The 72,089-nt window shown below is 26.9% G+C and overlaps 1 protein-coding gene and 1 long non-coding RNA gene across 2 annotated transcripts; both read right to left on the minus strand.

Moving 5' to 3' along the window:
* Positions 1-20,030: 20,030 nt before the first annotated feature.
* On the minus strand, positions 20,031-20,403 carry LOC105362112 (uncharacterized). Its single transcript, XR_912868.1, has 2 exons — positions 20,331-20,403; positions 20,031-20,205 (listed from the first exon to the last, which is right to left on the minus strand). It is a non-coding gene; the product is annotated as an uncharacterized LOC105362112 (long non-coding RNA).
* A 17,270-nt stretch (positions 20,404-37,673) lies between these two features.
* Positions 37,674-46,310, minus strand: LOC105362119 (beta-1,3-galactosyltransferase 5). The gene is made up of 2 exons (XM_011499472.1): positions 45,923-46,310; positions 37,674-38,974 (listed from the first exon to the last, which is right to left on the minus strand). The coding sequence occupies exons 1-2, from the start codon at positions 46,050-46,052 to the stop codon at positions 37,836-37,838; spliced, it is 1,269 nt and encodes a 422-aa protein (XP_011497774.1). The 5' UTR covers positions 46,053-46,310; the 3' UTR covers positions 37,674-37,835.
* Between the last annotated feature and the right edge of the window lie 25,779 nt (positions 46,311-72,089).

A 72,089-nucleotide genomic window follows, 5' to 3' on the forward strand; every position in this document is an offset into this window, starting at 1 on the left:
TAAATAAATCACTCATCGAGGTTTAAAATTTCATAGTTGTTGAATTGAACGACATATTATTTCAATAAGCACTTATAGTTTTCATTTCAGCGAGCTCGTCAATTTTTTTGAAACACTCATCCCCTTTTAATAGGTAAATCATAAAATATTAGAAAAACTATATATATATATATATATATATATATATATATATATATATACACATAAAGAATATTAATATAGAAAACTATAAATCTATGATGTTTTTTGATGTTTTTCAGATTGTTTTGTGAACCCAACTGAGAAATTCTAGTATAATTGTGAATGTGTAATTCCATTTATAATGTAACTGGATATCGCATAATCTTTAGTTTTTCAAAGAGGCAAGTAACAAAAGAGTAATTAATATGCACGTTGTAAGTTAGATTATGCATGATCTCAAGAGATAGGATATTTCCAGAAACTTTTAATTATGACAATACATTGGCTTGAGGTTATTGAGGCGTAGGATTTTCTCATGCGATATTCGACAGCATATAAGAATTTCTTATAAATATGAATGAATATCCGACCATAAAAGTGGAATATGTATGAGAGAGAACTCAAAGCTTTTAAAGAAGTTTCTTCTAATGGTAGACATAAACCATGGTTATGTATAAAACATTTATGGATTATTTAATTTTTCCTATTAATACAATTTCATGCCACTTTTAAATTACTTCGTGGTGTTAAAAAGTGTTAAAAAAATATCGGTGATCACAACTGTTTTGATTGTCGATTAAGTGTTTCTATTTTTAAGACTTTCAATATTGACGAACGTATTTTTCAGTGTTTGCAAAGTACTTTGCATTGTGTTTCGTGTAGAATATTTTATATAACTTGTTTTTCTATAACTTGTGTTTGTGAAAATAGGACACGTGGAAACAGATGACAAATTTTGGTAAAACTATAAAGTGTCTTTAGTTTACTCGAATCATCAAATTTATAGTAAAGTATAAGGATGCATATTAAATATATTAAATTTATAAAATATAAAAAATATAAAATATAAAAAATATAAAAAATATAAAAAATATAAAAAATATAAAAAATATAAAAAATATTAAATATATTAAATATATCTCAAGGATCAGTTTAGTACATATCTGTTAAAATGAACAGATATTTCGGTTCTATCGAACATAAGCAACTGATATTACTACGTTGATTAATTTCATTTAATGCGATTGTTAGTTTAAAACTGAGAATTATTATTTTTTCATGTTGTCTAAATTATAAGAATTTTAGGACATATGCGGAAATATATTTGTAATACATAAAATATAGCGTGTTACAAATATTAAATAAGAGAAAGTAATATTTGGAAATTCTTGGAATCATACAAGTTTCTATCCATAAAAAAGTTTTATCTCTTTTCAAAAATTTTAGTTTTTTATAAAACTCATTTCCACCTAAGTGAATTTGTTATCTCAGTAGCAATGATTTTCGTAATAAGAATACAAAATAAGTTTACTTTTGAAATTATTTTATAACTTATCGTAAATACTCTCCTTTAAAAGTATTGTAAGATTAAATGTGTATTAAAATTTCTTATTGAAATGTAAAATTGGATTATAATAGTTTATATTACAGAATAATATTTTTAAATATTCTGCTGTTCTGAAATACACTTCAATCCACGATTTACTTCTTCTAATATGATTATTATAATTTAAAAAATAGCATTCAAGGGTATTCTGATTTAGTCTGTCATATGATATGACCTTGTAAGTATACATACATGCAGCGAACATAAATATAAGGCTCGTAAATTCAATTTTATAAAAATCGATTTCAATATGACCAATGAATGTTAAACGAAATGTTTTAAATGAGATGTGAATTCTATTTTCCTTTATATGTATTGTTAAATTATTTTTATAATAAAATTTCCGAGGATTGAAGAATATTAATTAATGTCAGAAATAAATTTTATTATTAAATTGTTAGAATTCTAATATTCTTCATTTTCCTTAATTCTGTTTTAAATCAATTGATCACAATAATATTATGTTATTAATACTGAATTAAAAAGTAGAGAACTTTTGTGAACTTGGAATACATTAATTCGTTAAGTTACTATTTATTAAAGATTTCTTTACTTTTATATTAATTAATAATGAAATCATTATTGTATGTTTGCAAATGAAACTGAATATGAAGAGCAAAAGATTTGTTCTTTAACCTCCTAATTATTAGTATACTTAATTATAAGAACATAAAAGGAATATCCATCATTACGGACATACATTTACATTTATTTTATAAAAGATTCCTTAATGTATTAATAATTAGGATTATTGTTAATACTAAAAATACAAATTTGAATTATACCGTGTCATAATTCACGTTAAACTAATTTTGTCAATTTAATCTGCATCTGTAAAAAATATTTAAAGGATATAATTTAAAAATAATTTGTTAAAGTGAAAGATTTTTCAGCTGAAAATATATTTTTTAAACTTTTTCTCATTTTTAGTTTGTTAAGTGGCGAATAATGTTATTATGTCGAAATTAAGAATATTTGTTTGTAATAATAAGTTAAACCAGGAATAAAGTCTAGTTCAGAAAACCAAAAAATATATTAAAGATGGAATCATACTGTGCATTACCCAGTGATAAATAAGTTATAAGGTTTAGTTTGCGTTATTATATTATGATGTTAAATTTAAATAGTTTTTAATTTATTCGTAATCACTCGGTAGAGCAATATCATCATATTTTTAAACATCAACTGTCATTAATAATTGATATGCTTGTTTTTCCTGAAAAAATTATTTTCACTTTGAATTTGTTTAATATTGTTGTTTAAAATTCAAATTAAATTGAGCTTAAGAAAACAAAGAATTAGCCATGAAGTTCGCTAACATTTTATTATCATGACGATTCCGAGGGCATCAGATCTATAGCCGCTTATAAAATTCAGTATAACGAAGTTGTAACCGACAGTGATGCAGAAAATCAACGGCTACACGAGATTGCATTACGTATTAGGCGGTTGAATTGATTTCTATGTTTGGTTGTGTCTCGCATGATCGATGGATTCGGTTGCAGTTGCTCCGATGGTGTATGCATTTCTTTAACTCTGGGGTGAAATCGATTTAAGCGCAATTATATTATTTAAGAGAATAATAGTACCAATGAGTTATGGCTGTTATTTTATTTTAACCTTATTTGATTTTATATGAAATCTATCGATTATACGTATTTTGAGTTTGTCGGGGTATTTGTTGGACATAAGTTTTATGAGTTGTGTATGCGATTTCATAAATGTTGATAATTAGAGAGGATTGAAAAACGTTAATTATACTTTTTAATAGTTGTAAAATATAGTATATTTGAAATGCTAATAAGCTTTGGAATTTTAAGTCATGTCGAGTCGATTGTAAATATTTTACAAATTGATGAGCACAACTGTTAAACATTATTTTAACGAGGTTATTTTTAATCAATATTATACACATTTATATCATAATTTTAATCATTTGACTGTTACTTTAAATTACTTTAAAAAGTTTTTGTTAAACTGATACGATTGAAGTTAAAAATCCGTTATGTCGATCTTTCTTTTGTTATACTTTTATTAAGAACTATTAAACATTTAAGGTTGAAAAAATAAAATATTAACAGCTCGCTTCATACCGTAATACTTTATACGGACTAAATTATCTTCTAAGATATTAAAGTTATAATTTTCTTAAATATTCCTAGTAATTTAATTCTCGTAGGAGTAATTAATTTGAAAATAAATATTTCAATTTACATTTCTATATCCTTTTTTAATGGAGCAGTTCTATACTTTTATAGAGTAATTAAAATTAAACAAATTTTAAACTAAAAGATGATTTTTTAGAGCAACTAGTTTTATTATCTTGTTATATAATTTATATTCGTGGAACAATCGCATAAATGTCCATGAACATGGTAATCTAATTGAAATCGAAATATCTATTATCTAAAATATAAAATAAACGTTTGTTTCCAACTTTTATAAATAACAAACTCTTGACTCTTATGATTTTAACATTATTATCTTTATCGATTTCTTAATTTGAGCGTAAATATCTAAGCAACGAAAGTTTTTTTTAAAAAAGTTCTTCAATCAATAATTAAATAAAATCTGAAGTATTTCTACAATGTTTTTTATTACTACTTATAGCTACTTTTATTAATAAGGTAGAAGATAATATAACGATTATTCACGAGATTATTAAAGAGACCATTTTCCCAAGTATGCACGAAAAACATTGAGACAATAAACAATTTTGATTAATAGCTGTTTTACTTGATTTCAATACGTTCATAAATACGTTTATCAATATTTTCATGTAATTATTTTAAAATCTTATCATCAATTGTCATGAATAAAGCAATGTTTATGAATCAGTGAAGTTGAAATAAATTGAATATCATGAAATAAGTTCGTAAATAATGATGTGCAGACAACACTGGCAAATATAAATATGTCGTTTTGAACGCTAAAAAATATTCATTCAATTTATCATTTTACACTTGGAAATCATGTTTAATGTTTGATATTAATTTTTATTATGTTTACATGTACCGTGGCAGAGCTCATTTTTATTTATGAATTCGCCTATAGAATCGTTAATTGATTAAAATTCTATTCTATTTGCCCCTAAACAATCAGACAATACTACTTTTTCCATAACTATGGGCTATCATCAACAATACGTCATTTATCTCTTCGAACTTATTATTTTTAAATTGTTCATCTAATCCGAGCATCTATATCTCTTTTAATCGAGACGTTGGAGCTTATCCCATTGAATCGCTTTGACGTATATCTCGTATTGTTTTTCAAATGCTCTTGAAAACTTGTTGTTCACTTCTGTCTTACCTTCTCAAAGCAAAGTGCGCCTCGGCTTTATCACTCGTCGTGCGACTCATTAAAGCAAAAACTGTTCAATTCTGACGCATAAAATTAGGTATATATTATGCAGACTAAATGCAAAAATAGAAAGCTACTTAAAAAACACGCGGGCGCGCATACATACACACACGCACGCGCGCACGCGCACACATATACACACAACACAAGTTAGAAGTTTATAATATTTAAATAAGCATTTACCATATTGAGTTGTACATGTAACAGGAGAGCAGAAGGCAGAGTAGCAGCAGCAGCAGCATTAGCAGCTGCAGCTCTGAAACCTTTTGTTTTTCATTTGCGCACGCTGCGCTTTTTGCCGTAATGTCTAACAAAATGTGCAACTACCTGCTGGCAGCGTCAGACTTTGAAATTCCTTTCCCCTGGCGATTGCTACTCGTCGTATCGTTTTTTCTTTATAAGACTACTGCATGTCGACGTTCGGCATCCTTATCACGTTCTCTTTCTGACCGACTGTACTGCGACTGCGGAGGCTCTATAGAGTAAGCTGCCGACGCATCGGCATTGCTTGCTCGATGCGGTTGTAGTTTCATAAAGAGTTACATGCGAAATGATAAACAATTGCCGGGCATGAGGTTGACTAGTGTGTCATAAACGGAGGTAAGGACCAATACGTTCGTCTGCGAATCGAGAGAAGGTCAACCGGTGAGGAAGGTAACGAAGTGGTGCCCCTCGTAAAATTATCGCTCGGCTTCATCATTTCCAAGGACTCGACTGTACGTTACTCCGCCGCGAGAGTTCTAGTTTAATTTTGCGAGATAGCGCAGCTTCATTGATTATTGGCCTAACGTAGCCGTACGAGTTATTAGCAAAGTTTTCCTCGGAATTGCGTATCTGCACGTGAGCGAAATATTTAATTTAATGATTATCTTGTGTTACACGTGACAAGAACTGCGGGGGCTGTAAATATGTCATCGATAATTTTTTAAAAACTGTTACTACACGTGTGCGAATGAACCTCGAGCTGCTTCTGCTTATATTGACAGATATTGCTTGTAATTGCGAAATTGTAAATGCGAAAATAACATCACGAGTGAATGATTAATATTTGCTGTTTGTTAAAAACGAGTATCTTTTGATTTGCCTCGTTATATTTCGCGGAGAATAGTTACATTTCCGCTTATTATAATTCAAATTGATGGACATTAATGGACTTTTTTTTTAATAAGGTACATTATAAGTATGAGCAACTTTTCATTTTATATTTTAAGGTAGTTTAAAGTAAGACACAATCTGTTAATATTATTCCTTTTTACTTTCGTAAAACGATCTTTTATAATAAATAATGGAATGAAAAGAAATTGCCTTGTATTTTACTTAACCGGCTAAATGTTAAATTATTGAAACATATAATGCAAGAGAATAATTTATAACTTTCAACAATATTTTCTCTTATTTACTATTTTTACTATTCAATAACGTTACTTGGTATAATTTAATGTAATTTACTTGAATGTTGAATACTTACTTAAAAAAATGCGTCTATCAAGTTAAATACAAATGTTAATAAAAAAAGAATATTTTTTATCTACATACATTTTGTCGTTGAATTCGCGTAAAACTTCCTTTAGAATAACAATTAAAAATCTCTAAAAAATATTTAAAAAAAACTTTTTATTTTATTTTTTATTTGGTTTTGATTTGAGTAAGTCCTCCATTTATTATAAGCTTTGATAAGTTAAAATTTCAAATTGTAATATTATTGAGCTGTATCATTATATTTTCAAAACTTTTTAATTTTACATTCAGGAGATTTTCATTTTTACGGATAAATTGCGATAATTTATTTCTCGCCTACGCATTGCCCTTAAAGAGTCATTTTCATCTGTCATCGAATTGTTTTAAATTGCGAAAGCAGCTTATTTATCAGTTTCAACACAGTGCTATAACATATTCGAAAAGTTTTATCTCTGATTCAAAACTGGAGCCAAATACATATGGCTCTGTGAAATTGTTCGTAAGCGAATGCATTAATATACTAGTAGTCCACGTTTCATTATGAATAAAATGCATATGTTATCAATTATTGAAATACGAGCTTGTAGTTTGCAGTGGATTACATAATAAAATCTCTTGTACTTTGATGTGGATAAAATAAATAGTTGAACATGATTGGATTACAGAAGAAATACTGTGACTATCGCTTGATTGCAGGTGGCTTCGAAAATTTCAGGCCCAGTTTAACATTTTAGGAATTGGGAATGGAAAGGGAGTGACAGATTTATTTTCTATTAATGTTCATAAATAAAAATCATAGTACTGGTTATCGACGGTAAGTTAAGTTTAAAACAGTAACGGTTTTAAAGTAGGTTTATATAAAACTAAATCTACAATTACTCGAGGCAATTGGTCGTTTACTATATTACCGGTTTTACTTGCTACGAGGATTAAACCATGATATTCTCCTGTGCGATTATTTGATTGATTACATTCCAATGTTGCAGAGACATAATTCGCGTATGAAAACATTTATGCACGTATAAATAAGAATATGTTCCGTTTATAAAAGTGGAAAATATTTGAACGCACTTTGTATTAACGACTTGTCATACAGATTAGCAAGGTCAGGAAGTTTTTAGATTTATGTGGAATTTTAAGAGCTTTTTAAATCATTTAACTTCGCCGTGGTGACTGTGAACAAATATTTGTGTAAATTTTTATACTAAAAGTATTATTTTAATTAATTTTCTTTTAAATATAGACATATATTACCCAACGCAGATGAAAATTTCAATTTTAACATGATATATAATTCTTCGTATAAGTAACTACAAAAGTTTATGATACTTCATTTTTCCAGTATTTGATTTTATTTCGAACAATAACATAAGTATGTGATATGATAAACAATAATTTTTCAGAATTTGTAGGTTATCATTATCATCAATATTTTTCTTTGAACACAAAAATGCATTTAATATGCTTATGCCCTGTGTCTGTAAATAATTTAACTGTGAATTAAATAAGTATTGAAATATATATTATGTAATAAACACATATAAATATGTATTTAAAAATATATTAAAAAAACAATTATTTTTAATGTAGTAAATTATTAAAATTTTAAATATTTAAAATTTTTGATTTTTTAAATTTTATTTAAATGAGGTATGATAAAAGCATAATAAAGTATATTATAACTTTGAATAAGATCTGGCTTGAAATTTGCAATTTATGAATAAATTTATGAATAAAAATTACTATAAATTAATTTATAAATATTAACAGTATATGTTTTATTATGTTGATCTCTAATTTTTTTTAATCATAAATGTTATAAATTCATGCGTCCATAAATACTTTAAATTAAATATAGGTTTATAAATATTATTAGATATTGTTTTATTAAATTCTCAAATACATGTTATGTATAACAAGATAATTAACGAATATCGATGTAATAATTATTATATTTAATATCAGATTATTTAAGAAATTCATACGTATTTAGGAAAAATTTATTGCCTTGTTTTAAAATAATTTACCTTATTGTACTAATATTTGGTTTTTAAAATTTGATTTAATTTATCGCTTTTTTACAATTTACAACACTCATTATTTATCAACAATAAACTATATAAAAAATCCAACTCTAATTAAATCCTTAAGCTAATATCTAAAAATAATATAATGCAATGGTTTAAAAATAATATTATATAATGAATGATACCTCTATTACGAATTACTATTGCCTTTACAAGATCACGCATTCGATTAAATTAATATTTGTACAACCATTTAATCTACATACGATATATTTCCATCTGCATTTTATTATTTCTACCAAGGGGATTATCCTCAAAAAATATTAATATTTACATATCGTAACGGTGTGTGTTTATGCAGAGGGAAATATTTATTATGCAATTGTCATCAACATTCTGACGATTTATCGACATCATTGGTGTGACTTTCAGTCTTTGCAATTACGTTGATCCTAAGTATGTAGGTACATAACTCTTATCAGTGGACAAATGGTTTGAGGAAGTCTTTTCAAGATTAAAATTAAATTCAAACAGACAGTGAATTCTTGCAAATAAGTTTTTCCGCCATTAATGGTTGAAAACATGTTATACAAATTGTCTTGTCGAATTCTATAATTGTCTTACAAATAGATGGAACATTACAATACAGAAGATTGATTTTATTGAATGTTACCAAAAAATTATTGATTGTTAGATCTGAATTATTAGTGAGTGTTAAAAGAATATAAATCATTATTTTTTTGAAATCGATAAATCGTTGTGTATTTTTTACTTAAAATTGGAAATTGCCAATAATATATAATTCACTTATAACGAATAAAAAGATTATATTATTTGTTTCTTCTTCAATAAAAATTAAACTAGCTGTTATTCCTTAAAATAGTAATCATATGAGAAAATTTGATAGAATGGGCAGTTTTTTTCATATCAAGTTTGCCTAAATATTTATCATTTAATGATTGGCGTATCCGTTTCTTTTATTTTTTTCATTTAAACTCTTTTTTTTTATTTGTTTCAATATTTTTAAAAATTAAGGAAGGCTATTAATTAAAGTAGAAGAAAATGTTCTATCATTAAGAATATTTTAACCCACTTAACAACTGGCTGATTATATTAATATGTATTACCATATATAAATATATACGAAAAATAATTACGTTTGGAAAAAGTGGTATCGCTATTAATAAAATATAAAGAAATGTAAGATGACATAAAAGGATATTAAAGAAAATTTTGGATACTAAAGAAAATGCGTTAAATAAACTAAAAAAATAATAGCGTGATTATGGTTTATAAGATTGAACTGATATATCAATGCTTATATTTTGCGTTAAATTCTGCGTGGATTATTAATATGCGAATCTTATAGAGAATTGCGCAAATATTGGAATTGGAAAACTATACGCTAGCCTTAAAAAGAAAAGATCATTAGGATAAAATAATAATTTGCTTTCTAGCATCAGAATTAAATAAAATTATCCCCTAGGAATATAGACTATTATTAATTCGATTGCTCAGTAGAAAAATTACGTGAAATTAATTATACTTGAAAGACAAAGCAAATAGTTGCATAAACAAGATATCGATAAGATTGCACGGATCGATGTGAATTAAAAAAAATTAATCCATCAATCGGTAAAATAAAAAACTCAATATTGTATTTTAATTCTTCTGTGGATGACAAATCAAATAAGGGATCTAGTTTTATGCCGTATCTATTATCGAATATATGAGAAGGAGAAGGAAAATGGTGGCACGAAATAATTGAGTACATAAAATTATTGTACTTTGTTACATATTGTGCACGCCAATAGTAACAATTAATGATTATATTTATGATAAAATTAGTAGTAAATGTGAGTGCCACACATTTTTTAATATCATTGTTTAATATTGCATTTTAATAATAAGAATATGCTGAAATCTTTCCAAAATAAAGAAAAACTAGAATTACAAGGTAATGAAGTTTAAAATTTTGTCTGGAATAATAGATTAATCATCTACTGACACTTGCATTATACATATAGGATGTTGATATTGAAATATCATCAGATGGAATTGTTTTAGAATGAAATTTAAATTTATAATCAATTGAGTAATTATTTTTATAAAACAACGATCTCGTTTTATAAAATATCTTATTTAGATAATATAATTCATATATTACTAAAAAAAATTTAGCGAGGATTTATCTTTTCATAAGTAAGACTCGGATGTACAAATACAAAATGTAAAAATATAATTAAAAATAAAATGTATGATCATTAAATTATGGATGTTGTTTCTTTTTTCTGCGAAACCTGGCCATTACCGTATAATAATGTACAAAATATTGATCCAACGGTTTAATATAATTCCCTCCTTAGGTTTTCTTAAGATTTAAACGACACTACATTGCATTATTACATATAATAAAAACATACCAATAAACAAAGAAAAAATCAAAGACCTCTGCGAAAATTGAATACAAAATCTATCATTTCTACTCTTTGCTATAAATTATGTATAAGAGCTAAAGAATTTGTATACGGATCATGAATAATTAGAAGCAAGGGGATAAATATGGAGATACAATAAATATATGACTTACGAAAATATGCTAATTATTTTAGGAATAGTTAATTTTTTATATTTTATTAAACATTTGCTAACACTGCCGGGTTTGAATTAACAAATATATATGATCATGAATCATAATGCGCTCGTTTTTATAAAAAAATCGATAAAATTACTTTTACTTATATTATTTCTAAGCCAACAAAATAAGCAAATAAAAAATCAATTAAATATCATTTTAAAGCAGTAAGTAACTAAAAGTAATTTTATAAAATTATGAAACTTAAGATTGATTGGGACAAATCTCTAAACTAAATACATATAGTAATACACACATATACTAAATGAATGAATACATATCAGTTATTTAATAATTTTTCGGTCTTTACTTGATAAACCGTGATACGATGCATTCGTATGTCTGGTTGTAAAGTGCAAATAAAAACGCTTTATTTGCCGATTATTATGAGCTAAATACCGAGTAGCACTGTTGAAGAATACAGAATTATACCGATTAAAATTTTTCTACCGTGGCATTATTCATTGCATTATCAGAATTGTCAATAATGTTGAAACAAGCAGATGTCCATGATATTATTGGTTGGACTCATAGGCAGTTATAGTTCAGATAAGAATATCTAGCAATAAATTGAAAAGATTTATTGCAAATTAAATAGAATTGCCGAAATTAAAAAATTAATCAACAATAATTAGCTTCACGTTCAATCGATAAAGAATTCCGCAGATCAAATTTTAAAAGAAATGAATGCTAATAATTTTAATCAATATTATTAATACACTATTAATCGTTGTTATGCTTAAACGTCCGACATGGTTTACTCGATTAAAAAAGAACAAGTGCTACATCTGACGAAACATGCACAATTAGAAACTTTTTCAAAGTCCATTGTAAATCTCTTGAATAAAAAGGGTGGGGGACAATTTCTAACAGTTAATAAACTCAATTTAATCATTTTTCAGATAACAGTGGAGTATTAAAAGTAGGCGGCAGATTAGAAATGTATATATCATACATGAACAAAATTATTCCATCATTTGCCGGTATTATATCATGACTTAACTTACTTCGTTATTAAATTATAATACGAATGACTTTTACGCATAGATTCTCTAGTTATGTGATGTTAATTACAAATCGTTTATTGGTATTTATCAATAAAAATTTTAACGAAGAAAGTTATAAAAGTATGTGTAATCTGCTTGTGTGCCTAATCAACTGTACCTACGTATAATTGTGTAGGTGGCTTGTCTGCGGAATAGATAATGCAGGTCTGTTTTTTCCATAAAGAATGCAACTACAATAAAAACACAGATTAACATTATATATGGGGATATTTTCATATTTATATAGTTTATAACAGAAGGAGTATACATATCGTTGGCATGCGACTTATTTACTGAATCATATTTTATTATTTCCGATAGTTTAAAATTATTTTTTTCTAGTGAGATATTTAGAGTGACTAAAATATCGCTGAGATCAATCATTATTTCAACAAATTGATATAAATACATTGGTTTTAAAATTCACTGGTAGTTTATTCCGTGTACACGCATTTCCGTGGTAGCATATTTTGACGAACTGTGGAGTGGCGTCGGTCGAATCAACGAAGTAGCATGTCAGTATCAAATCATTATAGCATATCAATTTTATATTATATTAACACAAATAAAGGCTTGCTTAACTTCCCAATCATAATTTTCTTTAATAAATAATAAAAAAATTAATAAATATATAAATATACGGGATTTCATAACTGAACTTCGATTTTATTGAATAACACAGGAGGATAGATTAAATGTTTTATACTAATTGCATTCGAGTATTTACTGATTAATCATTGGATACTTAATCGGTACCAAGAGTTTTTGGCCTCAATATTATATATAAATAGCGACTGGTCAACGTATATTATATATCAGGCTTTAATGTTCCTCTTATTAAATAAAATTTTTAAAATGAAATATATTAAAATGAAAATTTATGGTTGCAATATACGAATTACAACCAGGTAAATTTAATGTTTAAGTAATACACTTTTTCTATAATAATTCAATTTCAAGACTTATTTTGTTTCTGTTTCATATTCTTTTGTTTTGGAAAAATATCTCAAAGAGATCATATATAAAGAAAAGAATCATAAAACAAAGAGTTATTTCTAAAATTATAACAGTATAAAAATTACATTTCGTAAATTGTTTCTCTAAATTTTACAATTCTTTAAATCAGGAATGAACAAATTATTTTTCAATGATATTTCAATATTAGAATAAAATTGTTTATATAAATAGTAAAAGAAATTTAATAATAGAGAAAATAGAAAAAGAAAAAGATATATATATATATATATTATATTAATCATAAATGTAACGAAATTATGATTTTAACCCTGGATTTTAGTGTAAAGCTCACTCTGCTTGTGGTATTTAGAAGGTAACGGTGGTAGAGATTGACTAGCATTGACCCACAATTGACTGTAAAAATTTATAATTATGAAATGGATTGTAAATTTAATTGGAATTATTGCATTCCAAATGAAATGTTAATTGTCTATATAAATCGCGTTTCAGAATAATAATCTATGCAATCAATATCTGCAATCTAATATCAAAGTATTTTTTATATTAAAATTATGAATATATAGTTTTTAAAAAAGATTGTGAATTAAGTAAATGATTAAATAGATAAAAAAAGATGATCGAGTATACCTGGGCTGAAAGTATTAAGAATATTTTGAAAATAAAAATATTAAATATTACGCAATAGGCTTAGAATATAAAATATATTTATCTAGTGTGATTAATTGAAAGGAATATGTTTGTTGCATTATGAAAAATTTTCAACAATGGATTATAATATTACTAATATTTTATTTACGATATTCCTTTATGAAATTTAGCAAAGCTTTTATCAACTTTGGCCAATAAATTTAGAAGCGAATACAAGAAATAGGAAGAATTTGCACGATAATCAATGATGTATTAAAATTTTATAATTTTTTCTGTTAAGTTGATTTTAATCGAATTGAAATTAACTTAAAATCTCCTTTTCGTTTACATTACGAATGAATTAAATGTATACAAATGGAAATTCATTATCCGAATTCTGAATAATAACAGTGTGAGATTGTAGCTTGTAAATTATTTCAACATAAAAGAACGCTTAAGTAAGCAAACTTGATAAAAGATGTTTAGTCATTTATCCCGTTGGATAAAGCATGCCGATGAAGTTTCACGTTTCCGAAATCCAACAATCTCGTGACTTGGGCAAGTTGAATATCTACTAATCCAGTTGTCACATGACAGTGAAATTATGTGTTTTGAGTATATGGTGGAATATGGGAGTATTGGTTTCTCATGCAACAACATTTATGACATCATGAGCTCGCTGCAAGCGATAAATATCCAATTATGCTTAAGTAGGGCTTTGTATTGATTTTGTGTTGATAAAGAGATTTGTTCGGATTGTCTCTTAAACTCTTAAAAATATATTTTTCGCTTCAATTCGAGATTTATTGATTCAACGAAAAAGCATTTTTAAGGTTTATTATGCTAAAATTTCATTGCCCTTTCAATGTTGCAAATCAATGTCGCTTTTATAATTTAGCAATATTCTATAAAAGTTAAATCGTCTAATATGTTTTATTCCTAAAAAATTATAACATCGAAGGAGACTATTGTAATAATTCTTTATACTAAATATAACATTTAAAATATTCATTCAAATAAAGATAAAGTTATGAGAAAGAATTACAAGTTTGAATTAGGTTTGCATCTTTCATGCTTTTAATTTTAAATTTACTGACGCGCGTAGTTCATTCTTTGGAGTTCAATAACGAATTAGCCCAAACAAAATTACTAATAAATAATAATTTTCTAATTGAATATTGATGACACTGATATTTTACGACTACAAAATTTCAAAGTATTCGAAGAATTATTTAAAATATGCTGGTGCTACAAAATTACATTGCTTAATGACTTCTTGCCATTATTATATAACTATAATGTAATTAATTCTGAGAACAAACATAAACAGTGTCATAATTTGTAGATTTACTAAAAGTGATAGAACCACTTTTCATTTTACTTAATCGGCCGAATTTAAAAAATTCTCTAGTGTTAATTAATCGGTGCTGCATTTAAAACATTAAAGTTTAAATGCACCTTAAACCCGAAAATGAGGAGAACTTAAAAAAATAATCATTTACTTCTGCCTGTTCTGTGATATAAAACAATTAATACCAATTTTTTTTTTAAGAAAAGTATCTTATTAATGTTAATTGCTATTTCAGAATACTAGCATTAAATATAATTAACAATATTCTTTAAGTGCATTAATGAAAGTTTTTAACGCGTGAAACAACTTTTTCAAGATTTATGGGATACAGTTGATTAAACGATTTATGTTGTCGATAAAGTCAAACAATTCGTCACTGTACTTGATTTAAAAGATTTAAAATTTGAACCGTTGAATTTAGCATGAAATAAATTATAGTCGTTTATCACGAATTGAAAAATATTTATTGTAAAACATCGATTCTTTTATTAAATAAATTAGTAGATTCCTTTATTGACCAAAGAATTTATTCATATTTGCGATTTATATCAATTCATATTAGATATATTATTTAAAAGATAAAGAAATAAATATTGTGAATCTGAGATATTTTCCGTTCTAAAATGAATCACGTTTAAAGTTAATTGTTTAATAAAACGTGTTTTTTATAATAATATTTTTTTCGATATTAAATATCTAAAAGTTACATTCTCAAAAGGCAAAATGTACCATTCTATGATAAGATTAATGGTTCATATTAATTTTATTACGATGGTTATTCAAAAGCAATTAAAATAAGTCATTAATTTATAGATCGATACTGAAGTCGAATTAGATCATTCCATGAGGTATTAATAAAATATTTTAAATAGCACAATAAATTAAGAGTGTTTTAAAATTTCTAGTTTGTTTTAAGATTTTATTTACTATAATTTTATATAATTTTATATCTGTATTCGTAATTAGCTGATATGATAATAGATCATGTATACAAGCAATCGACTTTCTTAATGGCGTCTTCAATATTGAACTAATTTAATAAACATTAGTTAAAAATTTACAGAAAATCTCCATTAAGTATAAGCTTACTCATTTTTACATATTATTATTATAAATTATTGCTATTCAATTATAACAAATTGCAAAGTAACTGTACATATAAAATTAATCAATAAACTGTAAATACATTCTTACCAATCTTTGGTCTCATTTAAAGAATACTTATTAGTGCACAGATTTATTTTTCATTAGTTAGAATATATACTACCTTAGAAGGCTTATTCTTATCGATTAATTTTTTCAAACTAAAAAATAGTAAATAAAAATTATTAACAAAATATTATATTTTATTAAAGAATAAATAAAGGTAGTAAACTTTCCCTTCATTCGGTTAAACAATGAATTTTTAATAATCAAACATTTTGTATTCGAACACGCAAGATTTATTCTCCTAATTTTTGGTATAAAAGAAAGATTGAAAGCCCATTATAAGGAATCGTCTCATATCGCGTATACTATAAAATTAATATTCCATGATTTCTAATAATTTTAATACAATAAATAGTCTTTGCTAATGGGTTCGGTCGGTAATGCAAGCCAAATGTGCGAAAATCGTTCGTAAGGTCGACTTGGCCTGGTAAGTCAGCAATCTGACAGCGAGCGACGATGGCTCTCATAAGGCTTCGTCTTATACTCGAGGACAAGGTCGAGGATGACCCGACCGTGGATCAACGGACTTTGTTACACGCGGCTTGTCGCATTTAAGACCGAGACCTCGATTTCTCATGTGCTATTTATACGAAAGGTATTAGTGGCGCACTTGGCCATTCTTGAATATTCTGCACTTTACTCTTAGAATTTGAAGTATTTGTTGAAATGTCAGAAGAATTAAGGGCGTCAACGTCATTTGCTTCTTGAATTGTCACTTCTCGAAAGCTCGAGATATTTGTTAACAAGGTGGAAAGTGTGACTACATAAAGCAAAGTATGTTAAGAATGCCAGGTGATGCATGTTTCTTATCCTGTGTCATTGTTAAAAACGTGGAAAATGAGATTGCTTTCGACAAACAAATGAGACATTAAAAATGATGTGTTATGAGTAATTTTATTTTAAAATTTATTACACTCTGATTGATTTGTCATTTAAATAAATTTAAATCATACGTAAAGTTTTGTTAATAAATTCATACTTTACTATCATAGAATTGTATTATTATAAAATGGCATCATTTTCTTTTCATAATATTATCGAATTTTCCGTATTATAATGTATAACAATAACAAAAGCGTTGTAAAGATTTATAAGGTCACAAATTTTCTTCAACGACATAAAAACTTTCTCTCTGCCTCTTTCTTTCATGCACATATACATTAAATTGTTAAAATAAATTAAAATACGTATTTATTTATAATTAAGTTTCTTAGAATTTGTAGAGTCGAAGATACAAAGAGCATACATAACTTTAGAATTTTCTATTATAAACTACAGATGTATAATTTCACTTTTTTTTTTTTTTTTACAAAATATTTACTTCTATTAATATTATCAATATATATAATGTTTAATAATACGTATATAAGAGATATTAGCGACCGATAAATAAAGAATGCCAGATAAAAATTTCTAGATTAAATATTAAAATTTTAAAACGCTGTATGCGATAAGGTACGCCGCCTCGGAAAAAGCAATTTGCTGTGCCAACTGGCACTTGAAGTCGGATCGTCTGTAACAGATAAAACAAATGATTAAGTTTTTACGTGACATTTTTACTTTTGAACGAAAATTTATCGATGTGAAATACACTCATCGTTGTTAACAATCAAATGTCCAATTTTTGTAAAAAAAAAAAAAAATAAATAACAACAAACAAAAAAACAATCATTGTTAAATACATTTTTTTTTATATAAAAATTTAAATCCGTAAAAAGTCATTGAAGGCTGGAGTCACATACCAGATACGAGCATAGAAAATTTTGAGATTGTCATTGCAAATGCAATTTTTGAGAGAAAAGGGTTTTAAATTTCAAGCAGCAGTTCTCCAAAAATAACAATATCAATTTTATTTTCAGACTTATACAGGAATTAAAGATCCATACAGAAAATTTTTGCCTTCTATAGTCTCTTAGAAAATATCAATTTGTTGTTGGCAGTGGGTTTTATTTCCGCCCAGATCGCGTTTGTACGTACTTATCAATTATATTTATCCCGGTTCTCGACATTCTATCTTTGGACACTCAGGCTGCAACTTTTTTTTCTATAATGTTTTCGAAATCGTCATTAATATTCCTATGAGTTAATTAAATATTGGAGTACTTAAATATATAAGTATTTTATCGTAATTATGTTACTGAATGATCTTTTTGTTTCACTTTATAAATAGTAAATATTGTGATAACCCAACAAATGGTAGGGGAACGAAAATGAAGTATTACAACAATGATGATTGTTAATAGAGTCAATGATAAACAAATAAAAAAAACAAACTTCTTATTTTTAAATACAAATAAATAAGCTTACTTGACCACCATTTACATGTATTGAATTTCAAATTAATTTTTTCTATTTTCTTATTTGTAAGATATTATTCCATTTTCTAATAAAGAATCTCTTAAAGCTCATAAAATTACCTATTAACGAATAAATACTGTGTTTAATTAAAATTAATTTATGACATTTTTTAAATATATTTTAATAAAAATAAAAAAATACAAACACATAAGATGAAATAAATAATTTAAGAGTCGTTATTCGCAGATACAATATATATTCCAGTAACCATCGATATTTGTTAAACTTCATGCAATTCTTAATAGCTCTTGATATTGGCACTTAAAATAATTTTCTATATCAAGCCATAAACTTTGTTTTAAATTTCTGTTTACACTAGTAAAATTGATTTAAGTAGTCTCTCAGCAACAGCATTGAATATTATATTAAGTTTTATCTATTAAATTTACATATAATAAGAAAAAACTTTTCACAAGCACTTAATAAGCTTTCAAATTATTAACAATTTAATTAAAAATCAATTAACTAATTGATCGACTAATTTCAACTAATTGACTAAAATACTAAATACAAAACGTACTAACAAAAATTTTAAACTAATTTTACTATTCTTTACTTTAAATAAATTTTACTCACACAAAAAATGTATCAAATTTTTAATTTCAAAAACGCTTCTTCTATTATTCATATAAACCATTTACAACATTTTTATAGGATAAATCGAAAATTTAATTAGTTTTTGTTGATTTTAAATTTATATTTTGAAATTTATTTATATTTAAAACTATCAGTTTTCTTTTATTCTGCCAACATTTTCCTTTCTTTTTATTCGCGCAAGATAAAACTAATACGATAGAAATTACACTTATTATTTTGCAATCGTGGCAGTTTTCACTTAATGAATTTACGTTCTGACATTATTCTTTTTAATGAATCGCGATAAGGTGAATGAGAATAAATTTATAACGCTTTTAAATGAATATTTTATAAGAAAATTTGCCTTGACTTACAAAGAATTTTAAACATTATATTAATCGTGCGTGTATATAAGAAATAATTTTATTTGCATATGTACAATATTATTAATCATAATTTGTATCAGGTAAATGTATTGGGTACACTTTGTTGTAATTTTTAAAGTCTTAATTATTTATAATTGATAGTTAATCGATATATCGTGTCAAAAATTATGAAAATGGAAATTGCTTGATATTTTATTTAATTATAGAAGTATCGATCAATCGAAATAATAGAAATCAATAGAAATATCGAAACAATCATATAAAAATTTCGTGTTCTATGTAATAATTGCATTATAGTTTGAATGAAAAGTGTTAGGCATATTTTCAGTTTATTCATTGAAATCATACGTTCCATTCGACAGCTTTATTAGAATATTTAGTATATTTTAATTAATATAATAGAGAAAATGTTTCTAAGTTTTTACGGATGTTGGCGATAAGATGTAAACCTAGGTCGTGGCTAGAAAAGTCCTCCAACACGTAAATAAATGATTATGATATATCCATTTGAGTAATATAAGAATCATATCAACGTAGTTATCAACGCATATTTCCGTGCACGTATTTCTTCAATTAAAAATGAGGAAGCTCGGATGAACAATACTTCTCTGTCATTTTTGTCCTCTAGAAATATATAAATAACTTGTATTGATAGATACGTATTGACGTAAATATATGAACTCGCGGTATTTAATATTTATCGAAATTAAATTTATTGAAATATAAATATACAGTGTTACCACTCTTACTTTGTTTAATGCCGATTAACTTTTTTAGATCGACATCTTGGTAATGAATAGGTATATTTTTATCTTTTCAACGATATTTATTGCATCATAAAGAAATCATATTACGTATTATAAATAAAAATTTATTATGAAAATAATGTAATATAAAAAATGTAACTAATTGAGCGAAAACACGACAGTTCGTGGGCTCATTAATGCATTGCACGCAAATTTTTTATATATATTATATAATATTACATGTAATACACTAGTAATCAGTAGGTAAAATTTGATTTTACATACATTAAAAAATTAGTCCGCTTTCATAATTACAGTGATATTGGATATTTCTCTAGGTTCTTGAATCTCATAACGAAATTCCAATCAGAGAATTTTTTTTTTTTATTTCTACGTATATGCCAAAAATAAGCAGCAGTCCTTAATTGATTTTTATTCGCCATGACAACAAAGCTTATCCTAGTCATGCGATTAATTCCCACCGAAGCCCGCACGATTAGTAATTATCCACCAATGGATACGTTCGGCGATTATACAATAGGATTAAATGTAAATACACGGCGGACAACAATTACTTCCGGCAGTCACAAGATCGCGGGATTTCTGACCAGTAAACCGTCTGTCCTTGCTTTCTTCCAGGAGCATCGGACAAAAAACGGCGGTCGATTTCATCGAATTTCAGGACTCGTGTTTATTTAACGAGTGACCGTGGATCCATTTCCGGCCAGAGTGAGACAGTCTGCTAACACGCGGACTCTCGTGGAACCGGTTCTCGGCCTTAAAAATTTGCTGGACTTCTATTAATAATCCCCGAGGCGTAGCGCCATCTTGGCGTTGGGCGGAGATACGCATTATAGTCGCTCATATGCTAGTAAAAAACAAAGTCGTGCGTTTGATTAACCATGAGCGAGACTTGATTTAAATTTTGAAGCCAGTGAGTATCTTTAAAAATTCAATGACTAGAGGAAATATTGTTTGGTAGCTGGGAAATTCGACGCTTCCCATGTTGGCGCGCCAATACACTGAATAATCTGACAGGAAAGGATTAGATTAAACGATTGAGCACGCTTCTTTGCATCATAGGTACATAACAACTTACGAGCATGTATTTTATTAACATTAATTTAGTATCGATGATTACATGGTGCAATTATTTTTCCGTGAGAGTTGAGGTTGTTACGAAGAAACGTTACTACTTACCTTTTTGGATGAAATTTTTTTTTACTCAACGAGGATAAAGTGTAATCAGTTGTATATAAGGCGAGATTTTTTCTTTTTCATAATATAAATTTTTATAATATTTATTTATAATATTAATTACATTAAGATATTGCTTAAGAACCCAATTTTTTTAAATATTTTTTTTTAATTATTATTTATTTACAACGATGTGTATTTGTATATGAATATTGTAAAAAAAATCTAGCATCAGTCTAAATTTAATATGAAGCAATTCAGAAATTTTAAACTGTATTCGAATTTCTATGGTCATGTAAAATTTTAACAATTTAATAAAAAAATAATATAATGTAAATTCTATGAAATCTCATTAAAGTTAAACTCGACTGCTTTCTATACTCAAGGAGAAAAATTACCATTCGATTATACGATATATCATTTAATGTTAAAATTAAATAAGAATTTCAGAAAAAGGGTTAAAAAGGAGGCATTTTGTTTCATTATAATCTTTTTCTGCTGGCATATACGCATAATACGTCATATTAAAATAAGAAACATATACTACAAGGTGAAAGAGGAAAACGAAGAAAAAATCGTGACAATGATTATTTACACTTATCTACTATACGAGTCATAGCATTTTTTACAAAAATTTATTAACACAAAGTTTTTCTCGCATGTGTATTACAAGTTTTTTTATGGTATTTTTATCAATGAAATTTTTATATATTTTATAAGGAATACAAAAATTTTATTCTTAAAAATTCTAATTATTTCTTTTATTTCATGGCATTTTAAATTTTATTTCTACTCTTCGTTAGGTGCATTCTTATTCATTACAAGAATTAAAATATTTAATTTCACGATTAAGTTAATGTGTGAATCTTATCGTTGCTTTATTAACTTTCGGCTCGCCATATTATTAAATTAATTATTCAAATAAAAAACAATAAAATAAAATAAACCTACAATTTTATTTGAATGTAAAAAAAATTTTTTTAAATGATTCGATTAGTTTCTACTCATTGTTAAAATATGCAATAAAATTATTGGTAATAAAAATATCCACACTTTTTCTCGTTTTTCAAATGAATTGCCAAGGTTTTCAAAGAATAAATCATTTGATAAGCACTTTTAGTAGTTTACGTACTTTACACGCGGAAAGCGTTTAGAATTTCACGTACAGCACAAAAAGTGCAAATCTCGGAGACGGCTAATTCCATGCATACTTTTAATATCAAGCGTAGCTACAAAATTTTTTATTCGACGCTCCTATCGTCAACAAATTTTATCCAAGCATATCATTACATCCGGCCAATTATACAATTAACAGTAATACACGTTCGTTTATGACACGCGGGCACATAAGTTTTTACGAAAAGATCGATTTACAGTGGGCAAGAGTGATTTGACGTTGGGTATAGCTACGTAGAGGCTTAGCGGCCACAATCGTCGCTCAATATTCATACTTTCGTGGAATAATATTTCCGAGTTCGAGAGTCAACGTAACGCAACGATGTCCAAGATACATATGTCGTAAAAATATGAGGTATGGGAGAGACGTAAAGCTTCTGAGAAAACGAGGACGAAACAGTATTGTGGACTACAAGTTTCCAGCAAACGCTGCACATCCATAAAGATTAATTTGTGCAGAAAAAGTGATGGATATTGTATCGTGTTCCACTTGCCGCTCTCCGGCGTACTTTTAGAGATTTGCATGGCCATTTTCTGTGTTTCGCCGTCGGCAAAGGAATTCGAGGATACTTTGACGTTCCACATATCGCAAATGGATGTTGCTTCCTCCTACTAAGAGGACTTTTTACTTATTGGTGATTTTTGCTTATCCATTAGTTAGTTGAAGTCCTTCTTTCAGATTTTCTACATTTTATCCGCTACAAGTATTATTCAAAAAGTTTAATTTAAAAAGCTTAATTATCACCAATGAGAATTGATACATGCAAATTACTTTAATATAGAAATGTATAATAATAAAAAATCCATTACGTGCGTGTTTGTATGTATACATTATATGCTTAGGTGCGTTAGGCATAAAATTTGCTATAACACGCTAAAAAGATTTTTGCATGAAAAAGTAATTTAATAGCTGTGGTTAAAAAAGATTTGATTTGTATGTTAATGATATCAATTATGTGTAAAAGATTTACAAAAATTTAAAATCATTAATAAACGAAATATCTTGACTCGAAAATATCTCATGACACAAAAATCCAAGCAAAAATATGTACATACTTTCACGAAGTCTGTCGGATTATAAATAATAATTTTAATTCATTACTCCACAGAGATGGCATTACTTTCAAATTTGTTATATATTTGAAGGAACTGTAACATTAAATTTAAAATACTGCGTTATACAAATTAGATTACGAAGCATAAATATTTTATTTCATTATTTGCAATTATCAATCGGATTTCCATATTCAATTGGAATTTGTATTGGAACTATCTATGAAAATTAATTAATTCTACTATTTTTGTTATGGAAATAATACATTCTATATTAGAAAATAAGATAACGATAGTTTAATTATAAAACGACACTTTCGAACGGTCCATTGTACATTTTAAACAACACTGTCCGTGCTTAAATGTAAAATATATTTTGAAAAATAAACGCTTAAAACAACCGATAAATTTCATATACACTGAAAATAATGCATAATAATTCTTTAGCATTCGATAACAAATTTTTTTACTTTGCTTTTCTTTCGATTACTTCTATTATTGCTCTTATTGATTTGTTTTTTAGTTAAATGAAGATTTTTCAAATGTTTAAACTAGCGTTAGTACATAAAGTTTATTCATTCAGAAATGTATCACAGTTTTTATCATTATTATTGAATTTACATGCCAAAGCTTTTAAACTCTTAAATTACTTTTCAAAAATATGACACTTCTATCTCGACTTGATTTCTATTTGCTCGATTTAACATTATTTTTAGTTAATGATTAACGACAGTTTTATTCGAATAATTTAAAAATGTAAATACGTAAAAAAGCTATTTCTTAGAAATGTTAAAGCATTGTAAATGTTACATTCGTATGTAAAACTTACGACTTCGTTTTTTTTTAAGCCGTTAATTATAAAAATATATTTTTCTTGACATATGAACTGCAATATTAATATTATAAAAGTAATATAGTAAATGCTATAATAACAGTATTTATGAATTAATTTTTTCTTGTAATTTTAACATAATATTCGCATAACTTAATAAAAGTAAATATAACACGTATTTGCTCCAGAGATATAGTATTTTCATATTAAATTGTCATATCTAATAAATCTTCTCAATAGTCAATATAACTTACGACCTTCTGAAACAAATTTCAAGATTTAGTTAACAATGATTCGTAAGTAGAAAAAATTTTTGTTTTTAGATTTTTTAGTTTTCTATAACAATTTTCGTCCATAATAAATTAATTTTGATATTTTTCCGATAATCATCACTTAATATTACTCAAAATTTATTAAATTAAAAAATTTTTAAATTATGGTTACAATTTACCAGGATTTCTTTCCTTATCTATGATGAATTAAAAAACAATTAATTAATGAATTATAATTATTTAAAGAACAGATTCGTTTATCTTTATACGCAAATATGCAAGTAAGCACCTTTTCGTACATATTTATATAGTTTTAAAGATAATTTGCTTGTATTTTTTCCATATCAAACTATATTATATATTATGTTGAATTACATCATTTCTTAAGATAAAAAATAATTTAGATAAATTTATACAGTATTTACGAATTAACTTAATTTACAATAACATTAAAATGAATTGAAAAATATAATGCAACTATTTATTTAACAAAAATATAAAAAATATATTGATTCTACCGATAAGACTGGATATTCACATCACTGCATAGTTGATACGTATGTTTGTTTTAATTTTTCAAAATCTATCATTAATGTTAATTTTTACTAAATACGTATTATTTAAAATAAATACGCTTTAAAATATGTAGCTCGGATCCACTCGGAAATGAATAATTTTATCTTTATTTAAAATGTAAAGTGGATCAAGATTTTCGTATTTCAATTGGTAATATTGTTTTTTATTAAACTAATTAGAACATTAATTAAAATTGTTCTGAATTAAATAAAATGATGATTTATAATTATATATTGATTTAATAATATGTAATTAAACAGTATTATCAAAAAAATTTTCTAACTTTTAAATACAATTAATTACATTATCGATAATACACACAAGTGAATGCAGTAAGTTAAAATTATAATTAAAAACTTATTCATATATTATTAATTAAGAACACATATTAAATTATAATCATTATTTAAACATCATTTCTTTAATAATTCAATTTTTATCAAATTTATATAGTCACAGAGAGAGAGAGAGAGAGAGAGAAATACGCTCTCCCTCTCACTCAAAATTTTATTCAACAATCTCATTTATTCAGAAACCGAAATGATTCTTAATATTATGAAAAAATAATTTTTAATATATGTAATTGCTCAGGCTTATGAATCATAGAAATGGTTTCGTTATATAATGAAATGATAAGGAAAGACGTTTAATGTATCTATAATTTCAAAATATAATTGTTATTAAATAAAGTGAAATAATAACAAATAAGGATAAAGATTTTGTATGAAACGTTAAAAAAAGAAATAGATAAAAGTATATTTCCAGTATCAGGTATGATAATGCATGGCGGCTTTTATCCGTAACGGTAAGACATCTTTTTTATTTTTCTTCTTTCATTTTTTTTGGTATACAATAATAAAATTAAAAATATGAGACAAAAATACTCGTAGGCTTTCCGGCAAACGACAGAACTTACCTCATGGGGTATATAAATAAAGTGGCATTTACTGTATTGAGTTACAATGTAACGGGATAACAGGTATTACAGTATCAAGGTATCAGAATTCTTTTCTTTACTACGCATCGCTACTTTGCAGATTCCAAGTTGTCTACTTTCAATACGTTCCTGCGCTAAAAATGTATGCGAAAAATGCTAATTGCATCTTAAATCATGATAAGATTAAAGGTCAGCGCAATCATTTTTCTGTCTCTATGCAAAAAGTGTTCAAGAATACAAAATCATCATTTTCCACAGGAAAGATTCTTGCATAATATCACGTGTTTCAGTTCTTTCGATAAACGTATCTACGCGAGCATTTGCTTTGTGATTACATTTGTGGTTAATTTTTACAATTATCGCTTTTCATACTTATTATTATATCATTTACGCATGCACACATGCACACAAACATGGTACACACCCTTATTTATTCCATTTTTATTAAACGATCTCCGTCGTCGTTAAGTGGACAAGCGTTTTCCCATATCGCCAGAGCCAACCAATTGTTTCCTCGAACACAATTATAATGGGTCATCGAATGTTTTGAAGTCTTAAAAAAATCTTATTTCGGAGTAATGAATGACGCAGGAAGAAGATGCCTTTTGCTTGCAACTTTTCCGGACCTTAGTCATACATGCTGTAAAAAAATAGGCTCTCTGTTCATCTGGCGCGCCTAGCTATGTGATCATGATGCTATTATACCTTACCGTGAGTTGTGATGTAATCGAAATTTTGGTCGAATCGCGCGCTTCGATTCGTCCATCGTGTGTCGTACAATGTCGTCATTATTTATATTACAAAACAATAGCCTTCTTAAATAATTCTCCGAATTTTCTTTTCGAATTATCTCAACTTTTAAGATATTATTGACCTATTGACAATTTATTCATTCATAATTATAGTTTTATTAGGTAGATTTGTTAGGTGGTAAGCCATACATTCAAAATCATTTTATATTCTATTTTATTAGCACATACATGCACGCGAAAACGCAAATAAATAAAAATTTAATGAATGGCAATTACCAAGTAATTTGAGAAGTTCTGCTTGTTAGCCAAGGGAGTTGGAAAGTTTATTTTCAAAATTAATAATAATGATTGTAAATTATCAACGAACATTTATTTCGAGTATCGACTTATGCACTTACAGTAAATAAATAATACATTTTTATTTCTATATTCTAAATGCTTAATCAATACTTTCAACGGATTCGCCTTGAGCAAAGAGATAATTCAAGTGACCAACATAAATAGTTTTTTTTATTTTTTATTTTTTATTTTAACGAGGTCTATAATCGATGATTTCAAATTACTACTTCAATCCTTACTTAATCCTTGAATAATCTCAATGCGTTAGCTAGAAATTTATGTTTACGTCCAGTTAATCCAGTCGATCGGTGATTATTTTAATACATAGTAATTTCTATAGTTAATTTTGCGAACGCTATATTAATAAGTGAGCGTTTAGAAAATGTGATCGAATGATTTGTAATTGAAAATGATGCAACTTTACAGTAAATAAGACGGGTACGCACTTTTAAACGCTTACTAATTGTGTAGAAGCTACTCTGCCTGCCATAACAAACAAAGTCGTTTTATAAATATAACGACATCCACTTTGATAATATACAAAATTTTTCGCAAGCGCCCGTGGCAAGGACAAATTCATCTCTTACCCCTCGGATTTAATAAAGCGTTCAATTTGAATTATCTACAGGCACAAAAGCACGGCATTAACGATCGGATGTCATCATTCGTGGCACGCTATCATTGTTATTTCATTTCTTCCAGCGGAAAATATAATCCTTTTTTCGATCCGCATCATCCAAACCAATGCAATAACCATTTGCTCCGCGCGCATAATGGATGAACTGGAGCTAATGCTCAGGGACTATAAACCAGTTTCTTTCGCGCCAATTCTCTAACTCTCCGCATAACTTCAGCATTTGCGGCTTCTTCATAAAGAAATTGCGCAGTTCACGCCGTTAATAAACGTATAGTTAGAGAATTAATTCATCCTTCTTTTTACATTCCACCTCGCTGCGTATTATTTCCAAATAGGCTCGACCGCAGATGCCGGTAATGAGGGAAATAATTTGCCGCTGTAAAAACGATTATTTTTGCGTTTTTACATTTTACCGATCTGGCCTGTGTATCGACTCATCGAAACACCATTTCATTTCAGCGTTATTCCGTATTAATTAGAGTATAACCGACATAGATAAATTTGGCTGTTGTTTTTTTTATTTACACCGTTTTACGCACAGTTATGCCAAGGTTACCCGAGAGCAACCTTCGATATTTATTTATCATCCAACGTGCGTATTATTATATAGCGATAAAAGACAATAATTAACATCTATAAGTGTCAGGAACCCGGCACTTTCATCACAAACTTTTCGCGCCTAATACTCTTTACCCCGAGGAAGGCTTTTTATGCTCTTAATAATGCGACGGCTCGGCCATTGTGGGTGGTTGTTAACTCGGGAAAATCGTGGGCACCGCTTTCACCGCGTGCGTTCTCCCGGTTATTTCTACCTGCGCTACAATGAAAGCGAATTAGTCGCGCTGATGCAAGGGAGTTGCGTCGATTGCTTTCTACGAAACTTCGTATCGCTCGAATAAAGGCACGGAAGCACCTGGCTCACCAAAAGCCTCGTGCCGTCTCCTTATTTTTCCCAACTGCGGTAAAATTGGAATTACGGGCTTTCGCAAGCTTTGGTGTCGCTTGATTTTTTAAGCCGTTGGCTTCTATAAGAGCGAGTTATAATTGAATGGGAAAACATAATCGACGTGATGAATATGTAAGTTTGGCCGAATGGTCCTAATGGTGGTCTATTTATAGTTTCTTTAAGGATATCCGGCGATTCCTCAGTTTACTTTCTTTACTGGCGTTCTTCTGTTATGTTAACGAATGTAATCAAGTTGTTTTATAAAAAAATAAAAAATTGATAAACATGTATAGGATCGAGTAATTATTCAATGAAATGCGTAAATACTTTTTGTCCGCATTATTTTCTTTGATCCTTAATAAATTAATAATCCCTATAAACATTTATAGGGATAAAAATAATTATATTTTGCTCTTCTTTTTTTGCCTCGATAAAGCATAGTTATAAAAGAATATTTAGAATATATAAATAAAAAAATATAATGGCCCACTCATGGGATTAGCTTTTAAAGAAATTAAATATGTCAATAATTTGCTTTATGTCAATAAGTTGGCATTTTAAAAATCTTAGAAATCGGTTTAAATTTGCGCCACTGCCAGTTTACGTTATCCTGGATGGCTCCGAATGCCGATATTTTCGACATACTCGAGTTAAGGAGCAAACTCATATAAATTTTAACGATGCCAAGATACATTTCTGTCGTGCGCATTTATTTCCAAGAATTTTGTTTCTGTTCGAAAAGTCAATGCAAATTTGTTTTTCATAAGACCTTACGATAGCGGATCACATATTCACATTAAAAATACGGTAAAGCTCGTCTTTCGTTAATCCGCGTGCAAAGTTTAATAAAATTATCTTTTATTACCTTGCAAGTTCAATCAGTTTGATTATGGTATTTTACTTCTAACAATTTTATATCATCGTGATAAAGTATCATAATAAGATTGTATGTTTAATTGTCTTTGGTTCTGTTTACTCAAAGCTTAAATAGTTTTACAATATTAAACGTATTTAAATGTAAGCAATTAACATTGCTAATTGTTTGTTTGTAATTGGATTATTATAGATTATAGGTTAAAAAACTACAGCACCATTCAATATTTCAAGACTCTCACATCGAAAACAGAATATTGCGAATGCTCACAATTAATTATAATTTTCGTTTTTTCGTAGTAAATGCGACAGTCAAGGTCACGACCGTTATAAATAAATTGGGGTAAAAAATCGATTTTACTTTGATATAATCAAAATTTTAATATCCTTGTTCTCTTAAAGTTGTTAATTTTTAGTCACGGCAATGCAAATAATCCGATATAATATTTGCTCGGTGATTTTTTTTCATTTTTATTCTTAATAATAAAACTATTTGGAAACAAACACTCAATGTTAGTTGGACGGCACATTTGATGTTCACACGCCAGAATTTCGTGAACATTACACAAGTTATAACTTTGTAATAGCCATGGCTATTTCGCCGCTACTGGGCAAAATGTTATTGCGGTCGTTGAATCGTTGCTGCGTGTGAATATAATTATAAGCAATAATATTTCACATGGAATTCCTGTGATTAATAAACATTAAATTACGTGATATAGTTTTCAAATTCGTATTAATAAATATATCGATATTTTAGTTGCTGATAATTACTTGTGCATATTTGATAAATGAGAAGGCTAATAAATGAATGCCAAATAAGGAATTCAAACTTCGTTAGATGAATGAGTAGAATTAATAATAAATAATTATTTACTTTTTCGTAATAGTAAATGAATTTTCAGAAATATACAGATTGGTATTCAAATGCGCTATAGACAAAATATTCATATGACGTTCGTATTTTAATTGTATAATTTAATACTTTGAATTATTGAGCCAGTTAATGTAAATAACAATTAGATTACTTAAATTAAAAATATAGTATTGAAAAATTGTTTTTTTTTTAGATTTTAGAGTTAATATGGATATTAAATTATATATTTATAAAGTTTCAATATTTTTTACAATAATTTGTTCGGGTTATACCGAAAAATTTTTATTATTCTTAAAATGAATACTAAATTTTATTTATTAATATTTTAATGATTAATGTGATATCAAGAATTAGATTTTAATGAATTACATAGTAATAGTTTTTAAATGAATTATCGTATTTTAAGGTGATGTAGTAAAATTCGCCTGATTACTAATTATTTGTTTGCACATAAAAAGTTTATTTCAGATTACAAAATGAATTTTATAATCACTACATGAAGTTGCTATAATTACGAGAAGTTTTTTTCTGTATTGTATAAATACACATTTTAAATGTTAGTAATCAATAAATCGATATAGAATCTCTTCTTATTAACGCTAAGTATTGCCGTCTATGTGTTTCTATGTTCAATGCATAAAAATATAGGAAAACTACATTGATAAATAATTAAACAAAAGGATAAAACGTGGAATTTATAGTTTTTTTTTGTGCAATGAAAATCAATACTGTACATAAGTATCAGAATTTATTCTTAATGCTTTTACGTATATTACATTGGAAAAACGCTCGCTTCTACACATACGTGTATTCGCAAATATAATTCAATAATTGATTAAATTTGTGACATATTACTTATATTTAATCTGTAAATTATTTTTATGTTCCATTAATTATTAAAAATTTGTTTCAAAAACTTTCTGCGCACAATTAATCCAATTAATTAAAGCTTTTATGGTAATAATTTTATGCATTACTGTCATCGCCCTTTTAAGTAGTATACAAAGTCAAAAAATATTAAACATAAAAATTCAAAACATTAATGTTTTGAAAGAGATTTCCTGGAATATCTCAGCAGAGTAACTGCCAAGCGTTCAAATTAAAGAATTTATTGAGTAATGGTTCTGTGACACATTTTCTCATTAAGTGACATAATGAACTGTGACTTATTGGATATTTTATTTGTACAGATTGTAAATAAAGAATGTAAACATGTAATGTCGATAATAAGTTGTTCGAATTTAGTTTGATGATGTGTATTTTGTTTATACGGTGAAGTGAAGTAGGAAAAGCGTATATTTTGTTTTACATAACATCACGGAGTTCATTCATGAATAAAGAAAGAGCTAATTAAAATTCATCTTCATAAAATGTCGCTCTTACGACGTATAGGCATTTCAAGAAAAATACTTTCTTTGTGAATTTCGTTAACCTAGTTCAAATCTTATAAAAATATTACCCGGAACTAAAATTTCAATTACTATAACGAAGCATATCTCCAAAAATTAATTTATTTCTGATTGAAATTTTAAGGTTCTGATATTGTACAATTATGTTATAGACGGTATTTAAAAATTTTCTGTAATGACTATATGAAGGGTGCTTATTACTATAAAAAAAAATTACATGAAAATCATAATTCGAAGTGAAAAGAACTGTAGCGAAACACTATCATCGTTTAACTAAAATAATTTCAAAAGCATTTCTAAGTATTCTTTTCATTAAATATGTTCTTAAATTAAATAATATTAGTTTATAAAAGCAATTAGGCTATCCTATATTAACGTATGACGCAACAATAATTACTAATATCATTCCTTTTATTTATTAGTTTTGGAATGTCTGGCACCATAAAAGTATATTAATCTTGAAAAATTTTATTAAAAAAGTAAGTTTTATATTGTAGATTTCCTAATTTGTAATAAATTATAAGTCTGTAGGAGCTTAGGACAATATAAAAAAATCTTTAATATTTGTATGAAATCTATAATAAAACTAAGTATAAATATTAAATATACTTAAATATTTAACTAAACAATTTTGCTTTTTAAATGTGAAAGTGTTTAGTAATAAAATAATTATTAAATTGTTTCTTTCTTTTGGATTTATTTTTATTTTGTATACACTAAGATGTATTGTAACACCAACATTTGTTTATTGATAATTCTAGTATCTTAAACGCAGAAATAGCATATCTTTTTCTAAAATCTCTTTTATGATATTTTCTTAATTTTGTATATTTATAGAACACACACACACGCACGCAATTACGCACACTTTTCTATTTTTAAAATATATAAACTTAATTTTAATAACAAAATTTTTTACCAATAACTATAATAATGTAATATTTGCTATATCACGACCATTTTATTTAATATTAAAGTATCCATTCACTGTAATTTTATTTCTATTAATTGGTGAGGAATATAATGCGGACAAAAACTTCTCCGATATATTGGCTGTCGAACTACAAATTAATATGAGGTAATAAAACGATTAATCGAGTAACGAAAACTTCTTTAATGAGCAAGAAAAATAAACTATTAGTTGCTGATCCTTGAGCTTTAAAACAATAATAAAACTTTTACGATATAAATCATCCTTACGCTTATTAAATGTAATAACGCTTGCTTATGCCTGCAATTAATCATTTCATTTAATATTGGAAGTTCGCTGTTAGAGTAGTTTGCAATTGTTCATTGTTGATAGGAGGTTGTGAATGTAGTATTGATAATTTGTTGGCATACTTTCCATTCAGTCAGCTAATCCTTTGTTATTGAATTAAATGTCAGCAACTTGAAATTCTTTGTCTTACGTGTCGATTAAACAGAGCAGATCAGGCGGACATCAAAACACGTCCATGATAAGAAGATCAAAATGTTTGAAATATGTATCTCTAATCTACCTATGGTGTACATTGCAATTGGTTATTTAGAAAGAGCAGCCTCGTTGCTGCGTCAATGTATTGGCAAAAATGCCGATAATACATTACATCTCTCATTTATTTTCATTTAACCTGATAATTTTTCAACTTTCGAATTCAACTGGAATTGTCAACTTTAATAAATAAAATGAAATAAGTACTTTTATTACAAAACTGGAAGCTATCATTTTAGAAATCACAGAATATTATTAATATTTTTTAATGATAATCGTTGATGATTAAACGATAGTTGATTTAGTAAATCAGATCGTCAATATAATAATACAAATATTCATTTATTATTGAGAACCATTAACGTAGTTGAGAAAATATTTTAATGAAATCATTGTTTATCACCACTGTTAACATTTTATTTTTACGAGGTACCAAGATGTACTGTATATTTTGCTAACAACATTGATTAAATATTCTTATTAAAATACTGGACCCTTTTATATATGTATTCTATATATATCTAAGCGTAATATTTTTTACTTCCAAATTTGATCTTCATAATTTGATGAGCTTCTTGCTGTAAAAAAATCATCATTTACAGAATAAACCTTCATTGACTATTTATTTGCATAGTAGTAATTTGCAAGTATTGTCAAAAATAAAAATTCTGTTTAATATACATTAATATCAATATTTTATATCCTATTTATTTTTTGACGTATCAAAAATTTCGTCTATCACATTAATACAATTACAATAATGATTAGCATTATATTACATACTTTTAACAAGATATTTTTTATCATGTCTAAAATTACGAAACATAATTTGAAGATAAGAACGATCTGCAATGCTTTTGATTATTAAATATGTAATTCAATTTAACCGATATTAATTTTTTCAGTGCTTTATAAAACATAAAGATAATTTTGTATCTTTATATTATGTTTTCTTTTATTTTTTAATTTTTTTTAACAGATTTAAATATTGAATAATATTCAGTAAATTATAACTGATTTTATAGTATCGGGATCCTTGGTCTCGTTTTATAGAATTGTTACATTTCTCAATGAGAAGTTGTACAATGTTATTTTTGTCTAATGTAGTTTTATAATTTGTTTCGAAATATATTATTGAAATGAAGCAATAGGAATTGTTCTCATTTATTTGTCCTACTTTTAACCATAAAAACTCCATTTCATTCAATTATTCTTCTAATATGCCACAAGAGAGTAGAATATAAAAGTGCTTTTTTGTTTGTTAATAACAAACAAAATCACAAAACAATAAGTCAGAAACATTTGTTTATAGCACATAAATGATAATTTCTACAGAATTCAAGATGATTTTGACTTTTCCAGTGTAATAAGTACTTAAGTAAGCGATTAAATATAATCTGATAATGATAATCTTATAGATAGATATAATCTTCAGTGAATGTTTAAAAAGTAATTTCCTTCATATGGAATTACTTTAAAATGTCACTTTTCTTACCATTAAATATATAAAAACATATATCTAAAGCCTTGAGAAGAAATATTTATATACAAATAAAGTAACAAAAAAATGTTTTCGTGGGTATAAAGAATAATTTATTGAATCAATATTTTATAAATAAATAATTATTTATTTAAAATTAAAATTAATTTCAAATGGCAATTATTTCGCAGAATATTTACGAAAATAATTTTTATATAAGCGAGTACATTAAAATTATCTAATAGGACATAGATTCGCTAATTAAAATAAAATTGGAAATTTTGACTCTAAGAGAATACTTAATTTAAAATACTTTAAAAGCTAATCTACACAAAGTAATAAGGCAGCATTTAAAATTTTTTTTGACGTTTAAAAAAAAAACATAACGTAGATAGGAACGCAGTTTTTTCCTTTTTTATCTTTATAACTGCAGTACGGTATAAATGTTTAAACTTCGCATTTTATGGCACTTAAGAAACTATAACTTTTTTTTTAACCACGTTGTCGGTAACAAATTTATGTAATAGAAGGGAAAAACAGTAACACTTATTATTGCACTTTCGTACGAGAAAAAAGACGTGTGTATAGTGTTAACATTTTTCATCCGTCCAGTTATAGTCTGCTTAATTAACAGGCAAAGATTTAGCATAGAAAAAAAACTTGAAAAGTTTCAATAATAGATAAAAGCTCGGTAAAATAAAGTTGAAAAGATAAATCTACGAAAACTTTAAGAACCAATAGACAAGTAAAGAGCGTTAAGATTTCTTTTTAAATGTATAAAAATTCGACGAGTTGAGCAAAAGTTGTTGAACAAAAAATATGTATACAACAGCATAAAAGTGAGTATAATTATCTAGGCACTGACTAGATAATATTACAAAGGAAAACGAATAAAGAAAAAATATAGAGTACTTTAAAAACTGAGAGTGATGCCTGTTGTAAAGCATTTAGAACGCTTACAGCGTCGGAGAAAAAACTGCACCGAAATAATGCGTAAACAGGAACAAAAATATAAGGGAGACACGTGAGCTTAAAAACTGAGTATATCTTATTAAGTACAATATCTGTTTAATCTGTATGGTTTGTCAAAAATATAAAAATTCAATTACTTTACAATATTTCTTCATTTCCGTCTTTTACAAATCAGCTTCGGTACAATAATTGTTCACCATCGAGTCTTCTTTGTATTCGCGGCTTTGACTCTGAATAAATTAGAGTTACAGAGACAAAATTACGTATAAGAGCTTAAGATAAACAAGAAAATTACGGTTTAAAAACGAATAACGTCTGATTACGCTCAAGCGTAATAGTTGGCTTGTAAAAGCAACGACGATGTATTATTATTTTTATTTTAACAAGATACAAGTATAGAATTTCATTAAATCCTACAAAGTATCATCGATTTATTAATTTTATTAAGCAACGCTTAATGACGTTTCACGAAATAAGAAAGCGACCGAGTGTGCGATTGCAGGAAACAAGATTGCACCGAAGCCCTTGCGTTCTCACGACTTTGTCGAGTGACATTCATTCGCTTGTTTTCTTTTGTTTTTTTTTCATTTTTCGTTTTTTCATGTTCGTTTTCCATGCTACTTCGTACATGAAATATCGCAATTTTTGAATTGTAATAATTCTTAATAATGCACCGGAGACTTTTCGTAGTATTGTGATCTTTCTCTTTCTTCTGAAGTATCTTCTGAAGTATCTTCTGAAGTATCTTCTACCAGATTCAAGAGGCACTCGAGTCCAATTGAGTTTCACCAGCTACAAACTTACATCAAAAGATAAATAAAGAATTAATGAAAAATGGCTGTTTGCACTGTTCTCTACCTCCTTTCCTTTCTCCCTCTCCTTTTTATTTAATACGATACTGGCTATTGCGACATGGTGGACAAAAAACTAATCGAGCATAAGAAAAATCTTTCGTTGAGTGTACCTTTCTCCCCGCTTCGTTAACCAATCATTTGAAGACAAACATAAATATCGCCGGGGGTGTTGATGAATTTTTATCGGCAGTTGACCAATTCGTGTTACCGAACGATAGAAAAACAAACCTCATTGTATGCTTGATATTTCAATTAATACCCTTCGATTATCGCAGATCAAAGCACGATTAAATAACAGAGAACGAGATTACAAGGAAATTGAATGGTGGAAAGGGGTGCAAGCTCGGATAAAACTTATTCATTAGTTAAAGTAGTTTACATTCTCTTTATTTTTAAGTACTTCGATGGAAGAGGATTGGATGAAAATTTGGGGGAGGGGGGATTGCAGCGGAAATTGCAGCACGAATGTCATTGGCTAGATCCCGAGCGATACCAAACAACGTAAATGCGCTTACTATTATTTTAACTCGGCAAAACAATAATCGGCAGCAGATGTGAGGCGCCCAGTCCGTACCGAAGAGACGTTGGAAAGTTAATTTATTCTAGGGTAATCTAATCTGAGATTCCGAAGCGTTTGCCGCGGATCGGTATCGCGGATCTGGGACTCGATTAATAGGCTTCGTTGCACTGTTCAGTGTCAACATGCGGAAGCAATAATTGGGAGTTCGGGGAGTCGTATCGACGTGGGACATTTTCTCAGAAATCACCCGATAGGACCATAATACCGTCCCGACTCGACCACTCGGCATAATACTACGGAGAAGGTTAAACGAAATAATAATATCGTCCCGAGGATTAAGGCTTGCACTTGGTCTTGCCGTCGAGGAGCTTCTTCCAAAGGTCGAACTGCTCGCTGTACTTGACCATGTGTATACTGATGCCCCGTTGGACGTTACACGGGCTGTGCGGGATCTTCCTGTTGAGGAACTCGTTGGCGTGGGCGCGCCTGATGCCCAGCTTGTTGGCCACGATCCCCGTGACGAAGACGTCCTCGAGCTTGAGGAAGGTCTCGTTGAGGGCGCCCTCGTAGAGATTGCGCACGACGTCGCTGGACATAAGGTAGGCCGGTCCCGTGCAGAAGTCCGGATAGAAGGGCTTCTTGTATTGAGCCAGCGAGACAAAATACTTGCTAGACTTGCTTCTCACGGGCTTCCACTTTTTCGCGAGTTTGCCAAATATCACGCTCTTGTCGTGCCTGTGCTTGTTGATGAACGAGGCGAGCCGCGGCACGTTGATGAACATATCGTCGTCCGTCTTTAGCACGAACTTCACCTCCGAGCAGTAGCTGTCGACCCACTCAAGGGTTGAGATCGTCTTGAGGGTGAGATTTGCATAGGAGTCGATGAAACGGCCGCGTATTATGTCGCCGTACATGTCCTGCTCGCGCTCGAGGCTCCTCTCGAACTTGGGATCGCTCGTATCGCCTAGCATGAAGAGGATGCTAATATCCCTCCTCTGGCCAAAGTGGCCCCAGGTTTGACGTATGGCAGTGCGTGCCTCGATGTGTGTCGGGGCCGACATGATGATTATGACGAGGTCCATGAATTTGCCAAAGTCCGGGCACTTCTCGGCTACGGTGACCGTGTGGCCAACAACGTAGATCGCTCGGGCCGAGTCCTTGTCGACGACGCTTGCGGTTGATGGTGCCACGGTCGTCGTGGTTGTCGTAGTTGTGGTCGTGGTCGTACTCGTGCTGGTCGACGTGCTGGCGCCGGTGCTCGTCGACGAGGACGAGGATGCGGATGAAACTAAGTTCGAGGGCGCCGAGTTGACGACGGTGATGATGCTGGATGCGTTACCGCCTGGATTGACGAGCGTTGGGCTCGGAGCGCTGTCAGTGCCATTCAGGTTACGTGACAGCGGCATGGTAGGCACGTCCGAGCTGCTCGCGTTCGCGTGGCCGTGGACCGGTTCGTAGAAGACGGAGGAACGATCTGTGAACATTCGGAAAGGTTTCTTTGCATTTTTATTGCACGGCTTCGGGTCGCGCACGCATTCCGACACACCTGCTCGCTCCTCTTCTCCTTCCACCTATACATCGGGTGGAAAATTATGATTATGATTGTAATTATAATTATGTCGGATTGCATGCGCGAGCGGGAAAACTCGTTTGAAAATTGTTTATTTGCTTGGATGGAAAGTATCATGACCCTTGGGCTTGATAATGTCTGGCTCTGCTTTCCAAATGCCGTGATTGATAGTTCGAGTAGAGAGGCGAGGAAGATGATGTGAAAATTTAAATTACATAATTGTTTTTCGTGCGCATCATAATTATTATGTGATCTGGATATTTATATGATTGCAAAAAAGGAATGTGCAATTAATTTAAATAGTGCTTATAAAAATTACAGCCAAAGGAAACATTTACATTAATTGCTTAAAAATATAAGCTTCTACTTTCTATATATATATATATATATATATATATATATATATATATATATAATATAGTATATCTAATGATACATGATTTAATGAAGAATTCAACAATTTATAACTGCCACACACACGGTATGCACGCACAGAGAGAAGAGGATTAATCATGAATTATACAATATTTTATGTATCATTTCAACCACTACATTTTATTATAGTGCATTTAATCAATTATTAATTACCAAAAATATACCATAAAATATTGTTCAATTTCATTAATGCATTGCATGAAAGGTTGTTCTTTCATTTTATAACCGTCATCGTAACTCGAATTTTTAAATGCTTAATTTTAATCTTTTCCTTTTATGTTCAAATCGACGTTATTACGACATTTCTTTAATTGAAAACTGTAATATTACATTTAATATTAATTAAACTTACTATTCTCAATATATCATCAAAGTCAAATCAAGCTAACAATTTTTATATCAAAATTATTGATTATTATTATACATTTAATTCAAAATTTAATAATTTCAAGTTAATTATTCGCCATAAAAAGTTTCATTTCAAAATGAATAATTGTACCATTTGCCGTACCAATCTGAGTATTAATTTGATGTAATTTCTGTAAAAATTTCAAAAGATTTGCGTAAGTGGCGAAATTGCCACATCGTAATATTTAATTTACAGATTAATCCGAGATCAAATAATGGGGGGGGGGGGGTATGGTCGGAAATGTATGGTCAGAAACGCGTCGTCCAATCTTGCCCAATTTTCGAAAAATATAAACTCCTATATTTTATGCATACTGACACGGTGACTTTCACTGGAGCATCTATTGCGCAAATCTTTCTCTATCGTTTTGACTATGAAGTTACTTTTTATTTATCGCCATACGATATTATATGTTCGTTTGATTCCGGCACTTGGAATTGGAAATTTTTCGGATAATGGGCACTCTGACACACGCGGGAAGCTTTCGATTCGAGAAATCTAAAGTCTAATATTGCACGCATGGGTGCACGAACGCGGTGCTCATTTGCAAGTGACCGAGAAATTCAAAGGCAGACGCGCTTTCCTGCATTCGATTTTTCTCTCTTCCCGTTTTCCTTTTTTCCGGATTGTTTATTGCAGATTGTAGCTCTGATAATTTCTTCGATTTTCTATTTAACGAATTTACAGTAGGCGAATATATATATATATATATATATATATATATATATATATAGAAAATACATATCTCTCAATGTGCATTGACTATTCTTTATTATAATACAATTAATAAATTTGCGGCTGTTACATTATTAACGTGAATAAATGCTAATTTTACATTTGTATGCATAACAAACAGCTTACGTTTAATTTAATTTCGAGTCAAGACTGCAACAGCGCCTTTCGGTTAAAAAGCTACTTTCTTTGCAATTGTGTTTTAGTTATATTTATATTGATACATTTTTGATAATAACAAGGTAAAATTTAATATTATTGATGAGTCAATAACAAAGACGAAAATTTTAATATTTAAGAGATGGGATTATATGAAAATTTATTTCATTAAAATTACGATCAGATAATTAATTCCTTTGAATGGAATTATATTTATTTACCATAAATAACGAAAAAACTTGTTGCGAAATGAAAATTTAAAATGAATTCTCTAGTATTTTTAAAATCTTAAAATGTTATCTTTCACCAAAAAAATAATAACAGTTTAAAACAAACAAAAAAATCATGAAATCATTAAAAATTGTACAATAGATTTTGGGCAATGAAGAAGAAAAATTAATTTTCTAATATTTTATACGAAAATATATTGTTACACGTCAGCGTTCACAATACTGTGGGTATATTCTAATAAAAACGGATGAAAAATTTTCCGTTTAATTCTCCCTCCCGTCTTTTGAATTAGTCACTCTTTGAAATCAATTTTCGCTTCATGAATGTATACACTTAATTTAATACGCCGAGATACGTTTGTTTTACAGTTTAATTTTTTTCGTATGCAATTTTCATTTAAGGATTTCATAGCCTCAATGAGAAGAAATACAGTGTGGAATTTCTATCTTAGCAGGAATATGAGCGTACAAGAAGTTAAATATATTACTTCTACTAACAGGAAAGACCTGTTTTTTGTAAAAAGAATTTCCTATATTTCACTTTAAATATTTGATGACAAATTGTAATATTTGTAAAATTTTTAAACTTCTATGATATTGTAAAATAAAAATAGGGTAACATTCCACAGGATATTAAATATACGGTTGAAATTGTTGAAAATGTTAGAGTAGTAAAATGCGTACATTCTTAAAAGTAATAATATAATTTCATTAACTATATTACGCAAACGATTATTTCAAATTAAAAAGCGTATTTATAGAGTTGCTTTCTTATATAAAAATATGTTATTATGTGCAGCCGAGTTGATGTTAGATAATTTTAGAACGATAACCCTATTTGAGAAAATTATTTTTTTTTTATTTCCAAAACATGCAATTCATAATTTATGAAATAATTTCAACAAAATTACCCCACAATATAATATAATCTAGTATAAGTAAAAAACATAGAGTATTACGAGTATGATTGAATTAAATTTTTTACTCGCTTGATATGCGAGTCTGTTTTGGAATCTTGAGATTCGATTGGTTAACTTAGCTTTTCGAAACAACTAATGAACCAGCAAGTATAAACTTCATTTTGATAAATTCGTTAACCGGCAAGAAGGTTTCAAATAATATTAACATACCAAATTAAATTCATAGTTGAGACGTACATTTACTAACGGGCTAACTGAATTTCCCTCTGTGGCATTCATTAGGCGTTCCGTCGCCTATATCAATATATTTCCATAAAAGCATGTACACCTATATATGGGCGTATATACGTAAGTATAAGTACATGCATATGTGTCTATTGTATTGGAAAGTAAATTGTATAAGTTTTGATGTTCTTAAGCGAAAGAGGAATAAATCGACGAGTGATCGGTCGGCGAACTTGCCCTCTAAAATTGACGTGCCCTTACAATGGTTATAATCAAGATTAATGGATGACATTGAAAACTCTTGGTTAACGGCAATCTTATTCGTCTTATCTAGCTTTTGCCGAAATATAGATGCTAGTTCTAAAGGTCTGTGTTTTAGAATTAGGAAGACGAGTGGAAAGCTTGCGAACGACGCACGTAGTGAATTTTACGTGTAAATACCTCTTTCCGCAGGCTGTTTCTAAAATTAGCTTTGTAAAATCAGTTACTTAAACACAGGCTAAATAGAAGTAGTTTACATACTTTAATTTTCTTATTATTCTAATTTAATAATTCCGACGAGTAATTAATTAATTTCTTCGCTAAACTCCTTGTCGATGAATATTGATAGTTGTTACGTTGTCATTGCAAATACCAAATCTAAAACTGTAATTTAAGGAGAATGTATTTTAAAAATCTAATATTGTCATGATTATAAGTCAATAAAAAATAATATCAATGCGTTTATTTTGATAGTAAGTAATACAGTAAATGCTAAGAGTATAGTTAAATGTAGCATAATAGAACATGTACGTCTTTTGTTAAGCTGTAGTAAATCGATTTTAATTTTTGAATATTACCTTCAGTAAACAACGCAATAGAATTATAATCATAAAATTAACCTTTTTTATTTATTTAAAGCGATAATAAATTTTATTAATAGAAATCGAGCTCGCAGTTGAAATGAATACAAATTTTTATGTTAATTACTGTTTCAATTATCCATGAATTCTAGAGCCAATGTCATTATTACTTACTTGTACGAGTAAAAATAGTATAATTAATTTTTTTAATCGATGCTGTGCTATAAGTATTATTCAATTTTGAATATTATACAATATGTTTAACGCATTTTCAACTAATGTTAATTTTCAAAATCTAAGATTGTTTCCATTAATTTATACTTATATTAAATAAAAAATTTTTTCTTTTAATCACAATGTGATGATAATAACGTGCGTCAACAAACTCAGATTTCCAAAGTAAATTAAGAAAATATTCTCATACTACTTCATGCTAATAAAATAAATGTTACAAATATTATAGTATTGTAGTAAAAGTTACTTAATGTGCTTGTCAATTTAATTACTATGGATGCATATTCGTGCATGTATGCGCGCGTGCGAGCATAATATTTCTATTGCACATATTAATTATGTGGAAATAAAAAATTTTCATACAAGAATATGCAATAAATCTAACGAAAATTGGACTATTTTTATCAATATTTTATATAACTTTTAAAATATATAATTATATTTTTATAATCACGAGACAATTTATTTTTATATATTTTCATTTTTCATATTAAAATAGTGGATTGATTTTATGATTGAGATATGCACAACACAGCTAAAACATGAAAAAATTAAGTAATCACGCGAATGAAAGTTTTAAATACCGTTTCTCTTTGGTTATAACAAATTTATATATATATATATATATAATATGAATGTATGAATATTCTGTAATCTTCAAATAAATTATATAATTTTATTAAATCTCTATTGTTTAAATTATATTATGGCAAAATCATTTCGAAAATGGCTAATCTATTGTATGTTTCAGGGGTTCTTTGGAAATTAAACAATGAATTTATGAAATATTTCATTATTATCATTATCAATTATATTACACAATGCACATAATATCATGACATTACAATGGAGTCTTTTTTTAAAATATGTTTAACCTACAGAATGAATATATATATAATTGTAAGAATAAATTTTATCCTTATTTTTTAAAAGAATTTAGAGATAATTTAAAAGCAACAAATATTTGTATCAAATTTTAACAGTCTGAAATTTGATTCATGCTGTAATCATCATACATTACATGACATGAAATGAGCACATAAAAAACAAATAAAAACTCCTCTAATGGTAACTAACGAATGTGTAGGTAAAATTGAATCTTATAAAGTATGGACTTTAAATATTTTTTAAATTTAAAATCAATTATATATTATATATATATAGAAAATTAGTTAATTATAATTTAACAAAGTTAATATAAATAGAATGAATAAAAGATGAATGTATTTTATGTATGTAGACAATATATAAGTAAATGACTCAAATTATAATTATGAAATAAACTGTCAGCTATCAGCGACAAATAAGTTAAAAGCTGCCTTTATCATAGTATACTTATGTGGTAATTATTAATTGTGCTACTTTTATTATTACACTCTATTTAATATATGCCCCTGAAATAAGAATAGTTTATAACTCTCATTAATATACGTTGGAAAATTAACCAAGATAAGAAATATAATACAGATTTTGAAGCAGATAAATGAGAAAATATCCTACCAATTCTTATATTAAATAGCAGTATACGATTAATAAATATTGTGCTAAAGAATAAATTTGCTTGAAATAAAAATTTTTCTTTTCATATGCGTAGAAATAAAATGAACATACATATTTATGTATGTCTGGTAAATTTGAGACTACATCTAAGAGTCTTCATACTTTCCCTTTCCAAATCCTACACTGGTTGATTTTTCATCATTGCTTAATTCATAGGGCTTTTTAGAATAAGTATTGAGAATTATTGAAAAATATTGAATCTGAGTAGATTCATGGCAATTGTTACGATTACTAAGTTCAACGGCATACTGCCAGTTAACGATTACATGTACTGATAAAGTGACAATGGTATACATGCATGCATATATCACTGATGATTGTATGTTTGTTGTGAGTTTGCAGGTGTGTGCGTTTCTTTATTTAAATTTCACATCACACTCCAGAGATTTCAACTCATGTCATTTCTCTACTACAAAGTATATTTAGATCCAAAGTTATTATTTTTTATAAGAATAAAAGCTAACGATACATGTCTGATAAAAGTAGTGTCAATTCAAATTAGTGTGTCCGTCGAAGACGTATCGAAATTAAAGCTAAGAATATTAAATTTACAATGCATGAATTTTCTTATATATGTACCGTGATATTGTGCATGGAATGTTAACTTTAATATTAGGCCTCCGTAAGAATTTAGACTTAATAATTTTGTTTATAGACCTACAGTTTGTCAAGTGAAATGATTGTATTGCACAAAAGACATTTGGAGGCAGGAATCTCCAATTTATAAATTATCTCTGGTAATTCTTTGAAATTCAGTAAAAGTATCAAATGTGTTATTATATCATATATAAAGAAACTCCAAGACATAATTAATGAATAAAAAGTCTTTTGCATATGTTTTAAAGCGAAGATTGAGAGTTACGAATGTGATCTCAAGTCTACAAAATGGTAGGTCTTTTGTAACAAAAAATTTTGAGGCATTGCTTGCGCACAAAGCTTATGTAGTCATTAGCCAAAGTCATCCTAATTTTTTGATCACCGAACACAGACGTGGCCTTGATCCAGTAATTGTAACATAATAAATCAGTCAGGTGATTGTGAAGGACGGAGCAAGAGCCAATAGCTTGTAATGGTAAGGTAAATCGGAAAAATGAAACGCTGCTCACTGTAGCTCCGCACAAAGGCATACTGCCGTATCTCGCTGGCCGTCGTCCTGTAGTACGTGTAGAAGGTAAGGCCGACGAGAGCCAGTATGAGGCTCTGCAATAAGCGGCTGCGGAGGCTTAGAAGGCTCATGGCTGCGACCTCGGCCACGGCATTTACGCCCTCCGCAGGATCACACTGGGAGCTCGAGATACGTCATCGGAGCTGCCGGGCGCGCGTCTCAGGAAGCCGGCCCATCCCCCGGCGGGGGGGGGGCCGTTGGGGGCAGGCTAGCCCTCGTCGTCAGAAGATTATCACAGCACGTCCTAACGCGGCACCGCGGCGCCGCCACAGCTCGCCCTTTGAGGTTATGTCGCTCATGAGGGCCTGGGATAGCTCGTCGACAGCCGCGCGCACCACTTCCTTCTCTTCCGGCGAAACGAGGCGAGTGAGTGACGATACGTCACGTTGGCCGCGCGTGCACCGAGCGACTGAGTCTCGAAGATCGAACGAGTACGAGCGACTAGCGAGCGAGTGTCGTTGGCCCGCGCCGAGTTGCCGTGGTCGTTTGGCCGCCGCAGCGGCCGCGCGCGCGCATGACACACGTACATACACTCACACACGCGCGCGCAGAGCTATTCCAGGCGTACGCATGTACACTGGCGCGGAGGTAGAGGCAGAGGTGAGGTACGCGACGACGAGCGACCGACCAACTGCTCGTGGAGGAGCGATGCCAAGAAACGAGAAACCAGGTGACAGGTGGATGATCAGAGAAAGATGGAGATGGAGAGATTCGCACGACGGCTGCCACTCTTTTTATCGTTGGGCGAATTCCCACTTATTTTACAGTATGAAGCCGTCCCTTGTGCACGATACCCCTTAATTGCGTACTTAATAATGTCGCACTATCTCGCGCCTGCCCCCACCCTAATTCATATCTACTTTATTGGCGCTTCTTTTTTTCTTACTTTATTTCTGCTCGAATTGACTCCTTCGCGGTAGTCGACAAACCGTTTTACATTGCTTTTTTATTTATTTATTTATTTACATCTTTTTTGCATTTCTCTCTCTCTCTCTCTCTCTCTCTCTCTCTCTCTCTCACTCCATCTACCTCTACCTCTCTATCTCTCTTTCTCTTTGTCTCCACGCCATCCTTAACCCAAACGGCTACGTGCACTCGCACTTTTTCTCCGAATCCCGCGCTTTTTCCTTTTTCGGTTCGCAGTTCGAGATTTTGCTTCTCCTCCCCCACTTCCTTGCAACTCTATACCGCACTTTTCGTCTTGCCAACGGTCACTTTATCACTTTATTGCTGCCGTCTTCCTAACACGTTTTATCACGATTCGTTTCGCGCACCTATCTTTTATTTCCCCTACGGCATTGCTCCTCTCACGAAACTTGTTTCTCTTTATAGAGCGAGCAATTATTTCTGCAAATATGGCAATCGTATCTGCATCTTGGTCGACCCGATTCCTCAGCGTTTACAGATGGATCTTCGATTTCCAAGTTCAACATCGTCTTTCCTCTCCTTAATCGAGGCTGTAATTTCTCATTTCTGTTCGATTTCTATAATTTATAATTTTTAAGTATTATGTACAAAAAGTGTAGGTACATATCAAAGAAATGATCTACGACCAAATATAATTGCAATATTGGAAAAATATAGTTTATTAATATAGTATTACACAAGTATAATTGGTATTGTTTAATTACCGATCGGAACACGGATCCGGGACAATAAATGACGTAATCCATGATGTTTTCACATATTTGAAATAGTACGGGAAGTATTCATCACAATGATAATATGTGCCTGTAATATGTGCAGGATTAATTCGTATCAATTTTCTTTTTATTAATCATTATAGAAGTTAATTTGTGTAATTATTGCACATTTACCTTTCTGTTTAGCTAATAAGATAAAAGCTCATTTATATTTTGAAGCATGTAAGAAATGATATAATTATTACTTAATGTTTATGTTTGTAACGAAGAACAACAATTTATTGTTACAAATACATTTAGTGTTACAAATTATTTCATGAAAATATTCATTTATAAGATGTACAATATACGTAATTACACGTATGTTCAATTGTTATACCCATATAATAAGGTAATATCTTATGTTACTTTAAATTAATAGTAACAATTTAAATATTACACAATACTATACTTTGTTAAAAATTCTATATAAATTCTATGAGTTGACTATGAGTTAAATATTTATTTAATGTACTATTAAAAATTATATTGCATTTTATGGAATTATGGGATTTTTTTTTCTTTTTCAGATATATAGACTTCAATCTGAGTTTTGTTGTTTTTAAAAATTAACGCCGAGAGAACAGTTAACTCGGAACAAAGCTAATCAATCAAAGGTATTGAGAAAAAAAGTAAATGTTGTAAGTACACTTTATATTGCGTTAAGCAGGTATTGAGAAAAAAAGTAAATGTTGTAAGTACACTTTATATTAGGAAATATCAGCAAGATATTGTATATTTTATCAACAAAATTATATTAGGTAAAATACATATTATATTTAATTCGAAATATAATGTTATAAATTCTATTTAAAAATATACCTTTCTTTTTCCTTTTTATAATATTAGTCCAGATTTGCGAAATTCGCTCGATAAAGTTAATTTAAATACACTTATTGTAAATTAGCTATTTAAACGATTGAAACTCATTCACAGAGACGTTGACATACAAATCGCTTGATTTTTTGTACTAAATGCCAATTCTGCGCTTCCCAATAATGTCTTCGAATTTTGATCAATAAAATTATTGACGTTAAAGAGATCTCATCGCATCATCATCAATACTTATAACTTATGTTAAATCTTTTGCTTTTATAACTATATTTACACTTAACGTGGTTATCTTTATAGCTTGACGCGATCTTTTAGCACTGCTCATTTTTATGGAATAGATCGTTGTATTCTTTGTCTCTCATTCTCTCTCCCTTCTGCAGCGCCGTTTTTATATTAGTCATACGAAAGCCTATTTTCTTTATGTATGTCCTACCTCATTTTCCTTTTATCGTTTTAATCGTAGGCCTCCGTTGCCGTGCGTATCGTTTAACCTTTCGCTCGGCATAAATCTTTTTATATTAAACGTTTATTTCTTTTAAATGATACGTATGTGTTATAAACACGTGCGCACAATTTACTTATACACGTGCGCCTCGGTTCTTTTCGATTAGCCTACGTCGGACGTCGAGAATGAAAGGAAAATTTACGAGTAATTAAAAATTAAGTGACTCTATCCTTACCCTTTGGCCAATAAAATAGTTCTCGTTTATTTTAACATTTTTATTCAAGCATTATTAAATTGAAACTGATATAGAGTGTCTATTTTGAACATTTCGTGAAAAATAAAGAATATCATTAACATGTCTCAAAAGAAAGCTCTTACTTCTTTTTTATAGATAATTTCAACCCTATATGCATTATCGTTAACAATTATTATTATAATGTTGTATGCGGGACACAAAAAATACTGACTACACATCTAAAATTAAAACTGCGCCTTTGAAATCTTATCCCTCCAAAACTCCAGTCGATCGTATTACTGGAATAAATAAAACATATGGCGTGCAGGTCTCAAATCTCTAATCTCGAATATCTTTCCAAAAAATTCAGAAAAAAAGCTTTCGCCCTTCAATCATGAATTTTCCACTTTGTAATCTTTGTATTGGTACGCACACATTGATTTCATTGTCTTTTCATACATTATTTTTCCTTATTATTCTTATCGTTAATTTTTTTTTCAACTATATTCATTTGATATTTGATTTAATTGCTTGCATTCACGCGTAATTTAAATGACGGATTTTTTTTTTAATTTAATTTAATTTTTTTCTTTTCTTTTGCTTTACTACATTCGAATTTATGTATATATTGTTTCATATTTTTCGATGAAACAATAATGATGCAAATTATTCGTATTTTATTTAAATATAATTTCATCAAGAAGAATTAAAATTGTATTTATTAAAGAATACTCCTTCATTATCATTTTATGCAACATAAATAGCAATGGAAGTTAGAATAAACTGGTATGAGAAGTAGGTAACGAGATTCTGATTAAAAAACACATAATTACATTTTTATTATGCTTATGCAATAATGTCACGATACAAAAAATTGATGAAAATGATATTTGTGGAAGTTGATAAAAGGTAATACATTTCTTGTTATTCGTTTTAAACATTTTAATATTTTTATTACGACAATTCAGTTATAAATATTTATCTATATTTTAGATAAATACATTTAGACAATTTTTTATTTTTAAAATGATTTATGAGTAATTGTGTAACTTGTATTGCTTACCAATATATAACAATATTCAATTTTACAAAATTAATATTTTAATATTTCTTAATTATAAATAATGATATTGTACGCTGATATTGATTAATAATTTAAATTGTTGATACATGTTTTTGATAGTACACGAAAAACAAAACATTGATATCTTTGTTACACAACGACGAAATGCGCACTCAAAGAAAAACATGCTGAATCTAAAAATAAAACCATGAAAATATCTTCGACCTAAAATATTAATTTAATTAATTATGTGTTAGTAATTTAGTAAATAATAATATATAGAGCTGAACAAATACATAGTTGCTGATTTTTATTTTTATGAGTTTTAAAAAGTTGTTTACTGATCTAAAATATATTTTAAGTTTTTAATAAATTTATAAATAAATATTTATAATTTAAATTCAACAAAATATATTTCAAATTCTGTTATAAAAGATTTTTAACAATAATGATATTTTCTCAGTGAGAATAATTTGCTCTATAAATATTTAGAAGATTGTTGTACATTCATAATTATATTGCGAATAATTATAGTTTACACTGTAATTGAATTTGTGAAATATACTTATCATTTTTTAATTTAATGAAGTTTTAAATAATATATATTAAACAATATATATATATATATATATATATATATATATATACGTACATGCATATTTATATTTACATATCTATTTATTTTTTTTAATTCATTTTAATTTCTATCATATGTCACGGCAAACATTTATGTTAAATTTATCCATAAAAATTATTATTATTATAAATTTCTAATTTAAAATATTATAAAAAATTTATTGAATATTTCACATATAGTAATATACTGAAATTGTCGGTACATTGATTTTTATTTTATTATATATTACAATATAATTTTTAAATAATTTTATAATTAAGTTTCAGTTAATAATTAATACAAATTCATTTTTTGCTACTGCAAAGTTATGTGAAAATTATATTACAAATATAAAATACAGAAATTAAAATAATTTAGAATAACATTATTTTATTTTATACATTATAATATTATTTCAAATGGTTTTTCAAAAAAAAATTGATTTGCATAATTTAATATCGAGATGAGTATATTTATAGTACTTTTTTCACATAGTTTTTGCAAGTCTAATATTAGTTGCAACGAAAAAATAATTTAAAATTAATTAGTTCCGATTTAATAGTAATCGACTAATTTATCATTAAATGCCTTAGTTAATAATAATATTTTCTAATAATAAATATTTTGATCAGTAATATATTCGGCTTTTGTTATAAAATGCGTAAATGATTAGTTATATGTTATATTTCAATTAGTTTATATTTTCGTAGTATATTGTATAATTTTCAACGATTAAATTATAATTTTCCAATGCATAATTGTTGTTCATATTCAAAGAAGCCGTCAATAGGAATATTCATCACCTTCTAAATAGTTTCATTCATATTGCTTGTAAATAGATATATAAACAATTTTAATTTTTGTAATCTTGGATTCTCATATTATTTACAATAAAAATATATAAGTACTATTTTAACAATCATGTAATGAAATGATTTATTTTTTAAATCGATTTGACTGTTTTTACAATTTGATTGTCAAATGGATGCATATTCAATTTGTGTATTGTACATTGTGCATTTTATTCTTTTAACGGTTTTAATATCAACAACACTACAATAACAATAATAATACATAAGTATATAAAACAATAGTAGCAAATAATTTTAATATATTGGAATTCAATAATTGTATTTACTGAAAAAAAGAATCTAAGAATGCAATAAATTACTTTTTATGTCCTGAATAATTCTATCCCGAAAACTCTTTAATATTCTGACGAAATTAAATATGAACAGTGATTACATGATATATATTTATTTCTACTTATTGTGGAAATAAATGGAATTTTTTTTAAAAATTGTCGTTATGTCAATGTAATGTATTAGTTATAATAAGTATAGTAATTGTTTTATTATAAATGCATATCTTCTATATTATCATTAGTCTATATATTTCTATACTATATATTAAGCCCGTATAATTGGTAATTTTTTTGTAAATTTTTAATATGATTTTTGCGTATTTTATGACCGTTTTTTAAAAATTTATATTATGGTATAAATTACGGTTATCAATTTTTATTGGCGTTATACTTATTGATTTCAAATATTTAAAAAGTTTTTGTCATACAATAATTACGCGCAGAAATTTTATTAAATAAAATTGCATGGGACTCAAAACTCTAAAATAACAAATTTATAGTAGTATGATTAAATTAGATTACTATTTAAATAACACGTACTATAACTGTTATTTCACATATAAATTTTAATATTTAGATTTCATGTTTTAATATTTTTGTTTTTAATCATTTTAGGTTTAACAGTAAAAGTGCAATTACAAGGTGCATGTATAAAAATACATTTAAAATTTAATATTATGTCAATTTTGATATTTATATTTTGTCATATAAGCAATAAGTATAAATAATAAAAATAACTTTAAATATGAATTAAAAAAAAGACGAAATATTAAACTTCAAAAGATTATCTACTACTAAATTATGCACGAACAGCATTTGATGCTGCTTATGTAGTTTATGTGATTGCTTTTTGTATTCAAATTCAAACACATATTAACCGTTATAATAAAACCGTTGCCTTATTCGTAGCACGACATAATTGATAAGCAACGGCGTATATTCACTCACTTACTTATACCGTACGTATTTGTGATTTGTTTGATTCTCATGCACATTTAGCAAAATAAATTGTACTCTTCATATGATAATCTATATCCAACCTTATGAGTACTTTAAGATATTATGTCATTGACGTCTTTTATATTTATGGAAGAAAACATAAAGAACATGGGAAAATGTCATTTTATATGCATCTACAAGAATAATCTATCGATTATATTCATTAAAACATTTTTTATCTTTTTGTAATTCTTTGTAGAAAGTATTTTAATTATCCTTATTTTTATAAAAAATTGATGTTAGAAAACTATCATATTTATTATTAATTATTAATGAAATTATAGAGGCCATTGATATTACCTGAAATAGTATGAGAATTTTAATAATATGACGTTTTAGTAATGTGGTCATCCTATTGTGTTTATTATCGTTGATTGTTGTTATTCCAAATGTAGCATTGAAACATGAAACTTCAACTAAAACTGATTGTTGACAAAATATTTGTTTATCATTTTCATGCAAATATTTTTAGGTATCAGTAAGATTTATACATCGTATTGAATTATTTTATACCGAAAGATAAACTAATAAAACTTTATTATTTTCATTTGTAATATTTAATTTTATAAAATTCAACAATATATTTACGTATAATAAAAATAAAAAATTATGACGTTAAGTTTTCCATGATGTTTTTTTTTTATAGCTATCGATATCAGCATTTATATAAAAATTAATAATAAATTGGTTAGAGCTTTGCATAAAAAAATATAAAAACTCTATAAATTATAAGAAACTATAAAGTAAAAAAGGTAATCGTATTATTATAAAAAGATATGTTATAGAAAATGTCTTTACAAGTTGAAAGCGTATACTTTTATTTATATTTCAATTTTTATAAATTCATTTAATGTGTTTCGCTTTTTATAATATGATACGCTGTGTAATATCTGGATAATATATATGATGTGATTTATATTTTTATTAGATTTTTTGTGTGGAAAAAATAGATGAAACAACAGTAGTGAATTTAACGTATGATATAGTATATACGCAATTGATAATACGGTTATCTAATTACTGAAAATGTAGCATCTGATTAATTCGATTATTAATTATATATTTTTGAAAAGAAAGAATGTCATAGTTTGTTATAGGTAATATATTTATATTATATAGTTCGTTAGTAAGATTAGGTAAAATTAACTAGCATTTATTAATAAATAAAACAAAAAAAAACTCGTACAAAATAAAACATTTAATGTACGCTCAATAAAATAGTTTTTACATTAAAAATTAATGAAAGCCATCATTCTATTTAAGAGCGTATTGCGCTTGATGAACTGTCTAATTTATATCGTACAGTTTCCCTATATTTTTTTAATGTCTTTGCAAGGTATATGACATTACTCAAGGCTGATTATTTTTGAAAAATCCTTCATATCGCTTGAAGTATGTGAAAAAATGTCAATTTTTAGATACACAAACTCATGTTTCGTTGAACTACTGTTTGATTAGCTGATAAAACAATTATTAATTAATAATAAAAGCAGCAAAAAATTATGGATTGAAATAATAATTAATATATGAATAATTCCAATTTTCTTTGTATTTACAATTCTTAATACATATTTTCCAGGGCAGTAAGGAGTTACGATATATTTTTTACCATTTAATAGAAGTTAATAATTTAATAGAATATGATATAATTAAGAAATAAATTTTAAAAAGTAAAAGGAAACTTTAATTATTCCAAAAACTAATCAATTAGAAAGCTTTGGTATCTATAATTTTTTTATTAATTATTATAATGAAATATCATTTGTAGGGAGTAAAAGATAATTTCTTTTATTTTTCTTAGAAAAGTTCATACAAATTTTACGTAAATATGATAAAAACTTTCAGTTTTAGAATTTTAAACGAGTATATGTTATCGTACGTCTAAATATTTATGAATTTATAATTGTTAATATGATATTCAATAATCAAACAAATATGGAAAGACATTTGATCAAACAAATACTTATAAATTGATAAAAGTATTTCTTTTAATTTTATTTATTTAAAATGAACTTAATTGCATTGTAGAAAGTAATTTATTCTAAGAAGCAAAATAAACTAATTTAAAGTATAAATACTTTTATGATTTCTAATTTCATGAATATGAATTTTGTTACTTTTGCTTTTACTGTAATATACTATATTTTATATTTATTATATATCAAATGTATTTGCATGATAATATGAAATTTTTGAAAAACATAAAAAGCTATTTCGAATTTTTAACAATAAATTCGAAATATATTAAATTAAATTATATTTTGCGCTATAAATACATTCTATATTTTCAAATAATTTATTTTCTATTTTTATTATTAAATTAATATATGAGCTGGACATAATTATATAATTTAAAGTTTGTTATCATTCAATGTCAATTTATAATATTTGAATGTTTCTACTCTTAAAAAAATAAATAAAATTATATATATATTTTTATTAGAATTATACTTAAACTTGTTTTATATGCTTTAATGCTCTATATGCTAAAATATGCTTACAATTATTTTACCGTTGATGAATGCATGGCAATTAATTATAAAAATGATGCATCGCTTTAATGAAATAAATCAATATGCTTACAATTTAGCCACATGACCCTCTATAATATGGAAGAAGAATAGCTTCAGTTTTATTTTATATCACTTTTCGGATTACTATTTCTTCAATTTGCAAATCCTAGTTAACATATACATTATATTTTTTTGGTAATTTTCTATATTAGATTGTATTAAAATCTCTATGAATTATATGTTTTTGTCGAATTCAATTATACATTTGTGAAATTATTACGATTCTGAAATATATAAGTTAGTGTATAATATATAATATATATCGTAGTTTTACCACTCATTAGAGATTTTTGAAGACATATAAGTCATTTTTTTTATGATGGATCAGTACTATGTGAATTATTGGTTTTTTTAGTAAACGAGTCAGCTGTCTATATTAATATTTTGCCGTGGAAATATCGTTGTTTTTGCTAATATTTTTAACTGTAATGGAATTTTATGTACCGCGGGATGTGTTTATTGATTTATGAGAGTTTATAATAAAATTAATTATATTAGACACATACATATTTGAAGAATGATTGTTAATATCTTTAAATAAAATAAAATTGTTTTGGACAAAGTATAAAGGTAATTGATAAGACCATGATTCATTTAATACGTACATTGATTATTTAATAAAACACAATATATTTTGATAATTAAAAAATGAGTGTAGAATTTTTATAATAATAAATAACTAATTAATTTTATAGATAGTTATATTTATTTAAAATAGATAATTAGAAAAATAAATACTCTACTAGCGCCTTTAAACTATTACATTTTATTTAAATATGTTGTATTTTATTAGATTATTACTATATATTTATAAAAATTTGTTATTTATTAACTCTCATACGCAATTATTCATATATTTTAATTTTTCTAAATTTAACAATATTCAGATGTGTTTTGGTTTAAAATACAGTCTTATTTAAATAGAAAACGTAAGGTGAACATTTGACGGATATATAATTTTTTTAGTAAGAAAAAATAAAATATGTTATCATATTTATTCGTTTGGTTTTCTGTTGTAAAAAATTATTTCCAGCAGTATTTAACACTTGTTTATTTTAGACTTTTAATAATGTAGACTGTAAGGTAAATATGCTTTTTAATAAAATGATAAATGATTTGATTATATAGTTGGAGGAAGCGAGTTGTAATTCGAATTTACATTAAATTTTTCGATTCTTACATTAAATTTAAATTTTAATATAATTTCTTAATTTTAATTCTAATTTTTAACATAATTTTTTAATTTTTTAATTTTAAAAGATAATTTTTTTTGTAATAATAACTTACTGCATTATTTTTTAACTATTTATTAATACGGATTTTTTAATTTTCTAAAATTTTTTTAATTTATTGCTCAAATCAATACATTTTTTAATTGTTTTATAATAGAATGACTGAGAATTAAAAGGAAGTATGATCTACCATTAGCTTATTCATTCTCGATAAAATATAAATTTTTCTCAAGGATAATATTGAATGTATCATTAAATATGTAGATGTAATAATGAATTCGCACAAAGACTTTTGCGCAAAAAATCTAGTAAGACATTATTATAAACTAATACAAAGCGGTTGATTGTTTTAATTTAAGAAAGATTTACAATTAAGAAAGCTATTAAGGCACTCAATTGCTTTGAATTACATTTCGTTGGTCGATGGGTCAATCGCCGCCCATTATGGACACCGAAAGAAATCAAAGAGAGACTCTTTGTGATATAGTGCGTAGGTTAAGGCAATTATTTCTTGAAAAGTCGTAAAATAGAAAGTACTTGCAGACCCACATTTCAGGAGCAGTCGCTGAATTTTAGTGTGTTGATGCGGTCTGGTGTTGGGAAAAGGCATACTATTTTCATCTTTCTCCCTCCCTTTTTCTTTGGTACCCTCTTTACGAGTTTTGTACGTGCTCAAAGCTGATAATGAAACGAGTACGAAAGCCGGAATGCCAAAAGCCAACTTCGGATATGGCGGGGGATATATGGAAACATCGAGAATTTTCGTCCTTGTGAATTTCTTCTTACTACTTCCCCTTCTCGTCTTTAAGAGGATCATCTCAGTGCTGATTTCTTATGTCGCTTATAAATCGTCTATTTGTGAATTTTCTTTTATCTTCTCTATCGATTCAACGAGTTTTTGATGTTAAATGTAGGTTTTTTTTTAAACGGTTATTGAAGGAGTAGGCTAACTTAACATTTTACAAGGCTGCGACATACGTATGATTAAACAATTTCTTAAAAATCTATCAATTTTCATAATAAAATTAAAAGAAAAACTGACTGTATAGATATTCTGTAATTAAAAAATATTATAAATAAATTTTAACCGAATTTAAAACATTTTCTTTGTTTTTTCCATACACAATGCTCAAATTTGGCTTTTTTTAAGTACTGCAAAGTACTTCAGAAAAATTATAAAATATTAGCTATGGAAAAATAAAACAAAATATTATTGATTATCACATAAATGATTTCAATGAGAGTCTTTAAAAATATTTTGTCTACACAACTTTAGCTTTTTTCAATGAATTTGTTAACATAAGAAAGTAATACAACGAATCCCTATCAATTTATAAAATTTAATTATATTATTTTAGTTTTTTAAAATTCGTTGCTGAATATTTTAAAATAGATACACTCGTTAGTTATAGAAAGAGATGTAAAAATCAGAAAATAGTCCATTAATAAATTTAATTTATTGGTTTAATATAAAATCATTTATCATCATATCCACAAGACGAGAATTCTATTAATATTCTCTTTCGAAAACATTCATTTTTACGATATTTTATGTGAAATGGCTAATGACTCAGCAAATAGAGAGATAGATAGATAGATAAAGGGTAGAGAAAGAGAGTAGGTGTTAGTGAGGGACTGTTAAAGGCAAAGAAAGTATATAGAATAAAGTCTGTTAATTATAAAGAACATTCATTGGTTTGCTTACAAAAACAGTTTTTTTTTAATTAGATCGTATAACCCATAAGTCGGTGAACAGGAAATAAAAAGTGTGTGCAACTTCCTATCCGATAACGAAATTTTCGACATCTACACACTCTTACGAATGATAGCGCGCGTACAGAAAAAAGTCATTAGGTTTATCGGTGTTATCGTGTCAGCCTGTTTAGTTTTGTATGATTAAATCGTGTTTTTAAATATATTTCCTTCTAAAGAGACGCTACTATTTTATGGTGTTGTAGAAGAAAATGTGAATGATGTGCCTGCCAATTAATCGCCAAAAATTAATATGAGAATAATATTCGTATGTGATTGTATTCGTACGTGTGGGGTGTTATTTAGGGTTATTCATCATCTATAAAAAGAATATGATAAGATGTTGGATATGATCAGGTACTTAATAATTGGTATTTATAACGTAATAGTGTAGTATTAATATATTTTCAATTTTTTTTCGTATTTTTTGTACACTTTTTAAAAATAATTGGCTTAAAATTGTTGATTGATTATGACTTTGGTCATTTTAATATTCAGCATTACTTTTTATGCATTTAAAAACGTGTTGATTCAATTATTACTTATATTATTTTCCTGTTACATTTAAGTACAAATTAACTATTATAAAAATGAAAAAATATTCTATAATAGCAGAAATTAGTTTTAGTTTTAGTTATAATATCAATGACGATGTTCAGAAAACGATAAAATAATAATCATGATTTTTCTTAGATAGGGAAGTAAAGTATATTGTTCGCAAAAATGTATTGTGATTTTCTCGGAAAATGATATTAAAATAATCGAAGACAATGCTTTGACTGGTCCGTTCTAATATCTTTTTATTTGACTGTAATAATAGTTGTTTATTTTTAAATATTCAAAGAAATCTAAAATAATATTACTGTCGTTATTCGATAAGTACTCTGTGTATAAATATGCATTGATTTTATAAAAATTTTTAGCATATTCTGCATATCTTATTCATAGTAACTTAAATGTTTTTCCCTATATTACATGAGAGTAGAAGATTTTACAAATAAATATGACATATGATATCTTAAAGAGTTTTATTTACCTAAATGCACTAACAGGATGCGATTTTATTAATGAATTTATCTAAAAATTTAGTCGCAATAACATGAAATTATAATAACTAATGAAAAGAAAATAAATAGATCTTCTCTTCTAATTGCTGTTCTTAATGATGTAATAGTATTATTTATAGAGGAATTATTCTTTATTCTCATGAATATACATACGTAGCATACTTTAAACCAAATAAATAATTAAATTAGTAGAATATGTATAAAAAGGTATAATAAATGTAAGATTTAGTGTAATCATCCCAAATATTTAAGATTTTTTAATTACTGTATGAACTCAGTAAAATATAAAATTAGTATGCTGAATTATTTTATGAATAGTTAGTTAATTGTAACAATCTAAAAGGGAAAAATAACTATGAAATATCCTGTATTAATTAATTTTTTTTTTCATAAAGCAAATTAAAAATGAAGGAATATATTAACTAAATATCTTTTATACGAAAATATAATATAGCTAATAATTGAACCTTTGAAATAAATTATATTAGATATAAGTTAAAATGGAAATTATAGTTTAATTTTCGTAAAATAAATTTTTTTTTTATATCAAATACATATTAATAATCTTAAGAATTATTCTGTGTTTCATTTAATAATGAATAATTAGATATATTATTACAAGATCGCCATAATAAATGAAATATAATTAAGCTTATTAAATAATTAAATTATCAAATTTATATAATTAAAATATGTATCCATATAAATTTCTTAACTAATTCTTAACTAACGTTACTAATTATATTATTTTTCATTTTTAATTATTTCAAATGGCAATTCATTATTTATTATTAAAAAAAAATATTAAATGATTATAAAATTATTCAATAATTTAACAAGTATTTACTGGTTCAATAGAAAACATAATCTTAAAATATGTTATAATTAAAAAATAAATGCTATATGCTACGGCGGCTTTTTATTGTCTCCTTAATAAAATAATTAAATAAACAATTAATCTGGAGATACATTGTAAACATAACAATAATACAATGTTAAGCATTTCCCGTGTATTTATGACATTTTTATATTTACAATGAAAAAAATTATTTTGAAAAATCCAATACCTGTCGAATTTAAATTATTGTTTAAGAATATTTTATTGCACTTGGTTGTTATCTATAATAAAAATTTCAGTTAATTGATGCAATTAAATGAATACAATAGGTAAACATTTTTTTATTATAATTACGTTTGTTATAATGAAATATTAATACATATTCTGTTGTGCTGAAGTATATGCTTATGTAATTCGGTAAACCAAGTAAAAAGCATTAATATATATATATATATATTATTTAATGTATTTTATAATTACAAAACTTTAATTATTTATATTTTTATTTATAATGATACAATTATCTTTAATAATGATATTATTTATATTTTCTAGTTCATGTTGCATTGTTTAATTTCTAATATAGTCGTACAATATAACAAGAAGTTAATAAGAATGAGAATGTGAAAATAAGCTTGTAATTAAAGAGTAATTGACCTTTTTCATTATATATTCAATGAAAATTTAATGAAAAATTACATTCATTTTTATTTCATGAAATAATAAAATTTCTTCTCCAGTTTAAATTTTATGAAGTAAAAAATATTCCAAACAATTTACTTTTGACTATTTATTTTTAGAAAATATTTTAATTAAAATTGCAACATTAATGAATAACAAATTTTTGGTCATCATTGAAAACTACCTGTGTCCTCATTCATACTGCACTAAATTTGTTTTAAATTATTTTTGAAAAGAGTTTCCTTATATATCATGAGTTATTTAATATTATTTACATAAGTATTCAAATCTTAAAAATGCAAGTCCTTTTCATAATACAAAATTTATTCTTTTAATTTATTTGTACAAATATATATATATATAGAGAGAGAGAGAGACAGCATGATATATCATAATGACTAATCACAGTCATGTACAATGCATTAATTTTGTTAATAGAAGAAACTCTTTTCCTTAAATATTTAAGGGCTATAGCAATGAACATTAATAAATACCTCTACTAAATATATTAATAATACGCATTAGAATATATACGATACAATAAGATTTTCATATAAAAGTTGTAGTTTTTTTTGTCTTTTATTTAAAAATAAAATGCGTTATAAAAAGAGTAAAAGATTTTCAAATAGAATTTATATCTTCTTTATATCATTTCAGTGGTTACATTGAAGTTCAGCGATTGAGAATGCTCGAAATGAAATCTATGGTTACGTATTAGTAAGTTGTCGTAAGTCCAAAAATAAAAATATAAAATATACGTGCTTGTAAGTCGCAGTATCTTTGGTGGATCATATAACAAAAAATATAAACAACTTTACTACTTTAATGGAACACTTTGATTTATGTAAGACCTTCATTTACATTGCTCATTGTTCTAATCTACGCTTGGAATAGATTGTACCCAGTCATAAGCAATTACATAAATACTTTCTAGCACGGTATTGAAAGGATATGCAAGCAAATTTAATATATGTTAATTAGTATTATTTACATTGATAATCTACAGTATACAATAATTAGTCCACGTAAAAACAAAAAATGAAATACTAATAATTTATGATAATGGATTTATTTTGTTTATAATTGAGAAGAAAACTGCTTTGTATTTTTTTTTCATTTAATATGTATGAACTTTAATAATGATTATATAAATTAAAGTTTTTTTTAAGTATTGTATTAAATGGCTGCAAATGTTAATTATTATTCAATTTTTCAAAGAAATTTATTTAGAACTTCTTTTTCATAAAACTATTAAATATTATAGAAATGTTTTTAAAACGAAAGAATGGTTCCCATCATATATATTTAAGAACTTTGCGTAAATTTATATTCATAAATGTAGGAGTGAAATGAAATACAATATTTTGTGATCTTAAAATAATTATGATAAATACAAAGATTTCTCAAAAAGATCTTAAATGTATTTGAAAGTTAATCAAATAATTTTATTTAACTATTCATATAAATGAGACACGATTTATAATTCCAGGAATTCATTATTCATTATTCATATAATTATATTCTTTATATCCGAGGGATATTAAAATACTAAGTACAAACAGTCAATAGCTTCAAAACTTTTTACGCTCATTGACAAACAAAATAGAATAATATGAAATTTAATTTCGCGGAAAATAAACGGAAGCGTATTCTACTAATATATATGTAATGGTTTTAACAAGGGAAATTTCAAATTGAAAAATTAACTGTATATTGTACAAATAAGTGGACTTTCTTTATTAATTTATAGATACACAATATATTGTCAATAAATATTTTTCATTGTATTTGGAGTAAGCAATTTGTAAAATAAATGTATTGATTATTACTATATTAGGTAGCATATGTAAGAGGTACACACCATACTGAATAAGATGTGTTTATTAAATATGTTTATATTACAGTTACTATCAGTAACCTTATTATTATTATTATTATTATTATTATTATTATTATTATTATTATCATTATTATTATTATTATTATTATTATTATTATTATTATTATTATTATTATTATTATTATTATTATTATTATTATTATTATTATTACTGTTTTTATACAGGAATTTATAAATTGAAGCTGATTTTTCATCATTACTTTAAATAGTATTGAACTAAAAAGAATAATAATAAAGGGGAATATTTATATATTGTTGTCGCTGAAAAAAATGATATCATAATTACAGCTTTCTTTTTTAAGCTTATTATAGCGCAATATCGCAATAGGTACGTAACTTATAATTGCTCATCAAATAATTTTTTGCCGGTACTGGACTAATATAATACAGTATACTGTACTATTTGAATATTATGAGCAGCGAATATTCCTATTCACGATAATTATGTTCATTACCGCGCGCTTATAAAACGGCGATCTTAATTTTGTTAAAAATAAATTATATTTGATAGCTCTAACTTTGCAACATATATTGCCATTTATCATCATTTGTTAGGAGTGAAGCAAGGGATTATATATATATATATATATATATATATATATATATTTGTTGTTTCGATTTAAATTTATATTATCGGTTATTTGAAAATCTTCACATTTCTATAAAATCTTAATAATTTCAAATTATAACTTGCTTGCTGATATTTATTTTCGGCACTTTAACAAGTCCACTCTGTACAAAACTTAAAATTTATTTTCCATTCTAAAAGTAAATTAATGGACCAGCTCTTCTACTATTTTTATTGATCGAATGAACGTGTGATTTTGCAGCTTATTTAATTTCGACTTAATAATATCAGACCTGTACATTATTTTATCATAAAATACCAACGAGTATACGTCTCATTATTATGAATTTTCAAATACTCTATGGCACTCGCTATCTTCTCATTGCGGTCACTAATAAAGTCCCGCAATGACACATACACTCAATAGATGAGGACTGTCCTTTGTCAAATTATGCATATCGTACGAAGCACGCTATTCGAAAGTCCTAGAGGTAATTGCAACATAAACGCTAATATTCCAGATGGAATTATCGGCTTTGACCTCGAGCGAATGACGCGAACGGCCGCAGCTGCGTCGATAATGGGACTGCCGTTAACAGCGCAATTTTCGTCGAAAGTCAAAGTCAGTACCCTTCTGCAGGGGTTGGCGGGTGATGGAGGTGGGACAAGGGAGGGGGGAGAGAGAAACGAGTCGAAGGGCTTGATCGATAACCTATTTTTCCGAGGTTGGCGCGACGCCAGCGGCTTCGTCGGCCGCTTTGCGTTTGACTCGTTTCGTCGCGGATGGAAGTCACTTCTCGCAGAGGGGAGTTTAGAAACGGGCAACGACGTCACGGGAGATTCTCTGTGCAGCTCAAAGTAACGGATGTTCCGTCGATTTGCGGAGTGATTTTATCGCGTGCTTTACGAGTTGCTCTTAATTTTTTGCTTCCCCACTTCGTTCGTGAATGATGAGTTTTGGTGGAAGCTAGATTAGTCAGGTGGGTGAGTTTCGAGGTCGACACTGAGTTTCATGAGATCCGGGGCTCTTTATAATTTTATCCGTAAAAGTAAATGGTTTGACCTTACAATTAGAGTTGATATTTGTATCAAGACATACGGGGTTGTGCTTAATGTCGTTTGCATGAACTTTCATTCTTATGTTTTTAAAATAGTCTTAAAAATTTTGTGTGTATAAAAATCTGATATGAAGAATTCTTATGTACGCTTCAAATGCTACTAGCATTTATTTTTCTTTAAGATATATAATATGAGTATGTAGTATTTATAATAGCAATATCATACATTACCCTACATATTCCATATGTAATGGATAAAATTCGACTTTGCTACATTATAATAAGAATACATTATACATTATAATAATATTATAATAAGATTGTCTGTCTATTATACATTTCTAATTTTATTAACGGACTATGAGCAACGTAAGATATTGTTATTTTTTAATTGCAAATATAATAACATCTTAGCCTTATATTCAATTTTTCTTTTAAGATTGATGTCATAATTATATTATTCGTAATATTATTTCATTTTGTATCAAATTAAAAGAAAAAATAAATAAAATACACGTTTATAATAAATTAAATGCTTTATTATTAATAATTAATGAGGAACAATAAGAATAGTAAATTGTTATTAATTATTAATTTTATAAAAACTTCAATTTCGTTCTTCATGGACTTTGTAATAATTTCACCAAATACCTTATAAATTTTATAAATTTTAAGAATCATTAGAATACAATAATTAATTATAATATAAAATAAAATAAATTTTTAATATAAAATATATTTTTAATACATACGATGTATGTGGGACTTGATTTTAAAACATAGAAAAGAGCAACTTTTTTTAAATATATTTTTATAAAAACAATTTTTAAATTGAATAAATCTATTTTTTTATACACAAATTTATATAAAGAAATTTAAATGGTTTAAAGAAGTTTATGTTACACAATTAAAATGCAAATGTTTAAAATCAATTGTTCTGCATCTTAATATAGCGCATTTTTGACAGTATAAAAATAATTTTAAATTATTATTTTTTTTTTAATATCTCCGGCTTTCTCTTAAACATATATTGTAAATGAAATTTTTTGCGAATTTGGATTACTAATTATATTTATTATTTTATTTATTGAATAAAAACAATAAAGTTTAAAATTATGAGCCAATGTACTATAAAGTAATTTAAGATTTATAATGCAACTGAGAGAAATATTTTTTTAATTTTTATACTTATTTTCTTTTCTTTCCAAAATTGATTTGAAAGCTTGAAAATTTCTAATAATAATAATGGAAAATAACCTAATAATTATATTTTAAAACAAATGCCTGACAAAACTTTATACACATCCTTGCAAACATTCCGAAATGTAATTTCGTAATTGCGCGAATAGTGTTGGCATTGATTAGATTATCATATGATCACAGTTTATAACAATTTTATTAATAAATAATGAGTTATTGCTTGTTATTGGATATAAAAAAAAAACAAAATTTGCTGGATCACATGTCATTTTTTATACTTCTACCAATATGCACAATTCTGAAGGAATGTTTGATATGAAAGTCTGTGAAAGTATTCCTCTTTATTATTGGCGGCATGTATAATTTTAAACATAATTTTCATAGTTTTTATTTTTAATTGTTTTTACTTTTAATAAATGGCAATTAATTATTAAAAAATTTGGAGTAGAATTGAAGTGACTTATGAAAACCAGTTACAAAAATAGATAATCATATTACATAATACAAAAGTTTGTTGGAAGTGATCTTTCCATTCCGTTTTTTATTATGAAATTCCAACCTTCTACATGAATATGAATTGCATGTAAGTCCTTTTTATTGTTTAATTCTCAGAGAATTGGTGAGTGATAAGTACATTAAAATTTAATAAAATGTCGCAGTAAAGTAGACAGACGTTACGGTGTCGAAATGTATAACATACTTAATACATCATGTGCGTAATAAAAAATTATGATAATGTAATTAATTTAGGATACATAAACATTTTATGCATTAGTAAATTATGAATTTAAACATATGACAACCATAAATCGATAAATTATTGTTTAATTAAATAATTTAATTTGCAATTGGCAAAATATATTATCCTAAGCTAACTGATTTTATTAAATTTATATTTTCTCCTCGTATAAATAATTTTTTAATATTAGATGTTAACGTTTAGAATAGTACAATTTTTTTTCGAATTTAAAAATAAAACTCAAATCAATTTTCAATAGAGTAGTTTCAGATGTGATAACGTTATATATACGTAAGAAATATTCGTTAATATAGTAAGAAGAATTATTTGCAAATAAATTAAATAATTAATTAGTAATTACCGATAATTTATCATGTATTTATTTATTATCTTTATACTCGTATAAGGTACGGTTAAAAATAAAATTAATATAAATGTTATTAATTCAGGTGGTTGTTGATATAATTGTTATTATTATTATAGCTAAGCTACTAGTAAAAGGAGAAATGAAAAAAGAACAATTATATATATATAGAATTATATATATTAATTGACCTAAAATATAATATTGTTGTACAAAAAATTGTTAACAGCATATTATTTTATTGTTTTCATAAATTATTATTAAAATATATTGTTAAATAGATTGTTTTTTGTATGTAAGTGTCTCTAAAACATATCTTATATATTTTTTTATTGTTTGGAAGAAAGAGTTGTCAAATTCAATATTCTGATTTTAATCGGAAAATAAAATGATTAGCGTATAGAGATCACATTTTAATTTATTTAGTATTTACGATGTCATATTTGAAAATGCTATTATTAATGCATAATTATCTGTGTCAGAAATTGAACATAAATTATTAAAAATTCTATAATTTGCATTTTTAAAGTATAATAATTTAAGTCAATGTGACTCATTTACACTATTAATTAAAAGACGATGTACAAAAAGTAATTTAAAGTAATAAAGTAATATGAATGAGATCTCTTCACATCTTTCCATGTCTCGTCAATATGACTGAAAATTTTCACGCCTTAGTAAAAGCGGTAAACTTGGCACGTGTCAGAGAAGGGAACAAAATCATGGAACTGCACGATAAGATAGAAACTGTGATAAGAGACATGTTTCCAAGCCGTCATTTGAATTTCATGCTCGCGCGCAAGGACCGAAGTTAATATGAGTTCGGAGAATAAATTGCTCTCTCCTGGCGCTTTCTCCAATTCGTTAACTAAACAATGAAGATGAAAGGAGATAAAATAATCGACTGTCGAATGCATGAGAGACTTTATAGTAATTACGTAAAAGCCTCGAAACTGCTGCTACTGCCGACTTTATACAGTTTTTATAAATGAATAAGGAGATTTTAACTTGAATAAATCAATTTCTAATTTATAATTTTCACTCTGGTTTTGCAGTTCTTTAGTGTAAAAATTTGTATAAGTTTTATAGGTAATTTCGACTCGATACAATGTATTCTTATGACTTTCTTAGATGATTTATTTTCTACATTGACTTTGATGATTTGAAACGCCTTTTTTTCTTTTCTGAGTTTGTTTTTAGATTTAAATTTTCTATTAAATCGTTCATATCTATTAAATTTGATTAAAGAATAAATAATACATATACAAAGTGAACTTATAATTATTATTTAGTAGAAACTAGTTTGTCATATGAAATCATTTAAGTGAAACTTAAAATATATTAAGAAAAATTTAAATAGAATAATCATTAATTAAATTCTATATATTCACCTTATTATTTTATCCATATTTACACAATTATTTAATATTGGAATCATGAAAATATACTTTAATATAATAAATAATACTTAAATTGACGAATTATTATGTATCATATTCAATTTTTAACGATCATATTCAAGTTTTAACGATACCTAAGTGCAATAGAAAATGAATTTATTAGTAAAAACAATTAAAATAATATATTACATTTATTGACACCTTAAAGAAAAAGTACTAGTATAGATATTTAAAAAATTAGATTTTATTTATTAAAATTGTTATTTACAATAATGTCCTCGAGTTTCTGAAATTTTTACATATTAATGATTTATCTTTATAGTGGAAGAGCTTCTTGAAAAATTGACTGTTATTTTTAGTTTAATATATTGCAAGATTTCTTAAATTAAATTAAACATTTTTTTGCTATATCTTATCTCAATTTATAAATTTAATTTATACATATTTGATACGTAAGTAGTTAATTTTTGATAATATTTATTGCAAATAAAAAATAAATTGCAAATTTAAAATAATTATAGATTTTTATTGTATACGTAATATATTATAAATATACTTAGATTTTAAAAGTAATGTGTGTGTGTATGTGTGTGTGTGTGTGTGCGCGCGCGTGCGCGTGTGTGTGTTTATAATAATGTCAATATTTAGACAATTGTTATAATATAATAGTTTTTCTCTATTCAAAGTTCGAATGAATCCAGTAGTTTTTGGATAATTAATTTAATTATATTTCATTTTCAATTATCTACGCCAGACTATATTAATTATAAGTTGCCATTATCTATCGAGCTTTTCAAATAATAGTTAAATGAAATTTTTTGATAATTCTTTTACATTCTACGTATATTATTTTTATAAATATTTTTTCAGAAATTTTACATGTACTAATTGATTAAGTTTTCATATTATTTATTCATTAATAGCATACAAAATAACTTTAATTATTTGTTTACACAATGTTTAAGATTGTTCAATAAAATATTTTTAATACAGGAAATTATAAAATATACTTTGGCAAAGTCATTCCTCCTTTTTTTCGACGTGATTTACTACAGCATTTTTACATTACCTTTTATTATTTAAAACTTTGGCAACACTTAACGATTATTATGCAATCATTACTTCATAAATACTCTTGTACACTTTTTTAATGTTCTTAACTGTTAGCTGTAAAGTAAAATTAATATTATCCTAATTAACTTTTAGTTTTAAAAATCAATTTAAGATATGTAATTATAGTAAAATGGTTCAATAAAGTTAATTATGCAGGTCATATTCTGGATTAATTATTAGTAGCTATAAAAAATATTTAAAACAAAGACAATTTATCGTTTAGTACTACAATTAAACAATTAAGCAAAAATTTTATTGTACATTTACATAATAATATATATCATAATATTTGGTCATTTTACTAAGTAATAAAACTTTTCATGACATAGCGAACGTGGAACTAGATTTGAACTCTGCTATTAAGTTTCGTACTTATGTCTGAAATAATATAATAACTATTTATAAGCCTAATATTTAGTTTATTTAAAATATTAGTTAAAAAAATCTATTATCAGTACTGTTAAAGATAAAAAAAATCATTTACGTAATTTCAAAGATAGTACGGCAATTCAATCATTTAGTCATAAACATAACATAATTGTTCAAGTTGGCCTTTAAATTATAGTATTATAGCTTCAATAAATTTTAAGGCATTCAAATTTGTATTGTTATAGTTGAAACTGAAACTATATAAAAATATTTATATTTTTAAGCAATATTCAATTTCAAAAATGTCTTTTACGTATATTGCAATATACAATAACAATAGTTATTATAAAAATATGTAGTGAATGTTAGTTATTGCATAATAGCTTATTAAATGCTTTTTTTATATATTAGAAAGGATGTTAATTTTATTTTATGCATATTCTTTTGTTTAGTAGTGCAATATCAATTTATACGATGATTTCATCAATTAAATTAATGTTGGACATGTATTTTTGATGCAAATACTATTACTTAGTAATATTAAAATTATATTACTTTATTATTTTATTATTATATATAAATTTATATGTTTAAAGAATAATATTTATTTATTTGTATAGTAAAATAATAGTATAATAAATGGTTGATTAATGGTTAAACATTGAGGTATCAACGTTAATAAATCATGTTAATTTTTTCAAAATTTAATTCTGTTCTATATTTTTACAAGTTGATTTTCTTATTCTATAAAATCATTAAAATTTAATGTAACCATTGGGACATTTATGTAAGGGATATTTATCACAGGTACAGCGATATATTCTGCAAACTTCTCAATGCGATGGTCAGTCTTTTACTTTTACGAGCGATTATACTTTTACGGGCTCTTATGTTTCAATGTGTAACTAGTAGTACATAAGATGAAGTATTTTTTTGAGTGTCTGAAATTGATGAAGTGTCTATTTCATCACGAACCGCATCAGAAATTCGAAACTTAACGAATTTTCTGAATTTCATCGGAAAATCGGAAAAAAAATTTTTTAAGTTAGTAGTTATAGTGAATTTTCATCTAAATTTGGCGAGCAGTTAAATAAAAAATTATTCGTTTATTATATTATATAAAATTTATAAATTTCTCTCCATTATTTCGACTTTTTCATCTACCTTTTTTTGTTTAAATATATCTTTACATTTTCCAAATTATATTTCCTTAGTCGAAAAGTAATAAGACTTGAATCGTAGCTTCAAGTTGATAGATTTTTTAATCCTTTCATTACACGTTATTGGCATAACTTATGTTTTATTTCGTCTAATTAAATAAGAGTGCAATATGAAGCTCTTCAATGTTTTTTTCAATGCAATAAATGACTTTTTAATGTTTATTTATTATTTTTGGTAAAAAGCGTGGATTTTGAAATATGAAAAAAGCAAATTATAAAAAATAGATCAAAAAAATATTTTGTTTGTAGAATAAATCTTGAAATATTTAGTTAATTTTACAAATTACTTTTTTTTCGGCGTTGTATTTAGTATATCTAAAGTGTACATGTTGTTCGAGTATTGACGGCCTTTAATTTCAGGATTACGTGACTTAGACTCGTAAGTCAAGTCTCTGGTAGACTCTGCTCAAGACACATCAGTAGTCGAGACGGAGTGCAATTACAAAAGTCTAGTCGAGATTTGTCCAATGCGGATCCTATTTGTGACATATAATTACTTTTATTTAATTTCTGAAAACCTATTGTTTATTCAGATTATCGTATTCTTGAGTAATTTGAATATAACATTGTTGCGTAAAGTTTGTGTCCGTGTGTATTAATAGAAAGTTTATGCCTTAATATTTTTGTAAACAACTGCAAGTAAAAATAAGAAATAATATCCATCAAAGACAATAATTTTTTCTTATTGTTTTATCGTTCTCTATGCTATATTCAATGAGATAATATATATGTCATGTTAGTACATATCGTAATATTAATAGTACTAAATGTTACGGTATATTTAAATATTCGCGCATCGAAGCCCTATAAAGTTTATTTATGTAGTGCTGCCGATATTTACCGTAATGCTTACGTTTGTATGTACATCTCCATATAAGTACACGTCTGTGTACGGATTTACCATCGGCATATAATCATTGTATGCACGCAAACTTGCGGGTGCGTGCACGTATTAGCCCCTCCACCACCTCCTTTTCCACCACTACATGCATTAACTATGGGAAGAAAATACGTGC

Source organism: Ceratosolen solmsi, unplaced genomic scaffold (assembly GCF_000503995.2).
Source record: "Ceratosolen solmsi marchali unplaced genomic scaffold, CerSol_1.0 scaffold10, whole genome shotgun sequence".
Lineage (NCBI taxonomy): Eukaryota > Metazoa > Arthropoda > Insecta > Hymenoptera > Agaonidae > Ceratosolen > Ceratosolen solmsi.

What these genes read in the sequence shown, in the direction of transcription:
- LOC105362119 (XM_011499472.1), bottom strand. Translation starts at nt 46,052, where the DNA reads ATGAGCCTTCTAAGCCTCCGCAGCCGCTTATTGCAGAGCCTCATACTG. An exon ending in TGCCTTTGTGCGGAGCTACA is followed by an intron (nt 38,975 to 45,922) that starts GTGAGCAGCGTT and finishes GAATGTTCACAG; the next exon opens with ATCGTTCCTCCGTCTTCTAC.